General features: G+C 35.7%; 1 protein-coding gene across 1 annotated transcript; it reads right to left on the bottom strand.

Moving 5' to 3' along the window:
- Positions 1-48,879: 48,879 nt before the first annotated feature.
- Positions 48,880-49,353, bottom strand: LOC145675314 (uncharacterized). Its single transcript, XM_081745706.1, has one exon. The coding sequence runs from the start codon at positions 49,351-49,353 to the stop codon at positions 48,880-48,882; it is 474 nt and encodes a 157-aa protein (XP_081601832.1).
- Positions 49,354-72,089: the final 22,736 nt, after the last annotated feature.

The raw sequence follows: 72,089 nt of genomic DNA, 5'->3' as shown, positions 1-72,089 counted from the left end.
CTAAATTTATGCTAAAATATATTTTTCTCTCACCTTCCAAATTATTAAAGCAAATACACAGCCGTAAAAACACCCACGGCTCCCATCTCCTTATACAAAGCATTAAAATAAACATAATTGTAACGGTTTTATTGCGATAACCAACGCGCCGTTGCTTCTTACTAATATCCAATATCTTGATATGTTAGCCGCGAGTACTTGAAATTTCTACCTTTTTTATATACAAACGCAGAAAAATGTTTACACTTTAAACACAACGTTCAAATGAAGTTTATACTGTAAGTTAAACTTTAAGTTGATATTAAAATATCTGCAACAATTCTGTATTCTTTCGCGAAGTACGTAGGCTCAAATCCGCTGCCATCTATATTAACATTTATGCTCTATACAGAAAAACTACAATTCATTATACCTCATGGTTAACGAAATATAAAAAAAACAAAGAGTTACATTATAGGTATGTGGGAATAGAATACTAGACGTCACGTTTTAAAAAAAAGTAATTAAGTTTGTCCTTTATTCAACGAGAATGCTAAAAAGACGCTAACAACGCGAATACTCTCTTGTCGCCGAAAGTTAAGAGATCAGCGTCACGTGGTTTTTGAGAACAACTGAAAATCGAACGCCCGCTGGCTATTAACTTCAATCTAAAGAAAAGCGTCTCGCAAGTGAAGCATGGGTTGCCCGCACTACAGCTTGCGCTAAGCAGAAATAAGCTTTTGTGTATAAGCCAAAGCGAAATAAAATCAAATAAAAGCAACAGGCAAGCTTGCGGAAAGCAAGCATTCTGTCTGGGAATAGTTTAGTGAGAACTAACGCATGTAGAGGAAATAATACAATTTAGTTCGAAACCACAAGAACGCTTATCGTGAATCTCAATTGTAATGGCAGCGTATAATAAATGAGTCAACGAAAGAAATCAAGTGTGAACAATATATGTGATTATACATTCTGAATGTTCATTGTGTACCAATACGGTCAATTAACATAACTAATCTCTTTAGTAAATAACCCTAATATTAATGAAAGTATAGAAAAACATTCGCAGAAACACAAGCATAATGAAGTTAATCTGAATTTATTGGATTACAGGTAATTTCAGAGTAAATCCTGCAAAGAGGAAGCGTGAGACAACATAATCCGCATGTAGGGATGAATTCGTAATCGCCACATTGAGAAGACAAAGCTGCAAGAAATCCTTCTAAACAGAATTACTCCAAGTCCCCCCCTGAATCCCCTGTAATTGAAGTTTAGTGCAGTGATGTATTCACTGAACCAACGTGTGCTCAGTGGTAGTGTATCATCAATCTTAAAATAAGCCACCAAAAATATTATAGCATTTTCAATTAATCTTTCGTCATTTTTATATTTTTTTAGTATACATATATCAATATGGTCTAAAAGGTTTTAAAAATAAATCGAGTTGAGTTGAGTTGATTTTTGTTTAGCGTCCCTTCCAGCAGCAAGGCTATATGAGACGTGGACCTACTGATTAACGTGGAATCCGAACCACATGAGCTCCCGCCCGGAATCGAACCCGGGTCTCCCACTAAAAATAAATCGAAACAAATTTATCAATAGAAATATATTTAAAAAGGGTGCACGTAAGTAAATATAGTATGTGAATTACTTTTGATCAAATAAAATTTATCTTATGTATTTGTTTTGTTTGTAGGTATATTTTCCGTCTCTCTTGCATGAATCATTAGAGGAATTGTTGGTATTATGTAGAGGTATTTGTGTACACTCTGCAAGTGTAAAGATTGGCGTGACAATGATGGTGGGTACGCGCGAGCGCAACATTAGCTTGAATTTGTTTTGGTTGGTGATTTAATTAGGAGGCATGCATGGTTTTTACTCTAACCACTACCGCCTGCAGAGTGAAGTATTTGTTTGTTCTAACCACTAAGACCCCTTCAAGACGTAAAATTGACACCCTGAACTTGGTAAACCGAACCCGGCCGGTCTTAAGAACAGCTTGCCGAACACAAACGGACGAGAATCGAATCCAGTCGGGTTATAACGTAATCCAGTTGGTATGCATTACTGAGCAAAATGTGTACGCAGCAGCTGTAGACACCTAACTCAAAACATGTTAGTAAGTATACACCTAAAGGAAGTTGCTTGCAAGTGTCAGGTAGTCTAAAAATATCGAGCCTTTGTAGGGTTGTGATTAGAAAATATTATGAAACATATTTGCACCAGTTTAGTCAATGACTTATGTCATTTCTTCGGCAACATCATAATCCCGTTGCTAGAGACCTTCTGTAGTTTCTGGTCAAAAATTGTGACACACGGTTTCAACAGATTTCTTTTTAAATCTTAAATTACACTGCTCAAGGAGTTTTCCAGACATCGAAACAAACAATAGTCTAAGAGTGCAATGTACGTTTTATATGGTAGCAAGACAGCTTTCGGCCAGTTGGTGCGTGTGTGGCTTTAGGCTTTCCACGCTTGCTGTATTAACACGTGCTTTCATACAATTTGCCTTTTGTTGTACTTGCATGCAATATTTTAGATAATTCGCAGAGCGTCATAGCATCACTGGTAGTTCATTAGCTTATTGGCTTGCTGCCAGCGTAAAACTCTTGAGTCAAGCTGGAATGGAACACTGAATGCAAAGTTGCACCTATGCAACTTTGTTACTGGAATCCAATTTGTGGTATGCTTGCACGCTTTCCAACCAAGCCGGATGCAAGCTTAAAGATTTCCAATGCAAGCTCACATTACGCAGTTTGCAGGTTGTCTCTGCTCGTATGGTCATCTATTCTGAACCGAGTTTTCTCAGTTTCTGACAGGTCAAGTATGTAAGCGCACTAATGATGTTAGCCTGGTTTACCACACTCTTGATGTTGATAAGTTACAGCCGTTTAATTTGATTTCCTAGGGACACTCGCATTAAGTGTCGACAATTCAGGTCCGAGTCTGTCGTTCTGCCCGACATCATCAGTTCGTGGTGCAAGATACTCTTTCAATTTCACCAAACGCACAGCTTAATCTACCGTGGTTATATGTAAGCTTTGCCAGAGATTGTAGAACTTCTGGTCTCTTCGACTTCAATCTTTCCCGTATATTGATGTTGTAGGTTATCTGCTTTTCATCACTTGTGATCAATTGTATCCAAAATGGCTCGAATTCGTTACGTTTCAGTAAGATTTTGAGATAAAATTTAATCGTGTATAATTATTTGAGTCAGCTGATATGCCACTAAGGTGTCGTGCTCTTTTTTTTCTACCTAGCTTTATGCAAATGTCTTAATACTATTTGATGATGGACATTAGGTTATTGGTAATGTGATTAGTGCCGATCATATTTCTGGACTTTTCCCAGAATATCGTTCACTATTTCTGTGGTTGGTCGCTCGCAGCGAGTTGCATTCTGGACATCAAAATTTCTAGAACGAAAGCGACTGAATTGTGTTTTGCTGTTTTTTAGCGTATCTTGTTCATAAACAACATTAATTTCTTTGCAGGCCTTCGCAGCATTTACATCTTTTTCGCATAAAATCGTAAGATGTAATGCAGCGTTGCCGAACGCACACATATTTTCACGACATATCTTACGTCTTAATGCGAGAATTTCGATACGTTTACCATATACTTGCTTCAACCGTCGGCTAACGAATGATGTTAAGCCTTAGTCGCTGAGACTCATTTAATCTGAGATTGGGGATACTCACACCATGTTTTGTGCAAAAGGCTCACTACTTTTGAACTACCTGATAGTGAAAAAATGCCTCTGTTGCATCTTAGGACTTGAGATTCATAACAGCAAATTATTTTAGGTCTTCTCTTGGCCTTTTATCAATGCATTTTCTACTACTATACCCCTCACTAAAACGTTTCTATAGAAGGAAATGAGAGTACCCCGAGAAAACCCACGGACACGATGTTCTCCACGACAAGGTTACTTGGTCGGGGATGGAACCAATTACCCTATGCACCAGAGGTAAGTGCTCTACCGCTGTGTTTTCCTGCCACTCATAGCCATGTTCTAGTGATCAATGTAGTAATAGAATAAACATTGATAATTGGCTCCAGGAGTGCCTGAAGTACATTGCTTAATAAATCTCAATTGATGTAATGCAGAGTAGATTCAATTTTCTAATACTTACGTTTTTGAAAATATGAAATTCTATGTATCATATTACTTTTGTACTCAAAATGTGAATTATATCTTTTTCATTCCTTTCAGGCAGTGGGGAATTTCGGAAAGGATACCATGGACAGTATTGCATGTATCTCAATAACATGCGTGACAGCAGTTTTCCAAAAGAGTACTTTAAATGAAAGATGGAAGAAGATTGGATGCGGTGTCCTCACTCTGTGACTACGAGTATCCGTGAAGGACACTCATGCCTATCGTTAACTCCGAGAGAGAGAGAGAGGCTTAGTGGAGATATAAATAATTATTCACAAGAGAACACCAAATGTAGCTGTGTGATTATTTGGAATGTGAAAAGTAAATCTTCGTGTTTTAAGAAGGAGTTGTCTGTATTAGTAGAAACAGTAATTGTAAAGTTTTACATTGTACTAACTTTATAGACTGAAATTGATTTAAACTAGTCGCGGAGTAAAACAATACGCTTATTGAAAAAATATTAACGTGTAACAGATTCGCACTCTTGGCTTCATAGCAAAATATATTATTGTACATTAATAGCAACTTAGTAGTGGTGACGATAATGATGAGGCCATAGAAATTGAACGTTTTATGTGAAATATGTTTGGATTGTAAAATAAAAAAAAGAAATAAAAAAAATAGTTTATCGAAATATATGCAAATGTTATTTTGAATCTTCGAAGTGTGACCTTTTAAATGGCATTATTTTATTTGATTGTATTGCATTTTTAATATTCTCATTCTATTCTTCTATCCCGTCGGCTAAGTAAGACGATGGGATATAATGTGAAATAAATGTTCAGAGGTATTACATGATATGCATATTCTATCCTGCAGTTGCCTTAGCTAGCTTTAACATGTTAGACGGCTTTATTCTATTCACACTACTCTTAGGAGAGTAAAATTCTAAATACAATAACTACATACAGAACTCTCTGGAATTGTCCATATAGATATCAATATAGGTTTTTTCATATAAATATTTTGAGTTTTCGTTGTATGTCATATATGGTGCATTGAGAGCACAAAAGAATCAAGTACTTTTGTTTTTGTTAATTTAAATGCAACTCATGTTTGAGATATTTAATTGAAGTTCCCTTCATTGTTTATAGATTCATATGAAGATATTGTAAATACCTTTTGAATAAAAAAGTTTTGGTTCTAACCATGTACATAAAAGTACCTACAAACAGGTTTGTCACTTTCTCAGCTTTCTGAAGACTTGATTCCGTTGTGCTCTTAAAGCCTCATGATATTTGTAACAGATCACCAAAAACCAATAAATTTATTTGTTCACGAATTACTGTCATAATGGTTTGTTTTGGTTAGCGCATGTCCATAACAAAAATTAAATGGTGGCACCAGAAAGTTCACTGATTATCTTCTCATATATTCTGCTCTCTTACTTTTTTGAGTATTGTGCATCTATTGTGTGCAAATTTATAGTATGCATGCCTATACACTTAGCTATATAGCATGAAGACGTTAAGAGCGAAAATCACGCACACGACTGCAATATGCCCAGAAGTGTTTTATTATTATTATTATATCTAGTTCAATTTAAAGCAAAGGGAATTTGAGGAACTGAGCTCGGGTGTAATCCTGGGAGTAGGCGAGATGACAATGATAGGTTTATGTGGAAAATAACAAGAGTTTGAGAAACACACCCATACCCTGGGGTAGGTGGTCTCAACAAGTAGCTTTGAGTCACAATCGCGTAGGAATGGATCGCACTGCATAAAACCGTTTTTACGATATCAGATGACACATGCTTAAAATGAAGAAGGGGTCCAGTATTTGGACATTTCCAGGTGAAATCAGTCACGTCACAACAAAAGAGTATGCAGAATAGTTACTTCACTCAGGCGACATAGCTGAAAAGTAATAGTGAAGAACTGACACATCAAATACAAACACTATGTACAAAGTAATATTCACAGAAGGAGCAATTGTGGACTGTCAAGGATGAAGTGCTTTTCATTCTTTTCGGAGGTGCTGTTTCAGGCTTACAACCTCAAACGTGTCAAGCTAGAAAGGAACAGCAATATTAAGAGAAATTATATAGGTCACTTGTAACCATAAAACGGTTCACTGCTTCCAATTGTAATCGAAACTAGCTTGTAGTATCCACCTTTAACAAATTAGTATTTTTCGACATCTTGCACGCGTATACCCACCGCAGCAAACGTGCCTCTTCTCTATGGACACACACGAGTTGGTGAATAGCACCGTAGTAATATATATATATATATATATATATATATATATATATATATATATATATATATATATATATATATTCTAAGATATTTGCATCAAATTTTGCCTTTTTTAATAGACGCCAGTCTGTCTCCTCTTTCTGACTCAAATTTCTGAAGAGGTACTCGAACTTCTTTTACATGTGAACTCACGCATGGAATTTCGAGAAATAGGCAGGAAGAAAAGTCGTGTGTGGCAATGTTACATGGAAAATTTTTAAAAAAAACAGGGAAGACATGCAAATATTGTGAACATACATATTTTAAAGCAAGTGTTGACAAAATGGTGGGGTATCTGTGTTCTGGCAGTTACCCAACCTGATTTGCTTATAACATTTAGAAATTTAATCCGCCTTATGCAAAGTCGTTTTGACAAATGATTAGCGTCATGCTAAACGCCCGACATCTGAAGGAAGCATATATAAGTCGAACGCTTTAGTATGGTACTAATCACAAACCAGAAGGACTCTGCATATGGCCCAGTTTTCTTTATCATCTCAGACGAGTATGATCATTTCTAATTCATTTTCGTACTCATTGATAATTAAATTGCATCAAAGTGTTGCAAATGACTCATCTTCTGCTCCAACTGATATTTGATTCTTAAATCTGCGCCTTAGTTTGTCTTTTAACAATTCACTTACATGAAGGAGGTTAATGACAGCAGCCCGCCCCATTTTTTCCACACTGACCTAACACTAATTCGAGCTTACTACGACACTATGATTCGCCAGACTGATCATCACTCAGCACCTATAACGAGGAATTTAACTGATAGTGTTTCGAAGGATTGGTTGCGTTGTCGGCGGAAAACGAGTTTTACACGAGAATGACTTATCATACAGTGTTCAGTACTTAGTCCTGTACATGTATACCAAGTTTTATGCCGATCATCACGTTCTAACCGAAACATGTCCCTTGTTAGAAAAAAAATCGTATGGCTAGTTATATAAAATACAGTCAACGAATTTTATTTTTTTTAACCTCCAAATTGTTCAAAACCTAGAAGTATATCATAATAAATGAAAATAAAGTAATTTGTCATACTTTTCTTATAATTTGGAAAATAAAATAAAGAAATGGAAATAAATTCCTTCCCGGAAATTTATGTGCAAGAGAACAACCCGGGAATATTCCCGTTTTTTATTTTCCTTTCCACCGGAAATATTCCCACTGCCTATCACATCTCTTAAATGAGTTGATATTGGTAAAAGTTAACATTTTACGAATACAATAAACGAAAAAAATAAGTAGTGCAATTTAATTTGCGGTGGAAAACAATAATGATATCAAAACAAAAGTATAAAGATAACACACCAACCACTTTTCGTTCATTGTTACGCATATTATTATTATTTATAATAATAATAATAATAATAATAATAATAATAATAATAATAATAATAATAATATATAAAGTCAGTGGTAGCTCATGCCTTCAACAAGTATACAACAGTGGCTTTAAACACATTATACATTTCCAATGATCTTTGTTAGGTCGGGCTTTATATTTGTGAAGAAGAAGAAGAATTACTAATTTTTTCAATAAGCAATTATTCTGTATCATATTAAAACCTGATCGTATATTTGATTGCAAGTACCATCTGTAATTGCCGGGAGAGTATCCTTGAAATATCGAGTAGAGTGGATGTTATGACGAGTGCATCGTGCTTTGTGTGTCCTGTGATGACGAGAGTTCTGTGGGGTTTTCTATACATATTTACTACACTTACACACTTTTTCCCCCTTACACTTTCATATATTCTTTTCTTTTTTCTACACTTTTCCCCAGTCATTTTACACTCCTCACTTTTCTCTACCTCTTGTTCTGTTGAACTTGGCCTTCAGAACCCTTTATCTGTTCGAAATTCTCTCCTTATTCTGACCTATTCCTATTGTACCATACTTCTCTCCAAAATATCACAGAAGAAACAATTAAAAAGAAAGCGCAGGAAAAGTGTTATGAAGAAGTTGTCAAGAAGAGCAGTTTGAAAGGAACATAAACATATAAAAGGAGTTATGAACAAACAAATTATATGAACAATGATTTACAAAGCATTTTACTCTTCAAAGCCAGATCTGGGATCCTTGAAACTGGGGTAAGATTGAAAAACTTTAAAGAAATGAACGAAAAATGTCAATTATGTTTTAAAGAAGATGAAACATTAGAACACTTATTGTTAAAATGTGAAGAAACCCTAAAAATCAGGGAAAAATGGAAACGGATCGATTAAATGAAAAAAGAAGGAAATTTGGTTAAATTAGCTTGGAGGCTAGGCTCTAATGTAAATGGAAGGGAATAAGTGAGAAAGAAATAGAAAAAAAAACAGAGAGAACTTCTTGAATTTTGGTGGAAAAAGAAAATGGAAAACTTTAAATGAAAAAAGAGTAGTAGTATCTTTCTCTTTTTTTTCTTTTTTTTTAATGCACCAAACTTCCGAAGAGAAAAAAGGAAAATACCTTGAACCTGAAATTTGACTTTTGCCTGTTTGCGACACTTCTTTTTTTACGTATTTTCGCTTTATCATACTTACTACTTTCTATCTGTTTTATGACTTTGTACACATCTTGTTATTTTTTATCATTTTTCAACTATTCTAATCTTTACATTTTACATGTTTAATTACCTTTCTAAATTGCCGATATTCTTGTTCAATACAGTGATAATGATACTATTCAAAACTTTTGTGATGCTTACTACAAACAAACAATCAATTGTCGAGAGCAATTGTGGCTGATGAAGAAGAATAAGAGGAAGAAGAATAAGATTGGAAATATAAAGTTGCTTTTGTGAGCGTAGTTGTAAATCATTTCATTAACACTGGCAACCTAAAATATAAGGGGAGTATAAGAACAGTGTTAAATTCTTAATATATTTCAATTCACAATGGCTGGTAAGACGTCTGTTAAGTTGGAATTGATGTGCAAAGAAGAAATTGCTTATGACTTATCTCATGATGATCCGCTCGAAGGGAGAGGGTGGATATACGAAATAATGAATGATAAAAAAGAGTTAATATTATCTACAACGGAAGGAGAGGTATCAGTGGACAAGGATACAGCTATGTGCTCTTTGGATGTGAAACTAAACGTTGATAGGGTGAAACCAGAATTAGCACTAGAAGAAGATCCTGCATTTGAAAGTAATATAGAAACGCTAAGAAAAATTGTGGTTCAGGAGACTTGCGCGTCGTATTCTAATGACTCACAACAATTAACAACTAAAAGTTTAAATTTAGTTCGACCAGAAAGATAATGTTCAATTTTTATTAATTAATTCGTTTAGATTGATAATACGGTTACATGGTTTCGGAAATTTTGTTAGTTAAAGCAATACTTTAGGAGAAATATTTAGGTATGGGAGATATCATGAACGTAAGTTAGTAGCCTACAATTTGGAAATGACATGGCACACATAGACTAGCTGTATACCAAATAAAGAAAATAATAAGATTGATACCATCCATGCAATTCTTATGTAGTTCATATCTTTATAAAATAATTATTTCTTTATTATTAGTTACACATTTTTCACTAATTGTTCCACATATTTAAAATATGGGTGCTGGATGATATTGTTTTATTTATATAGAGACTTATGTAAAATAACAATAAATGAGAATGGTAATTATCCTAAAATTTTACAAATGTAAAACTGTAATGTATTATATTCGAACATAAACTATCGACGTTTGTGATTTTATTTAGGATTTAGCTCAAATGTGTATAGCCTGATTTTTCCGGTGGGCTTCGAAAGACATAAGTAAAATACAAGCTAAAGAATATTTTACCCAACAATGGATGTTCATTATTTGTAGAGGTCCATACATCAGTCCATTTCATAGCTGCACTCATTTTTTCAAGGAAGTCGACTTTTTACATTTCCATGAAACTTTTTTAGTGTATGGACCTGCATTTATCAATATGGGATTACTTTAGGGGCTTGGTGAACGTACAGAATATATGAATTATTGTAAAAACGACGCTAACCAGATGTGCTAGATGGCCGGTAAAAAAAAAGATTGCTATGCAGATTAGGGCATTACGCAGAATGTGGGTAAACAAGTATAGCGCAAAATTCTGTATTTAGGATGACTTACATGTCTTACGTGTTCAATGTGTTCTTGTATGTTCCTAAGTATTTTATAGGTAACATCCTGAAATGCTTTCTTTGCTTGTATATTTGTGTTCCAAAGTAACACAATATATTATGAACGTATCTTCTTAATTATATGGATCCCTTCATTCCCAAACATTTTCATAGTTCCGTGTTATGATTTGCCACACTAAATTTTGATACTTCATTTCGCTTACAGTGGTTACTAGCTAAGGTTGCTTGAAATGACAGGTTGCCTCACACGAAGTAAACAAACATCACACGTGACGTCACTGAAGGCCGGTTGACCCACGCGAATATTCTGTTGCTTGTGTGAAGCGTACTTTTTCCCGCAATTTTGGATGCTTTTTAAAATCAATAGAGCGGGTTAGTATAAAATTGAATTGAGAAGAAGGGTCAGTTATTAATCAAGAGCCTCTAAAAGCTCTGATAGAATCAGGGGTGGATCCTGGACGGACTTCTGGGAGGGGGGGGGGCGGTGGGTTGTAATACTTATACTTAGAGCTACTTTTAAAAGCTCCAAACTCTGGGATGGGTTTTATTTATATATAAAATTAAGAAAAGTTTCCTCTTGTGGGGGGGGAGCCGATCGCCCCCTGGAATCCGCCACTGGATAGAATTGGCATCGAGTGAAATAAATGTTTGCCCTAAGATTAACAATCTCCATATGGAATGTAAGGGTACTCAAAGGCAAAATGTGAAATTGGCTTCACAGTTGCTGTCCCACACGATTGATACAGCTCTAATACATTATAAACCAGGTAGTAACAACGAAGTAACAATGAAGGCGGCACATTTTATCGAACTAGTAAACGACTGGTTCGATGTACTGAATGTTTCATCCAATAAAGAAGCGATAAATTCATATAAATCCCCTTTTGGTAGACACGAAGACGTACAGAAACAGAAACTACAAGATTTTTATGATGTTATGAGCTCTATGAAATGCACAGGAAGAACAAAACAAGTGCTATTTCAGAAAGACATATTAATGTCTATAACGCAATTCAAATGCTCCTCCAAGACTTGAGAGATTATGACCTAAAGTATATTCTCATAGCCAAAGTTAACCAGGACGCACTTGAAAGCTTATGAGTATTTTCTCAAATAAGATATCGAGGAGGTTTTGATGACCATCCGTCACCTTTTGAATGCTCTATACAGGCTCCGAATGGTAGTTTTAGGGACAAGCCCAAAGATATTTAGGATAAATATGTGTTCTACTGACGTTACACATGAAGAATTTGTTGCTTCATCCGCTCTAAAAACTCTTGCGGAAGACATAGACAACGTAGATGAAATGGAAGGCGAATAACTACAATGGACTCTCATCTAACTGTAAGTAGTGATACTGACACAGCTAGCAAGATTGGATCACCAACAAAAGAGTTTCAGATAGGTGATACTTCTGAAGGCAGCTTGAATTATCTTGCTGGATGGATAGCCACGAAGCATAAGAAAACATATCAAAATTTGGGACTAAGAACACGAGACCAAACACCATCATGCCATGATTACATTATACCAGACTGGGTCTCACATTTATCACACGGATATTTGACTGTTCCAACTGATACTTTCTTCAAGCAAGCTAAGAAAATAGAAGTAGTATTTTTTAGAAATTGTTGGAGGGAGCATTCCCAAAGGCAAAGGTATAGTAATAAATATCTCTAACAGAATGGTACTTAGGCTATATGGAGAGGGCATTGGTTCAAGTGTCATGAAAACTTCTGTAAAGCAGCGTATACTCATTCGTAGAAGACATATTAATGAAAAATCGAATGAGAAAAAGAAATTTTTGAAAACGAAGACATAAAAAGTTAGGTAAAGTGTGATTCGTATACTTTTCAAAATGGTTCACAGGCCTCTAGGGGAATCTTCCATTAAAAAAAAAAAGATCACGCGCCATACACGGTACTTCAAGATGGTGTGGAAATCTGTGTGTTTAATAATAATAATAATAATAATAATAATAATAATAATAATAATAATAATAATAATATAATGATAAAAATAATAATAACAACAATAGACCCCTATTATTGTTGAAGTCACAGGTTCGAACACCACTAATGGTAATTCTGAAAAAAATTTCAGCATTTCTCCTCAATCTCACCGGGATATACGGGAATGGTACTCTTTAAAAATAGGCGCCTGCCACGTCCTTCAATCGCAAAATGCGCAACAGATGCATGAATTTCTTAATAAATTATATTAATTAACTAATAATTATAAAAACAAGAAATCCATTCTGGCATGGGCCTGTATGCGGTAGGTAGATATCGAAGTATTGTAGATTTTAAAGAAACTTATTAATTTCCAATGTACAAAGTTTGTTTGATTCGGATAAAAACGTGTTTAGTCACGAACGCTCTCGCCTTCGGTTCGAGCGGTCTCGGGTTCGATTCCCGGTGGGGGCACTCGGTCGAAAAAGTGTAACAGGTTTTTCAGCCTAGCGACTTTGAATGAGGTTTCCTGGGTTTTCCTCATTCACCACCATAACTTATAACTCCCAGGCCGCTTCCTTCCTTCTCTTTCCCGGATAGTGTGCTCGCCGAAGGACGTCATCCGTCAAACGTGACGGGCTAAATGGCCATAAGATGCCGAGAGCCCTGAAATCTACATCCTAAATCGGATAAAAACTCAGCTGCTAGCTTAAGTTAACACAACTGCTTTGGGGGGGGGGCGGAGGAGGCTAGACTCCTGGACCCTACAACGATTTGACCTATCTTTGACTGTGACCAATATTTTACTCCATACTAATTATGTGTGAAGTTTGATTTGATTCAGTTGACAAACGCGACCGGTATCGTGTACCAAAAAGCGTTTATCACTGCAGCGGTCGCGCGTTCTACTATTGTAGAACAGGTGTTTTATTTTTAGAATCCTGAGCAATTGGCAACACGCTCGACCTCAAGCGGTTATGTACTTTTCTCCGAAAACCTTCTGTACATTGGAGTCAATTTTCAGCGCTTGTTCTTGCACCTGCTCACATTTGTTCCATGATTTCATAAGTGTTCTACTATTGTAGATCGCGCGACTATTGGCGTACATGTTTGTTTCGTATTAGTGATTTATTTCGTTTTACATTTTCACGTTATTTTTGTGGAATACGTGTTTGTAATATATGAAATGTCAGTGCATGAGAGAGAACAAGTGTGTCTTTAGTTAGAAGAGGCAGAAAGTGACTGTGAAAGTGCATTTGGGATTGAAGACATGTCAAGGAAGATTTTGATGAAGAAAAAGTGGAGTCCAGTGAAACCGAAGATGTACGAGGCAATATACCGGAGGAAGATACCAGTACAAGCCAGTGTTGAAGTCATGGATCTTGCTACACACCTTCTTTCGATACGAGTGCGTTTTATATTGCTGGAGAGAAGAAAGTAGAACCTTCTCGCTGGTATGTAGATCCCTTAATGCCAAGAAACTCAAGAACTCGCAATTTCAATATAATACCAGCTTTTCATAGGCTTGGCCCACAAGGCATCTTTTGTATGCCTAATTGATGATGAATTGATGAAAAAACGTAGCTGGTGTTAATGCTATTAATATATTTAGAGCAAATAAGAATAATCAGAATGTCAGACGAAAGAATTTCCTCAATGATATAGGCTTTGATCTAGGTTGATAAAATCAGCAAGAAGACAACTTTAGCCGTGGAATTCTTGCCAAACAAGCTTCGACGCAGAGGAAACTTCTGTTTGGCTTCAGTAAAGGTGTTCCATTACCACAAGACGGAGATTCTGTGTTTGGAAAATGTTTCCTTTGTGGCCATTCTCGCAACCAGTCAACAAGTAAAAACTTTTGGAAAATGCCAAAGATGAGTGCGACCAGACTAGCAGAAAAGCGTGTGAAACGATTGTTTGGAGTAGGCAGTCATTCAAAAAGAGTACATCAAATCATTCTACCTGTACGATGTATAACAGAAAAAGATTTATGCTGTTATATGATAACTTATACCGGAACACTTGTTCGATGTTTAGTTCAACTTTGTTATGTATTAAATACGATACACTAAATGTTTATTACTGTCAATGTTCTTGTATTAATCAAATAAAACAATTTTAAAATACTTTAAAACGTGTACAGTACTATAACTAACATACCCAAGACCGAATACCGCTAAAAATCATATCGCTATACAAAAATACTGATGTTCTACAATAGTAGAACGCGCGACCACTCACGTAAAGGTGGAGGGCGCGACCAACGCAGTGTTATATATATATATGCTGAAGTACTGATTGGTCGTAATCTGCATTTCTGAGCATTTCATTCACTTCATAAATATGTTAGGATGATACTTGAGTTTAATTGCATATTATTATTATTTACGAACCTCTGCATTTCTTTCCTCCGTTATTTGGGTATTTACGCGTTGAATGAGGAAGAAAATGAAGAAATTTCGTCGCCTACTTCATTTTTTCTTTTCAATTTCTTTACCCGACATTTCATTTTTTTTCAACTTCTTTACCAGACACAGCAATGTGTACTAATATTTTACAATATTTTACAGTAGTGAAATACTTTACAATAAAGAACAACAATGCTAATAACTTCAGTAAAAATGCAACGTTCGTAGGCAAAAGTAGTTGATTTTTGCCTGTATTTTCTGCCTTCGCAGGGAGAAAGCGGGCCTTCAGTGACGTCACGCCGCGATGTTTATCCCGTGTGAGGCAACCTGTCATTTCAAACAAGCTTGGTTTCTACCTACCTTGACAAGGGGTTACTTTGCACATCGGGCATTACTTCCCACAAAATATGAAGAGAGTTTCTCAGTCCTCCGTCGGTAAAACCAGGAACTGTATACACGAAGTTCAACTACCCCTACGATAGAACATGTAACTTTATTTTGGTGTTAATTTTGGGGGGCAGCATCAGTTCTAATTACAGTGAGGGTTTGATGTTGTAGTGGTATGGAAAGCAGTCACTGTAAAAACCGCCAAATTTTAAAAGAATTTCCGTCAATGTTAAGTCAGTTTCGTTATATTATACAACGTAACTTGCATTATACAGCGTAACTAATAACCGTTTGAACATTTTAATACAAATAAATGAGTTAAAAGGTGGTTAAGCCCTACGGAGCGCTATTCTGTATGTAATTAGTTGACAACACAGGTTGTAAGTTATTCATAAAAAATACAGATTAATGAATTGGATCCTAAAACCAACGGTGCTGACAATCTCTTACAGTTGAAGCTTGCCGGGTCCCTGACGATTCGAATGAATCGCTTCTACCCTAAGACCTTACATACCACCCTAGTTGCATGCCTTCGGCATTCAAATCATGACAAATCAGGGTTAATTTTCGAACCCCAATTGGGCTCTCAACATTCAGTCCTTGAGGAGGCATTTTAAGAAAATAAATATAATGATAAGGACGACAAGAAATACACCCTGGGAGGAGATTTAATGCTACAGCCTCACATTTAATTTTTCAATTTTTTAATCATTAGTATTACTTCAGGCCCGTTCGTACCTACAAAATTGGTAGGTTTAAAAATGTAACTTTTTATAGAGCGCTAGCTAATATTTACGTGTGGCTTACAAGCAATTGCACTTATCTTTATCGAGAATAAAGTCACATCCGAGAGCATTTGTCACAATAGTGAAACACAATATTAATAATTACAAACAGTAATATTAACTTGTTCATTAAACATTATTGTTGTTCAGGGCCTACTCGTACGTAGCAATCTTAATTTTTTCTCATAACATAAACCTTAATTTTACAATATACTGCCTAACTGACGTAGGCACTCCGTACTATCGATACATCATAGTATCCGGTGTTTATGGTAGTAAAGGGTACCGTGGAATCGTAAACGAGCTTCCCTTTTTCTTTTTCTCGAGACCGGTTTATGATTCCTGGCACAAGAATACAAGAGTTATTTTCAAACATCAAAAAGAATAACATTTAATTTACTTTCTCTAAATCCAAATCAAAACTCTAATTATTTTCTATAAATCCAAATCAAAACTAATTATTATATCAAAATCTAAAATCCGAACATCAAATTTATTACTATTATACTTTTCTCTAATTATGCCAAACATTAAAAATTAGAACAACATTTTGAAATTTCATCAATTACTGAATCTGCACATTCGCTGTGACCCAAGCAGGCGTCGCACTGGTTTCATCACTTTAATTTTATAACAAAAGTAGGGATGTCCCTAGGGGATGAACTATATTTTAACTTTCAACTCTTCTTAACTTATAATATCGCTTTCTCTGAAGTCAATTAACTTCATTTATCATTAGTCACATTGAATGCACGTTGACTTTTCATAGTAGACTGCATATATATATCGAACGACGAACAAATCAACGATCAACTTTATCAAATTCAAGGTTATTGTCAATTACTTTCAATATTATACTAAATTGTGTTAAACTTACAGTACTTTGACGGCGACTTAATCTTACATTTCAAATTTCGCATATTTTCTCGTTATACAATCACAACATCAGATGAAAAAAATTCACTATCTGAAGAACACATTTTTTTAATTACCCAAAATTTTAACTTTATGATTAATTGTAGTTATTACTAGTACTTCTCTAATTATGTTCGTAATTATCTCTAATTGTGTAACATGTCTAAATGCTTGATTGTATGGGGACAGCAAAATGTTAATATAAACATAAAGAAGAATGATTAAAAACTCAAAACAAGATTTGATAATAAAATTTTATTATGAAGTATGGTTCCCAAAACTGAAAAGACCTGAAAAAAAAATACAAAACTTAAACATCCTAATAAGAAATCGATACTGAAAGTCCGCATCCAAAACGGGATAGCCATACTTTTCAAAAGTTGTGCGGTATTATTACAATTTCAAAGTCCGAAATCGCGTTCTAAATCAATTACCTGTTTAAAATTTCCAATGGTGTACTTCCTCTCCTTTCAACATTCATCTTTCATCTCCAAAAGCTGTAAGGAAACCATAAAACATGACATCTAAGTGAACGTATTTGATTGTAGAGCGATATTGATGGTTTCTTGGACTGGTGCGTCAGTGGCGGTGGGCACACACTTTAATCTGAAAAGTAACCTTCGAAATTCGGGGAAATAATCAAATAAATAAACAATAATCCTTTTTTCATAATCTAAATATTTAAAAGTTCAAACTCGGTATTTCTGATTTCTCATCTCTTCTGGTGTTTAGCCTAAGTTCGGGTGAAGTTCACTCTTTTTTGTGCTAAGATTTTAATTTTCCATCTGTGCCGGTTACGCTTGTAAGCTGTAATTTAGCACGTTTACGTGTACTTTTCCAGTTAGTTTAATTATTTTTGCGGAACTTTTCTCCTTTATACAGCGCATTTACTAAACATCCACGTAATGACAAGCCGTCCTTCACGACGTTTGGATTTACGCTGCTTTGCGATACCTGTCATAAGTTTCTTTTTAGGTTTGCGCTTACTATTACTATATTTTGCCATGTAGTTTACTATACAATGTTCGTACGTGTTTTCGCTTAAGCTTTTTAGTAGTCTTCGGAGTCGATGTATACTTCTTCCGCATGTTTAACTCGAAATAAGCTCGCCTAGAGCTCGACTTTAATTAGCACGTAGTTCGTCTTTGACCGAGTTTAGTGCGTTCCGAATTACGCTTAGCAAGACACTTTTCTTTTATTCTCAACTTATTTCCTACTGTACGCCTAATGTGTGGTTGTGCGTGCTGAGAATACGCCGTACGTGGAGGTCGACGAACATTGTTATCATCATGAGCAATCAATTTGTCTACATTTTGAGTAGCACTACACTTCAATTTTCGTTCTTTACAATTTCGCAATAGTGAAGTACTAGCTTGAAAATTCAAACATTTCTTCAACTGAAAATTAATACATGTTGCATCTGATGTACTGATATGATCACGTCTGCTCATTTTAATTTTACTGAATATCCTCCTCGAAATCGAGTTTACGTTAATAATGTATTACGAAAACTCAACTAGGTATCATTGACCATCTTATTTTTCTTCTTAACCTTGGTGTTACATTTCGGTTATATAACGGAAATATACTTTCGACTGCGTGTGCTTTATTGGAAGTGTTGCTTTTACGCTTGTTTACGGTAAACATTTCTGACCGATATATTATGTACGAGACCTTCACTACGTAAAACAGAATTTGCTTGGCGGGTCTGTTGTGAATTTGAAGTCGTTTCCTTCTACAATACTCAAAGGTGATAAAGTCCTAATAGATTTGCAGCACTAAAATGCAACTTACGTTAGACATGCACTTTTAGAAAGACAAATTTGAATTTGTTAAGTCGCGCAAAACCATTTGCCTGCTACACAAAACCAACAACACTGTAACTTCCTTATCACACAAAATCATCAATTGAACTCTCAAGCCTTCCCTGGCTTTTTCGAGAGGGCGGATACGCGCAACCTGAACGCTACAGCTTATCATGTGTGAAACATCGGTATCCCTTGCCGGCAAAACAATTACATTAGAAACAATTGTCTACAGGTACGCGTAACGATTCTTCTTTTTCGCTATCCCTACACTGCATATTTCCTTTTCCTGACTGTAATCGACTTTCTGGTTTATTTGGCACATATCTTTCACAACTTGGGCCGGCGCGAATTCAAGAGTATTTACGGTTTCTTTTCCGCCTTTCACTCTTTTATTTTGTTGGTTTGCCTACACTCGAACTGTGCCGTTTGCATGTATTCATAGAACACAGTGAGACCTTTCTTTCATTCCGCTACACTATTTTTAAACCCAGCAGTTACTGAATCAGCATGATTAGTCGCGTTAACTTTTTCAGAGCGTACTTCGGTTAAGGAGTTATTGGCTACTTTGATATTATTACGTAAGCTGTCTGCTTTGGCATTCAATTCGTTTTTTTTCCTACGCTCCCAAATCGTTTCTGTTAAAGGCTGTTGAATTTCACCTACTGATTCATGTATTCTTTGTCCTAGGCATCCAATATTCATTACCATTTTTGAGCAATGGTTTGTAATTTTTCTCTAATTCTTCTGTCAACATTGCTTGAAATTGTTCTAAAACACTAGCCTCCATATTTATATGAATTACGAGCAACTAATTCAGAGTACAAAAATGTAAATGTCTGAGATTAATACGAAAATAAGAAACATGCACTTATAACATGAAACACTAAGAATTTTGATATTACGACCATTAACAACCAATCCTTCTTTTCACAACTCAGGTTTCACTTTGCAAAGTGCTTCAATATAAAATTAACACAGATATAAACCAATACCATATATAAAATATTTTCTATAACTATTCCATCAGACCTTGATTCCATTTTGTACTAATACACAATAACACGCTGAGCAAGGCCATGTGATATGTAAAAAAAAAACAGTATCACGTGACAGTTTCTACACAATAAATCTGTCTTCATCAGATCTCCACTCCTTCTGGCTGCTGGGAGTTGGTCCTCACCTATATATACTGTCCGGAGAACAATTTTAATTAGGTTCCTCCCCTTCTTTAAAAAGTAACACTTGTCTGGCTTTCACTTTCACTTTTTAGCTGCACACGTGTCCAATTAAAGGTTTACTTCTTTCCGCTGGATGCGTCCTGTCCTCTAATTTTCCTTATTTTCCTTGTATTTTTTCTCTTTCTTTCTTCTTCCTTTTTATTCCTTCTTCTTTAAGCAGAATCTTCTCTCATTCCTTATTTACGGAGAATCTTGCATTCCAGTTCATCACCTTGCGTCCTGCTTTCATAATCTCTCTGGCTTCCTTCCATTTTCTCACCAAAGTTCTGTTCTCTACTTCTATGACCTCTGCTCCTTCCCACCCTATCCCTTGGTTTATTTCTTTCTGATGCTTGTAAATCGCATTGTTGTCCATTTTCAATCTTACATCATCCTGGTGCTGTTTAATCATTTTTCTGCTTTTTTATTGTTTCTCCTATTTAAATTTATTTACACTCCTCGCATCTTACTCTATATGTTACTCCCCCTTGATCTTTGTTCGCTATTGCTTTTCTCTTTTTTCTCCTGACTATTTCAATTATTCTGCTTCCTCTTTTCCTGTACGTTCTAATTCTTGCTTTCCGAAACATTCTGTATATGTTCTCTGTTTGTTTCCACAGTTATTGTGTTGAAACTGTCACGTGATACTGTTTTCTTTTTACACATTATCACATAGCCTTGCTCAGTGTGTTATTGTGTATTAGTATATAAGAATAAGAATAAGAATAAGAATAATTTATTGTCGTTAAACAACATGATGTTGTAATAGACAACGTCAAAATTTAAGTTTGCGTACATGTAATATTTACAATTTTAATTAATCAATACAATATTTTATATTTTACCTAGTACTACTTTTCTATTCTAATCCTGAAATTTCTTCCTGAAATTCTGAAATACTATATATACACTTTTCTAAGAGCCACTTTTTACAAAAACATTTAAAATTTTTAATCTCCATTTCTCTCACTCTGAGTGGCAACAGATTATACAATTTCATCCCTATATATTTATAACTATTTTGAGTTTTGCACAGCCGCACATGGGGAATATTTATTTCATTTTTGCGCCTTGTATTGTGTGAGTGAACACTACTTCGAGTAACATAATTTGTACAGTTTTCTTTGATATACATAAGGCACGATAATATGTACAAGGATGGGATGGTCATTATTCCAAAATCTTTAAAAAAATGTCTGCAAGATTCTCTCTCTGGAATTCCTGTTATCGTTCTTATCGCTCTTTTTTGCCACTTAAATACTGTTTGTGCCCCGGAAGAATTACCCCATAATAGTATGCCATACGAAAGATGAGAGTGAAAGAAAGTATAATATGCAGTGATTAATAGACTTTTACTTACAGATATTTTTAATTTACGTAACACATATACTGCCCTTGATAATTTTTTACAAAGTTGCATAGTATGCACATTCCAATTTAATTTTGTATCTAAGTATATCCCTAATAGATTAACTGAGGAGCATTCTTTTGTATCAGTTGTGGAGCTGCTGAGATGAAAGTATAACTTCTCTGTTTTATTATGATTCAAATGTAATTTATTGTGGAACAGCCAAACAGTAGATTTATCTATTGCTTTATTATTTTTTGTGTGTATTGCGTTGATATTATTATCTTTCGTTATAAATGTAGTGTCATCGGCATACATAACAGTGGTTTCTAATACGTAGTCAGGTAAATCGTTAATATATACCAGAAATAGAAAAGGTCCAATGACACTTCCCTGTGGCACTCCTGTTAATATATCAAGTACGTTTGACTGTTTATTTTGTACACACACAACTTGTTTTCTACTTTCAAGATAAGACCTGATCAATAGGAGCTCAGTTCCTCTGATCCCATAATACTGTAATTTCTGAATAAATATTTCATGTGAAACAGTATCAAAAGCCTTACTTAAATCTAATAATGTTGCGCAAGCGAATGAACTGTTTTCAAAGGCATCAATTATCTCAGATACAACTTTTTCAACAGCTTTAATTGTGGACATACCTTTCCGAAACCCATATTGTGCACAGTTAATGAGTTTGTTATTTTCAAAGTACAGAGTTAGTTGTTCTTTCATGCAATGTTCAATAATTTTTGATACAATTGGTACGAGAGATATTGGTCTATAGTTGCTGGGACAGTTTTTGTCCCCTTTTTTATGTATGGGAATAGTAACCGCAATCTTAAGACAATCTGGGAACACTCCTTCTACTAGTATCCAATTAATTAAGTGTGTAAGGGGTTCCACTATTACGTCTATAATGTTTTTAATTGTACTATTAGTAAACCCATAATAATCCTCGCTACCAGATGTCTTAAACTTACGAACCACTGACAAAATTGCTTCAGGTGTTACGTTTGTCCATTTAAATGTCAAGTTACTAGTATGATTTCTACATGAACTTAGAATACTTTTAAAGTCTATAACACCGTTTTCTGTGGACTTAGGGATATTGCTTGTATTACCATTTACATACTTAGCACTACTTACAAAGAATTCATTAAAAGTGTCAGGGGATATTGATATTAAATCATTTTCTTTTCGTACCCCTATTTCCCTGTTTATAATTGTCCACCCTGCTTTACATTTATTTGTATGGTTTACAATAAAATTGTCGTTTGCCTTAATTTTTGCCGCACTTATTTCCTTTCTGTAGTGTCTTTTAGCTCTGATGTATTTTTCTTTTCCCACAGGACAGCCCGATTTAGCCCTATTGTACCAAGCAATGACAACCTTACGAAGCTCTGCTAGTTGCGGAGTGTACCAGTTACTAACATTTTGCTGTAATTTGTTTGTAGATAAGTTATAGCGTTTAAATTTTCTTGGACAACATTCGTTTAGGCATCGTGTTAAATTATACATAAAAAAATCACACGCTTCTACTACATTTTTACATCTGAAGAATATTTGTTGCCAGTCAATTTCTTTTAATTTATGTCTTAAACTACAGATATTATCTAAACTAAGTACTCGAAAACTCTTGGTCATCACCCTAGTATTATTGTGTTTGACAAAGGGGTATAACACATATAGGCCATCGTGATCTGACAATGAGCACTGTACTACACCACACGATAAATCATTTCTATATACATTTGTAATAATGTTATCTAAACAAGCTTCCTTTCTTGTTGGCTGATCATTTAGAAAATAAAAGTTATATGATCTAAGTATATCAGAAAAATAATTCTTGGTAGGAGTATCAACTAAAACATTGATATTTACATCCCCCAGATATAATATGTTATATTTATCATGCTTACTTAAGTAGTTAGTAAGATCTTCCCAGCGTGCAAGAAAGACATTGACATCCGTATCTGGTGTTCGATAAATTGATACCACAATTGTTTTCGCGTTAGGAAATAAAATTGCAACTACTTCAAATTCCCCCTCATAGCAGAAATTATCTACGTTAATAGCAATATAGTCATTGGTGAAGCCATCTCTTAAATAAATTGCTACTCCGCCATGGGTAATTCTACTTCTATAATAGCTTGCTGCCATGATATAATTTTTAGGTACGTATAGAAGTATTTCTTCATTTCTAAGCCAGTGTTCATTAACACAAAGAATATGGCACGGAAATGAGTCAAGAAAAATTTCAATTTCAATTAATTTGTTTCTTATTGATTGTACGTTAATGTGGAACAGCAAGATATTTTCAAAGTCAGAATTTATAACACCTTTCATATTTGAAAACAGACCAGAGTTACTTTGTGCTAAAATTATATCATTTATGTTTCTAACATTAAGAAGTCTAGTTAAGTTAGATTGTTTAATTCGACCAACTTCATTATTATCTATTTGCTCAATTTCTTTTGCTGTGCCATTATATGACTCTGTAAACAATTTTGTATTGTTTTTCGTGCACCCTTGTATAGCATTATGTTGAGGTTTACCTTGCTCCGTGCTAGCTATACCTTGCACGTTCTGGGAATATGCATTTATTACATTGTCGTCACTGTTACCTCTATTGGCTAAGTGCTTGGAATTATTATTGGGACTTGCATTAAAAAACTATTATCATCATACTTTGTAGGAACCTTTCTTATTCTATTTGATTTTCGCTGAGTTGGACTAGGCACACTTACATTACCTGCTTTTCCAAGATTTTCCACAGTACTTTCAGTATTTGCGTGTGTTTTTTGAACGAGGCAGATCCTGTCTAATTCCCTTTCTTTATACGCATTAGTACTGTTTACATCAGAGCTGACAGCAACGGTGGTCTTACTTTTGAGACTGTTGTATTAAAACATTTACTCTTATTCATAAATGCACATGAAGGTGCATAGTGTAAAACATGTATGTATGTGTGTATACTCAATCAGCTGTTTGCTATCCACTCACATCTACATAGAATTAAAAGTCAGCAAGAAAAATTTTTATGAGCTACATTAATCTCTATGTTGCTCTCAAGGTCAAAACATATTTACTTAACTTACATGGAAAATCTACATTACTTACTTTTTTTTTATCTATCCCTCTGCTTTATTTTTAATTAATTGTGTTCGCCGTGGATCTGATGGAAATTGACTGTCGACACTAGGCTAATCAGATTGAAAACTCAACACGTTATCTGTATAACTAGTGGTATTGTAAAAGCAGTTGTAGTAAGATTGCTATAACTTAATCCGGAAAACGGTCTCCATGTGGTTGAAATCGTGTTTTTTGGTAGTTGTTAGATTCTTGTAAATATAATCGTAACCTTCACATTGATTTTCGTCTTTTTCCCAAAATTTGTCACTTGTTTATTGCATTTATCCCAGCTTTGCTACGGCAGTGGGACGTAATATTGAGGTCTCAAATTTTCAGTAATAATAATAATAATAGTACAGGTAACAAATTCCGTATGAGTACACATTGTATTAAAGCACGTAAAATAACCCGTAGCGTAAGCCGTAAGTTACAAAATAGTCGGGATTGGAGAGAAGTGTCAGAACCAACAGCACATACCCTCTAGATACGTTCCTACAACTAGCTTCATGTTATAACGGAAGGTTTCCCTACAAATAGCTAAATGTTATAAAGGAAAGTTAAATGTTATAACGGAAAGTTTCGAGGTAATTTTCGTGTAGAAAGTAGGGATTCTGAACTTACAAGAGCCGTAATTAAATTTGTTTTTAAGTAATGGTTATGCTGGCTATGCTACAGAAGATGTCGAAAGGGTTTCGGGAAAGGGGTTCCGTACGGTCATGAGACACCTCTACAGCTACTCAAATTTAAACGAAAGATTTCGGCAAATATTCCGTGCAGAATATATTCTACTGTACGTTTTTAGGAAAATAACTGTAAAAAAAAAAAAAAAAAAACTGAATATAATTGAAAACTAAAGCTTGTAATAAACTAACTTGTGAAGTTTCCAGATGTAATTGTAAAAGCTTTGCTACAAAAATATATACACAGATCAAAATTCAGTGAGTTCTGAAATACAAACTAAGAAAATGATGTATACGATTCAGTCTACAGAGCAATTGTTGCTTAAAGAGTGGCATATACTATTTCTAGAATCGAGATAAGATGAGAAATGTTTACGATAGTTTTGGTCTCGTCTCGATTCTCATCTCCAAAGCATGACTATAGTGTGAGTTAACCTTGTCCCGTCTCGAATTAAAATGTTCTTCGAGATAATTGTTATTATTGTTAGTATTATTCCTGAAAATTTGATAGTTCAATTGCTGAAACAAACGAGTATTTAAATATTTGAATGTAATGAAGCGTGTGTTATCACCGATCTATTTCCATCAAAATTCCTAAAGTAAAAAAAAAGAAAACAAAATGCTTGACGTGTATTCGATCGAAGAACCTCGATACTACTGGTCAAGCCCCTAAACCACTGAACCACGATCACAACGCTGTAAATGATTCGTTTTTAGTCTTGTTACTCTAAGTTTCTCTGCCTCAGCTTGGAAAATTGTATGTAATTTTTTAATTCCCTTCAAAACGCCTTTCGTGTTTCTCTTATGATCATATAAGTGAATGATCTTCGGTACAGTTTCTATTAATACGTTGAGTTGTTCTTAAACCTTTGGATCGCAATTTGTTTTTTTCTCCACAGGAAACTACAGATAAGACAGATTTAATTCTCATACTGTCCATTTGTGTCAAGGCATCTGACAATACCTGGTCATAGACTTATATCCGCCACGATATAAATGATAGTCTAATTTGATATAGTGATACAAACTACAGCAACTTATTTTGAGACAATAGTGATATGGTACTCCATTTCATATTTCTACAATATTTAATGTAATGAAACATGTAATATAGCGTAACTTTATTATGTAATATAGCGAATGATTACATGTTTTTTTGCTACTTAATCATTATCTCCATTTACATTTCATTGTTTGTTGAATTTGTTACAGGCGCGATAACATCTTTGCTTTCCACGGAATAGGGAATACGTTTACTACATTAAATAAAGCCATTTCTCATTTTTATGAGGAATCTGATACTGCGATGCAGTTTGGCAAAGGATTTCATCGTTCATCGTGACACAGGAAAGTGAAAAAAGTCATACGTCCCAAAATAGTGATAAACGCTCTACTCAAAGTTCAACTATATCAAGTGGTGAGTTAGTGCATTCAGGTGAAAAATCTCACATATGTGGAGTATGTGGAAAGGAATTTAGGGTATGTTCAAGTTTGGCTAGACACATCTTAATCCACACAGGAGAAAAGCCTCACACGTGCCAAGAGTGTGGTCAGGCATTCAATCAACGATCGACTTTGGCAAAACACATGTTAATCCACACTGGAGAAAAAGTTTACACATGCGAACAGTGTGGTAAGCATTTAATCGACGTTCAAATTTGGCTAGACACATGTTTATCCACACAGGAGAAAAACGTCACACCTTCCAAGAGTGAGATAAGGCATTTTATCAACGTTCAAGTTTAGCTGCACACATGTTAGTCCACACAAAAGAAGCTTACACGTGCCAAGCGTGTGGTAAGGATTTAGACTACCTTCAAGTTTGGCAACATTTATTTAATTCACATAGGAGAAAAGGATTACAGATGCCAGGAGTGTGGTAAGGCATTTAATCGAGGTTGCAGTTTAGCATCACACATGTTAATCCACACACGTGCCAAGAGTGTGGTAAAAAATTTAATCAACCTTCAAGTTTGGCTACACACATGTTAATCGACACAGGAACGAAATATCACACATGCTACGAGTGTGGTGGCGAATTTAAATATGGTTTAAGTTTGGTTACACGCATGTTAATCCATAGAGGAAAAAAAGGTCACGTATGCTAAGAGTGTGGTTAGAAGTTTAATCGAAGTTCAATTCTGGCTACACATGTTAATATGCATTAGTATGCCCTGAGTGTGTATGTCATTTGATATACGTTGAAGTTTGGCTAGAGACATGTTATTCCACACAGGAGTAAAACATCACACATATCAAGAGTGTGGTAAGGCATTTAATCTACGTTCGAAATTGGCTACACACATGTGATTCCACACAGTAGCAACATCTTACATTGCAAAAACCCTGGAATAGAATTTATTCAAAGTTCATACGTGCTGAGCCACATAAGATCTAATCCTCACACGTGAGAGGTGTGGAAGACGATACAGTCTACGTTCAAACCTTGAAATGCAGTTTCAGACATGTTTCGCTCATGACTAAACAACCATATTTACGGCACAGACTGTAAAATTATTTGTAACACTTTGTACATTTTTGAAGTATAGTTTAAAGGTGGTTTTCTGTTCACTGCACTTTTGAGCTGCATTCTACTGTACATCGCCACATTAAACGCAAATATAAAACATCTGATTTGGCACACTTCTCTAGCGCGGGATTACGTTGTCCAAGTCACTCTCACTCTTTTCTTGCCATCTGAGTTGAATATTGTAAATTATTTTAATTGAGTGTTCTCTACCACTAAATGATAACGACATTTCACTGCATCTCCAAATGTCATACACAGACTCTAGCCGTTGCCTTCCTACTGGGTTTACAATGGACATGATAAAGCATAGAGATAGCACAAATATTTTTCCCGAAGCAGTAGCACGAACTTTAACTTTCTTGCGGTTTGATGCCGTCTTTTTATATTTTATGCATAGACGATCCTAAGTACATACAAAGATTTGTTACTGCCAAGCTTAACATACAGATTAACAGTGTGGATAACTTCATTATTCAAAATCTATAAAAAAAACTGTTGACCCTCTAACCAAAAGTTTTCCACATATCTTTCATTGCCCGATTACCTAGTCCCCCTCTGGAGCTATACCAATGCATAACTTGTCCATATTACAGTAATATATCGAAAAAGTAAATGTCACCTATATCAACAAACGCTTCCAAACTCAGCACCCTTTATTCATGCAATATATACTCCCTCACTTTAGACCCCACACGAAATCGCTATCAGCATACTCCTTGTCAATAAGATTTACGCTCTGTCAGTACACTTTACCCTCGTGAGGTTCATTGTTCTTAACCGTATAGTAGTAAGGGGAAAAAATTTTTATGAATGGTTACATTTTGCCTCCTGGACCCAGGAACATTTTTGTGTGATAAGATGTGAACTAGGATTTAAATTCGTATTACATTTACAATATTAAATACAACACCAGACAGTGGATACGCTTTAAGCGAAACTGTACATTTTTATTGAGGCAATACCTTTCTTGTTAAAATTAAGTTCGGATATTATGTGACGTTTTTATTGCTTAAATAGCGGTACAGAAAATAAAATATTTATTAACTAGAAAGAAGTAAACCAGGATTTCTCCTAATAGCGGTATATTCACGTTTCAATTCTGCAGCAGTCTCCACACATCATTTTTGCGTGACTTAGGCAAATCAACTTACAGCACTTTTGGCAAAATATCTAGCCTTACTGTGTTTATACATGTAACATCGGCCTCGCTTTCCTACATGAGAAGGTACAGAAGCATCTTCTGGAGTCAATCCGAAAAACCTTGATGTGTTCACTGAATGTATAACATCACTATTAGTCTGTTATTCATTTTAGAAGTGATAAAATCACGTTATTTGCCATCGTGTAGTGTTTCTTTCTTCGCCATATTTAGCAGGTATCTGGTCTACTATGTCCACCCCACCTTTAGTATCGTTGTAAAATGTGACGATATCTGGCTTCCTGTTATCTCTGGTACTCTCATCTAATTTGACGTGATTGTGCATACTAGAGATCAGCACTAAACACAGATTTTTCTTAGATGCATACGAACCAATGGTGCAGTTCTAATGAAAACCAAATACACTACTGTATTCTTTCCTCCGTTTGGCATTCACAAACGTGGGGGCAACACTCTTGTTTTTACAAATTGTCCCTATAACACTAGTTAACAAAGATTTTGTTACATAAAAGGAAATACTTGTTCTTAATGGAACTTTTTGCGGTGAATTCGAATATGCACTCGGTTTTTCTCCGTCACGTACGATTTTCCCGTAACAGAGGGATTTTCGGGAAAATCCCTCAAAAATTTCCCTTTTCGTTTATTTTACACCCCAAGATCTTGTCCCCTTGCATATACTAACATAGAAATAATACCTAAGTATACTTTGATTCATATTTAACAAACCCTCCAAGTTTCGTAATAATCGCTTTATTCTTTCTAGAGAAATAAATATGTTTGTATGTATACTGTGTGTACTGTTTATTGCACCTTTTAGTAATGCTTTCAGATCTCTTAAGTTGAGGTAAAACGTTTTGCTTTATTACCACAAACAGATATATAAAATATAATACAATATAATTTACAAGTGTGACAATTTACAATAAACAATAATACAAATGTACCAAAAGGTCATGAAAAGACAATCAAAACTATCACAATATATGAAACTTCCATTGGGTTACAAAAACGTACACTACTTCCTTCTTTTGTAAGAAATGTTGCATTCTCTAACAAGATCCCAACAATAGACCCCATCATTGAAGGATCCCATCGTCCCTGGTACCTTTTCTCCATTGCCATTATATCTTGGTGGAATCTTTCCCCCTGTTCGTCGCTGAGAGCACCTAGGTTAGCAGGAAAGAAGCTGAGGTGGGAGTGCAAAAAGTGGATTTTTATAGACATCCTACAACCCAACTCTTTGTATTTCTGTATCATGTCCTATACGATTTCTGTGTAACTCTCAGCTTTGTTATTGCCCAGAAAGTTGCGCACAACACGCTTAAATGCTGTCCAGGCAGCTAGCTCAGCACTGTTTAACTTGCTGTCAAAGCTATCATCAAGCATTAATTTCCTAATTTGGGGACCAATAAACACTCCCGCTGAAATCTTAGCATCACTCAGGTTAGGGAACTTATCTCGCAAATACTTGAAACCTTCACCAGATGTGTCCATGGCTTTGACAAAGTTTTTCATAAGTCCTAACTTGATATGAAGTGGCGGTAGTAATATCTTATTAGGATCTACCAAAGGAGCGTTTTTGACGTTGCTTTCTCCAGGTACGTAATTCACTCTAGGTTCCCATTCCTTCACTTCATAATGTTTGTCATCAGCTCGGCTATCCCATAAACATAAAAAAACATTGGTACTTCGTGTAACCGCACTGCAGTCCTAATAAAATACCAACTACCTTGAGATCACAACATATTTGCCAACAATGGTTCTTGTAATTTATAAGATTTAGCAAAGTTGACATGATGTCATAGGATTCCTTAATCTTCACTGAGTGCGCAAGTGGTATAGAAGGTTTTTTTTTCCATTATGTAAAAGGACAGCTTTAAGGCTGACCTTTGACGCGTCGATAAATAACCTCCATTCTTCTGGAACGTAAGGAATTCCTAGCTCCGCCATCAACCCATTTATATCCGTACATACGCACACATTGCTTTTTTTAGAATGTCCCTTAACTACTGTGAGACAAAAATAACAATCATCCAGATGGTTGGTGGGTTCTCTCCACACCATTGGTACAGCAAATTTCATGAACCTCCGTTTCCCTTTGGCCCATGCAAGTAAAGTGACGTAGCACGACGCACAAATTGTTGGGTGCCCAAGTTTTGTCCTGATCTCCCACACGACATCCGAAATATATATAATATGCTAGTTTCACCGATGGCGTAATGGATCCACACTGTCCTTTAACTACAAACTGGCCACACACATAACAAAAACTATTTGGTGAGTTAACACACGAACGCCGTCCTCTTGACGCTATTGTACTGATCACAAACTAAACTTCTGGTCTTAGTTGGGTATAATGCCGTTAAGATCAAACATGAAAGCACTCTTAGCAGCAAAGACGACTTTGAAAGTGAAGTAGTGTTAAACCACACGTCAATATAAAAATGTACAAAACTTCCTCACCAGGTGTCAAGAACACAAGAAAGAAAGAAATGCGCGGGGGAGGGGGGAAACGATACCGTAGTGGAAAATTCAGACTGCATTAGTTCATTGTTGTCAACAATGAGTCTGTATTCCATTCTTTCTTTCTTTTGCATTCTGTTACATTTGATAACAAATATTGATAACCATTTCATGAACAAAACGAAAAAACTTGGAGAATTGTATATATATATGTATTAAGATATACATATACTGTACGTTTAAAAAAAATATACGTTGGAAGTGCATTCTATTTTTATACACGTTTCTAATTTACAGAGAGCAATACAAAGTGTGTTGTTGACTATTGTAAATATTCATATTTATGTCTGTGTTTGTAGTAATAAAGCAAATCGTTTTTACCCCAACTCAGGAGATCTGAAAGCATTACTATCAGGTGCAATAAACAGTGCACACAGTATACATACAAATATATTTATTTCGCTAGAAAGAACAAAGCGATTTTTACGAAACTTGTAGGGTTTATTAAATATAAATCAGGGTATATTTAGGTATAATTTCTATGTTACTATATGTAAGGGGACAGGAGCTAGGGGAATAAAATATCTGAAAAAGGGAAATTTTTGAGGGAATTTCCCAAAAATCCCTCTGTTACGGGAAAACTGTACGTGATGGAGAGAAACCGAGTGCATATTCGAATTCAGCGCAAAAAGTTCCTTTAAGATCAGGTGATTTTTCTCATGTAACAAACAAAAAGTTTAAATTTGTTAACTAGTGTAATTGTTAACTTACTGTCTCATTCCATTTATTTAACCAAATTGCAGTTTGTAAACCGATTATTGTAAAAAGGTCTCTTTGCTAAATGAACCATGAATCTGTTGATACAATCTCTTCACTACTTCTTCAGGTTTGTTATCTATCTGGAACGGGCCTTCTGGTTGTGTCCTCACATACACTTCTATATTTGTTGTGTAGTATAATGTTTCACCAACAAGAATAAAAATTTTAATTCCACATTTTGGAGGTCTTTTAGGCATATAAATACGAAATCCAAATCTTCCCCGGAAACCGACAAGTGTCTCACGTAAAGTTGCTAACATACCAATTAAGAAAACTGTTGTTGCAGTTGTTTACAAATAATTCAAAAAAAGTCACGAATTGGGGCTAATGTGGTGCTGAAGGTTATATCTGATTATGTTATTCATTAGCATCTTCCACTCTTTCATCCATCCTATCCTGCACAGTAATCACTTTCTGCTCAGTTTGGCTTCTCCGATTCCCATCATCACATAGAGATGACCCTACGCAAAAGACACATTCATTTGTCTGATTAACAATACACATGTGTTAACTTGTCCTTCGCACCTCACCTCATTCTCCACCCTCGTTAACCCTTTACACATTTTTTATTTTCTCTAATTGTATTGTATTTATATTGAATCAATCTGTCTATATTAAGTTGTGTGTTATATATGTTTACTTACTTTATAGTGCTAAGGATAAAGGTTTCATACGCCCATTTTTCTTTTTGATTTTTTGTTATTTGTTATACCGTATAATTGTAATATTCCGATAGAGCACAGATCTCCACTTACACTTTGTAAATAAATTCTTTTCCATCACTCACGTTACAGAGGGCGTAACCTTCTCAAATGTCTCTAGCCACTTTGGTTTGCCGGTAAAACGTAGTGCATTCACATACTTTCTCAGCTCGCGCACATGTAGTGAGGCGTAGCTGCCAAGTCTAGACTCTGTTTATTGCACTCATATGGGCGCACAGTGATGCTAATTCATTAACAGGCGACAGGTTGCAAGAAATTGAGAGTTTTCACGAGCGTACTGGCTGGAGTACACAAGTAGTATAATTTTTGATCATCATTATGATCATTTTCACTCTTATCCTGTTCTCATCTAATAGTTTTGGATACTGTTTCAGTTCGGTTATTTTACCGCATATGATAATTGACGATGGAAAGTCTTTCATACATCCTTTGAAGATAAAATTTCCGGGGTGGCTCAGTTGTAAAGCGTTAACCTCTGATGCATGGGGTCTAGGGTCCAAATCCTGCTCTCGCTAAGTTAACTTTGTGGTGGACAAACACCGTGTGCTTGGGTTTCCTCGGAGTTCTCCAGTTTCCTTCCACTTTCTTCATCATCACTGGCTCCTTTAGCCTAGCCGGAATATTCGTGGGACGTAAAACTCAAAATTTCATTTCGTTTATTCGTTTGGAGATAAACGAGATACGGAGAAATCGAAGAGACAGAGCATACACTGAACCAAGTTCCCAGAGTTCTCGTTCTGCAATCAGTGGCAACCACCAAGCATCATCAACGAGTTCACCACCATTTAAGAAGCATACAAATGCACATAGCATCTCGAGATCCGACTCTGACTCCAGCCAGCTTATCCTCCTCTGCAGCCTGTCTACAGCTTGCTACAGCAAAACTACAATCCAAAGTACTTTAGTTCGAAGGTTTTACTTCTCTAACATCTCCAGTATCGACAACGCAAAGATATTTCGCAAATGGTAGAAACAAAAAAATGGATTCATCATTAAATCACAGTCGTCTAACTTCGCAAAATAATTCGTGACAATCCAGTTTCGAAATGTTCAGGAAAACTGCAACTTTATCTTCTCTCAACAACATCCGACACTAGGAACCTCAGCCACATACCATGTCAATAGTAGTACGAGGGGTCCCTCAATCTATAACACTTGATATATAGGCTAAACTTCCTGAAGTGGGATACACCTTTAAAAATGCATCCGTATTCGGAACAATCAGGGACCAACGTACATAGTTCGAATTCTGAGAACATCACAGGATACTATCAACGACCTTTTGCATAAACAAATCTTAATTTTCAAGAAGAGACACCGATTTGAACAATCCTGCTCATTACGACGAATTCCTCTCCCAGTTAAACGCTGTCAAGAAAACAAAGTACATCCTACTAACAGGTGAAACCTATGAACATGTTATCCTACAAAGAGGTGCACACTTTTCCTCTTCCTATGAAAACTGTCCGAATCTGCAACAAGTTCCAATCTGCAAAACTTGGTATCAATTCCGGCCTCCGACATATAGCTACAAGTGCAAGTCTCGGCTTGCTCCAGAAGAATTCAGGCCGAAACTTGTAGTACCACTATTGACTCATTAAGTTCAAAATCGAAAAGGTGAGACTTCGGAAGACTAATCAATTTCTTTATATGCATAAACTATTAGCATTTGTCACCCACACTCTTCAAAACGTTCATCTTTTGCACAACCATTAATATTAAAACACGTTCAGCACGCATCTCGCAACATTCTTCACCTCGATTTTCATGCCACAAACAGTGGTTCGTACGTGCACTTTCATGTATCTCCACCCGAAACAACTATTTAACTTAATAGTGATCATGTATCTAGTTATTTGACTATGACTTTTATTTCTATTTCTCAACATTCTCTTGTACTTACCTCATAAACTCATATTTTAACAACTATTACACGAGGAACAATTTGACACATTACTTATCAGTAAAACGCATCTCACTCCCAAACTTAATTGGAAATTTACCGGCTATCAACTCATTCCACACGATAAGAAGCTTCCGGCTCGATGCGCCACTAGCGGCGTTACAATACTATTTTATCCTTACACATGTAATATTTTCCATAAGTAGAAGCTTTGCTTTATATATACTTAAACACAAAATAAATATTTGCTGAGCAAAACAATATATTCACATAAAAATATTACATACGTGTTACAGTTTCGCCAACTAACATTTTGGCTTCATCAGACGCTATGAGATACATGAGAAACTTGCAGTCTTACATAACAAAGGTGGCCATTTTCCACTGGGCTCGCTCGGGCTCGCGCTCACCTGTCTCAGCTAAGCTCGCACTCACTCGGGCTCGCGCTCATCTCTCTGGACTCGCGATCACTAGCGCTCGCGATCACTTCTCCCAACTAGGCTCGCGCTCACTCGCGCTCGCACTCACTAATCTTATCTGGGCTCGCGCTCACTAGGGCCTGCGCTCATCTCTCTCGACTGAGCTCGCACTCACTCGGGCTCGCGCTCATGTCTCTCGACTGGGCTCGCACTCACTCGCGCTCGCGATCACTTCTCCCAACTGAGATCGCACTCACTCGCGCTCGCGTTCACTTCTCCCAACTGGGCTCGCGATCACTCGGGCTCGCGATCACTTCTGTTAACTGAGCTCGCGCTCACTCGGGCTCGCGCTCACTTCTCCCAACTGGGCTCGCGATCACTTCTGTTAACTGAGCTCGCGCTCACTTCTCCCAACTGGGCTCGGGCTCACTCGGGCTCGCGCTCACTTGCCTTAATTGGGCTCGCGGGTATATGGTGGGTATAAAGAAGTATTAAAATCTAGACTTTGACTAGCAGTAGGCCTAATTCAGTAGAAAATAGAGCTATTAACGCTATATATCAGTTGTCAGATATAAAAATAAAATAATAAAGATGTTGCAGGTAGGGATGGCCAGACGGATCCGGATCTTGGATATCCGGATCCTAGAAGATCCGGATCCGAAATTTCGGATATTGGATCCGGATCCGAAGTTTCGGATCTTGGATCCGGATCCGAAGTTTTGTATCTTGGATCCGGATCCGAAATTTTGTATCTTGGATCCGGATCCGAAGTTTTGTATCTTGGATCCGGATCCGAAGTTTCGAAGTTAGATTCGGACTCCTGTTTTGAATATTTTAGGCCTTATATTGAGACACAGAACTAAAATATCCATATGTATAAAATTTACTAGGTGAATTTTATCTAACTCAGTGGGAAGACAATTCAATTTAAATGACAAAAGATTACATGAAAATGTCATTTTCACATTTTTCGGGGTGTAGACCATTGTTGCGCACACCCCATCATTTAGTCTTTAGTATATCTTTAAACGTACTACAAGTATGCCCCTTTCATCTCAAGTCAGTAGTTGTATAGATCTGCCTTTTGTTATATATTAATCGAGTTAGGATTAAAATTCGATTGTTTGTGAGACCTATGATAATATTTTCAGAATGAGTTATAACGTTGAAAAACTGCATAGTAATGCTGCATATTTTCTTTGTTCCACATTGGAATTTAATGTAGGCTACCTTATAGAGTCGGCTCTTATGATTAATTCAATGATCTGAACTCCTGCAGCATTACGCTAAAGTCATGGATGTCTGAATTTTCGTCATCATTTCTATTTTTTTTATTACGAGCAAAATAAATATCATAAGGGGTATTTTACATAATACATATAGACGCAGATCAGTCAGTTGATTGCTTAAAGTTTATAGCAAAGCTATTACATTTCTAAGACACTGGCGGCCTTAGAACAAAATCCATGGTTTTCCCATAAAATCTTAAATCTCTCTATATAAAAAGGGCAAAGTCCTGAGTGACTGAGTGAGTGAGTGACAGATCACCGTACAGGCCAAATCGCTTAAGCTACAAACTTGAAATTTGGACAGTTTATAGGCTTTGTGACGTAGGATACCACTAAGGAAGGACTTTGGGAAATTCGACGAGGAAGGGGGGAAATGAGGTGGAAAATAGTGATGATTCTTGACGTTAGATACTTCAAATTTGATATTTGGGTTTCTCATTGAAAATAATTTGATACTTGTTTAAGTGCTTTTTGATATTTAAATTAGAAGGAGCAGGGAAGATATAGGAAGTAAAAGGGCGGGTGGTAATTGCAATTATTGCAACTAGTATAATAATATGCCTATATCTCGGAAACTTAAAGGGTTAGAAACATGGAATTTGGTATTTGGACTTCTCACTTAAAATAATTAGTTACGTATTTCAACGTTATATATATATATATATATATATATATATATATATATATATATATATATATATATATATATATGGCCGAGAAGAAGAAAAAGGGCGTGAAGAAAATTAAGTGGGGATTACAATTACTATTAATATGTTATATCCTTTAAGGTTAGAAACTTGAAATTTGGTATTTGCATTTCTCATTGAAAATAATTTGACATGTGTTTCAGTGTTTTTTGACGTTTTAGTAAAAAGGAAAAGAAAAGAGATGGAAAGGAAAGAGAGTGGGGATTGTAATTATTATAATAACATGTCGATTTCTGGGAACCTCTGAAGGTTAGGAGCATAGAATTTGGTATTTGGACTTTACATTTGAAATAATTAGGTATGTACTTAAGCGTTTTTTGATGTATGTCTTAGAGGAGAAGAAAAGGGGCGGGGAGAAAAGACTTTTATATCTCGGAATCCTGGAATGTTAGAGAAATGAAACTTGTTATTTGAACAAAAATTTGTTATGAAATGAAATCCTTGAGTTTTACGTCCCACGTTTATGCCGGTTAGGCTAAAGGAGACGGTGATTATGAGAAATAAATGAAATGAAGAAAGTGGGAGGAAACGGGAAAACCCCGAGAAAACCCACGAGCACGGTGTTTGTCCACCACAAAGTCCAACGGCGCGATCTGAGATCGAACCAGGGACCCCAAGCTCCGGAGGTGAACGCTCTACCACTGTGCCACCGCGGCCCCTTAAAAATTCGTTATGTTTGCAGGCGTATGATGTGCTAGGCCGTAGACCGAGCAAATGTGTGGGCTGGGGGGAAAGCCCCCATGTACTCGCACTGAAATTCGGTATGTCTCGGGATACCAGATTGTTATTACATACAATTTGATATTTGAACTGAGATTCGGTATGGTTGTAGGTTTATGATGTACGAGGTCATAGGCCGATCAAATGAGATATCAGAGGGTCTAAGGGCAAATCCCCAGACATTTCTCTTTAAATTGATTATGATTAGAGGCTTTTGTGGTGCGAGGCCCTAGTAACGGGGTCTAGTGGCGAAGCCCCCAACTAGCCGAGGTCTATTAAGTATATAAATGTATTTGCGTAATGACAGGAAATTGCATGTATGCCTGTGGACAAAATTGCATAAGTAGCCACGAGAAATGACAATCCTTTAAGATAAAAATTTTAAAAAGCTACCAAAATGTACTCTTGAATGAGTTGTATATTATGTTTGCGCAGGGGCGAATCCAGAACGGACTCCTGGAGGGGGCGGTTGAGGATGCTAGCAGTGAAAAATTACTTAGATGATCTGAAATTGCGACAAATTACTACCAAAGTACACTGTTAATGGTGGCGCTGGGTAGGGTCGAACGACTTTTCGCCCTCCCGCTGCATCCGCCTATGTGTTTACATGAATGATATAGCTCCTTATACAACCTATGCAGAGTTAAAGTAGTGGATTACAAATTACAAAGATACGTGTTACTGCTCGTGCCTCCATATGGTATTTTGTATACACATACAGTACATTAATACATTGATTTTGATACATTAATTGCCATTTAGAACTTCGTCTCTACTACAATTCTTAATTCTAACTGGAGTGGTACGGTCACAGAGAAACGTATTTTTAAAGAAAGAGAAAAAGCTCATCAAGAGCAAGAAAAGGAAGTTGCTCCTTAATTTGATTTGATCTATATTTTATGGGCTGTTCCATTAGCAAAGGCCTAGCCCATCACGACTAGGAAATGGCCTCATTCAGTGACCACAGTAACTCAGAAAAGAATTAGAAAAGTAAGCAGCCTGAGTCTAATGAAGAAGCTTGGGCTGAGACTAAGGTTTCATCCCAGCATTTGACTAGTGTTACAGAAAACAAAGGACAAATTTCCATCAGGACGACCGCTTTAAAAAAGATTTACTACCTTTTCGGTCAAGTATTTCCACTAGAATCGAATCTGACAATGAGATTGCTCTCACCTAAGTCGACAGTTTTACTCAATCAAATTTGGAATGAAGAGAACGCAAGGCTGTCACACGATCAGATACCAAAAGTGTCTTAAAATCTTATTTTAAGCATAGGAATGAAAATCACTTTGTCAATAATTTCGAAAATTTTGCAATTCGGAACACCCGAATTTTCTGACACGGAGTTTCGAATCCGAAATTTCGGATCCGGATCCAAGATCCGAAACTTCGGATCCGGATCCAAGATCCGTTTTTCGGATCCGGATCCAAGATCCGTTTTTCGGATCCGGATCCAGTGTCCGGATATCCGGATACCGGATATCCGGACCCAAGTGGATCCGGATATCCGGATCCAAAAATATCCGGATCTGGCCGTCCTTGTTGCAGGGTTTAATGTATTAAACGTGGGCGGACTTTGAGGAACTTGAAATAAAATGCTCCTGATATTTAAATCTGGGCTTTGACTACTAGTAGGCCTAGTTTCTCAATAGAAAATAGGCTGTATGCCTAACGTCCTATAGGAGTTATCAGAGATCAGAATAAAATATTAAGAGTGTTGCAGAGTTCAAGTCTTAAGGCTGTCATCACACTTGCAGACCAATACTAATTAAATGAATATTTTTCTTATTTACTAAGATCAAAACAACTTATGAACAAAAAAAAAAAGCTTAGTGTTAGTAAATAAGAAAGAAACTTGTTTGAGTGTTTGTCTGCAAGCACGACGGCAGCACTATGAAGCAAAGCCTAAATATATCTGAGTATGATGATTTCGTAAAATTTAAAAAAAAAATCACCAGTCCTGTTAGCAAACAAATTCTATTATGTAAGTTCTCATGCTTTATCATGAAATTATTTTAATGCAGTTGATGAATTGTCAGGCTTATAAGAAAAATTTGGTTCGAAAATTTCCAGGGCCAAAATCAGGCTTACTGTCGCCCATGTTTCACACATTAAACTTGCAACATCCCTATTTTATTCTGATATCTGATAACTGCTATACGACATTAGTAGCTCTACTTTATACCGAGTTATTTGGCCTATTTGTAATTGTAGTCAAAAGCTAGATTTTAATATCCAGGGCATTTTATTACAAGTTCCTCAAGGTCTGGCCACGTTTAATACAACGCAACTCCGCAACGTCCTTATTTATTTATTTATCTTTCTTTTATACCTGATAAATAAGTCATATAAGATAGTAGCTCCATTTTCTGCTTAGGAAGTAACTAACACCTGAATTTCAATATTCGGTGAATTTTATTACAAGTCCTTCAAGGAAGCTTATGTTTGCTATCGGTGAGCTTTTCTCCATCCCTGTAATATGAGACTGTCGGTGAGCTTATGTCCGGTGAGCTTATGTCCAACACCCACATTACGCATAGATATCTCTTGTTTTTAACTAACACACAGATTCTTAGGTTTTAATTTTTTATTTATTTATATTTTTGTGAGAAGACAGCTTTAGAAGTAAAATTAGAAGTAGAAATTTTGGAAGACATTACAGGTATTCAACATTCGTGAAATTACAGAACTTATAATAACAAGAGCTAAACGTTTCCCGAAAATCTGCTAAACGTTTGGTAAAGGGAGTAACAGGATCTGATATCAGTGACTCTAAGTGTTTGTTAAAACCATTTTATAATAAAACAGCTACCTCTGCGGAAGCTAAAAGCAAACCGAAAAGGTAAAAGGGAACTTTCTCTGATCCCTTTATATCGGTTTGAATGTAACACAACGAAATAATAGTACTTCAGAGGGTATTGCAGTGTCAATGGTCTCATAGGCTCCAGTAATACTTGCAGGAGTTCCGGCCTATCCTACAGGGATGTGCTAATCAAAGCACTAAAAATTAGAGATTTTTTAGAAATTTTGGTAGTGTATACCTCCAGAGCAATAACTTTTATATATATAGAGAAAGAAAAGTGGAAAAATATTTTCTAATTTTCTTAAAAGGTACTTTTAATCGGAGGGGGCTTGTAAGAGAAGTAACACGGATAAAAATTAAAAGACTTTTTGTTGCTTCAAACCAAAAGAAGAAAACTTCCCTACTATATTAATTGTCATATACAAGAATCAGGGCCGGACTTCAGCGGATTGGACCGATTGTTCCCAGTCGGGTCCCGCGCTAGAGTGTAATCTACTATTCACTGCCGTCTTAGCAGTATAATGTTCCCCTGTGGAAACCAGTGTGGCTCCTATGACTAAATTCTGCAAGTAATACATGCAATTAATACATTCTGCTCGCGGGTCCCTCGGCCAAGTGATCATCAGACTGTTGGATGGCTCTGTTACTCGTGGCTTGTGAAATATTCACAATAACATATTGTAATACATGTACATCCATGAACATATAAACAAGGGAGCGTATAGCCTGCTGGCCTCTATCTAGAATTTGAGGGAGTAAATAGTTTGTATTAAAAGCAATATTTTCTAAAGTTAATTCTGCAGTAGTTTCTTTATTTCTTTACGTTTCCAACTTCCGATGAAAAAATAGGCCTAGTAAGTGATATGACACCTCAATGACTACCAGGATAATATAGTCTTAATGCGATTTCTTTACTTGTTTTTCTGGAACCGGGAGTCCCACAATAGTGTTCCCATTCGGGCCTGCATCTTCTAAGTCCATTAGATTACTTTTACCCCTTACTTTGAATCAAGAAAACTTTAATTTTTTAACTTTGTGAATTCCCTCTGGAGCAACCACTACTTTTAATTATGTATTTGAAAGCATACTGTCCTGCTAAAATACATTAAATATGAATATTTCTTAATTTAGGCCAAGTTTAAGAGTATTAAAACTGAAAATTTGAAAGTATGCGTTGATTATAGCCTGTATTTTGTTAAAGCAACATCAAAGAAAATTAGAAGTTAATGAAAGCTCAATAAAGATGTTTATGAATGAAATTTACGTCATAACATCAGTTTGAGTCAAGAAGTTATGTGTAATACTTTCGAAAGTGGTAAACATATTGTGGTTCTAGTTTTCAATTCATCTGTACATTTCCTTATGTATATTAAAAGCCGGTTCTTTAATGGCGTAACATAACGGAAAAATAGAACTTATATAAAATAAGGTAATATTAAGAACTGCGTTAAAAGAGGAAATGTAATTATGTCAATTTACGAAGCTATCGTGAAATTTAGAATGTTTTGTGTTTGTTTGTTTGGAGCTTAATATTCTTTTTCATCAGTGAGGTTATATGAGATCTCGCTCGTCGGAAAGATGAGAATACTTACCACTTATTCACAGTGAATCAATATGAATAAGTGCCTGGCAACCCTTAGATATTTCGTCAGGTATGTGCTAATCTTCACGGTAATAAGATTTGATAAATCCGCAATGAAAATATTGTCAAACATCAAAATCGAGTTGTAACCAGGGGTAAAAATTGATCTGAAAAGGTTGGGGAACGCATGACGTCATGTCAGCCCTTGTGCCTATCTTTGTCTACTATATTTTTTAAGAAGTGGAGGCAGGCCCGTATCCAGGGGGTCTAGGGGGCCGCCCCCTAAATTTTTGTGGGCCCCCTCTAAAATTTTCACGGTAGGCTTGCAAATGAACTATAATAAAGTGATGAACTATAATATGGTTGGATCGGGTCCCCCCTAACTTCAGCCGGGTCCCCCTACAATTTTGGACTGGCTACCGGCCTGAGTGGAGATACGCCATAGATATTTTTGGAAGTGGGAGATGACGTCTCCCGTGTTTTCCTTCACTTTTAACTCTGGTTGCAACAAACGACACGCCATCGTTTCAGGGTAGCTTTCGAAAACAGACTTTAATGAAAGGAGGTGTGTTATTATTATTATTATTATTATTATTATTATTATTATTATTATTATTACTATTATTATTATTACTATTATTATTATTATTATTATTATTATTATTATTATTATTATTATTATTATTATTATTATTATTATTATTGATGTTGAATTGTTATCTTTCTTTTTTTAATAGCCCATTGACTTATATGAGGAAGTATTTTTCTTTTAAATAGACGAGATTTTACTCATTCAATTTTACTAATTTCTTCTTCTGGCCTATTTAAGGACTCCTTGCTTTAAAAATCTTCAATGTAATATTGTTTTAGTTTTTATTTATATATATTAAAATTACATAATACAGTGGTTAAATTTCGCATAAAATACTTTTTAGAGATCTCAAGAAGTAGTCAGTAAAATTAACTGGCTAAAAATCTTTGTTTCCTCATATAAATTAATGGGCTGAATAACCATTATGATGCAAGTTATCAACATTCCTAAGAGCTACTCTTGTTTATTGGGATTTAAAGAAGCTATAATTAAATAATACATAATTATTTCGCTCGACTTTTCTATGAACGCACAGCTTCATTAGTTGTTAGTAAATAAATTTCATACTTCGGAAGGTCAAGTAGTTTCCTTATTCTATGATCTCGCACACACACACACACAAAGCTTGGGTCATCGAAGTTGTTACTAAAACAACAAAAACAAATACCTGCCTCAAATACCATCCTCTCATAATAGCCATGAAAAAGTCGGTTCTCTATCGAAAGGTGTTTGAAGTCCTCTGGACAATAAAATGACAGCTCAGACCTCAAGAATGTGATTTTTCATTTTGTAAAGTTGTTTAATTCTTCCTTTACAATTCTGCACATGGAATGAATTTCCATTTTTTTTTACTCTAAAGCAAACTAGTCCACGTGAGTGTGAAGTGAGCGCGGGCTCGCACTCAACTGAGCTCACACTCACTCGCGCTCGCGCTCACCAGTCTCAACTGGACTCGCGATCACTTCTCCCAACTGGGCTCGCGCTCACTCGCGCTCGCGCTCATCTCTCTCGACTAGGCTCGCACTCACTCGGGCTCGCGCTCATATCTCTCGACTGGGCTCGCACTCACTCGCGCTCGTGCTCACTTCTCCCAACTGGGCTCGCGCTCACTTGGGCTCGCGCTCACTAATCTCAAGTGGGCACGGACTCACTCGGGCTCGCGCTCACTTATTACATTGCGGCTCGGGCTCACTCGGGTTCGCGCTCAATTATTGAGCCCGAGCCCGGTTGAGCGTGAGTGCCGAGCTCACGAGCGGCGGGCTCGCGAGTTTGGACACCTATGTTACATACACACAAGAGCTGAGATATCTTGCTTCTGATTGGCTCCTGGCAGCAGCCTATCCACTTCAAGTATTCTAATTCGTATTTCCCTATACCGAGGCTTCCTATCTGTTGTAAATTACTCACACACATCAAAAGGACGATCTTGGCACAACTAATCTAAAGTAACAAATAATTGGCATAAATAATGAAATAATATTATAAATATATATAAATACACATAAATAATTAAATATATAAATAAACAGATAAACATACAATTACTCATACGCTTAAAAAGACGACACACACATACAGTATATACTAGTGGAAGGCACATAAACCGGTTCCCAAAAAACCTAAACCGGTTTTTCAAATTTTCACCGAAACCGGTTTTCTAAAAAAACGTTTCGGTTTTCCCAAAAACAACCGGTATCGGTTTTCTTCAGAACCCGGTTTCAGTTTTCTTAAAAAATCCGGTTTCGGTTGGCCGAAACCAGTTTAGGTTTTCTTCATTTCCGGTTCGGTTTTCATCGAAACCGGTTTCGGTTTTCTCCAAAACCGGTTCTTGTATTCTTCAAAAACCGGTACGGTTTTTCTACTGAAACCGATTTCGGTTTTCTTCAAAGCCGGTTCAGTTTTTTATCAAAACCTGTATCAGTTTTTCCAAAACTGATTCTCTTTCTGACCAGAATATTTTTCGTTGTTCTCCGGAACCCATTTCCTTTCCACAGATAGTTTTATGTGTTTTCCACAACAGTTTTGAGTTTTAGTTTTTACTAAACCCATTGCGATGTTTACCGAATCCGGTATTGGTTCCTTGAGAATCTACATATGTCTTAGATCTTCAAATCGGCTTAGTTTTCAATCAAAATTGGCTTCCGTTTTCATCAAGAACTACCTTTGAGCTTCTACTTAAATCCAGTTTGAAATTTCATCAAAACCCAGTTGGGATTTTTGTTATAACGGTACTTTATTATTATTATTATTATTATTATTATTATTATTATTATTATTATTATTATTATTATTATTATTATTATTATTAGCTACGCTTAAAAACATGTTTTTCCCTCGATTCAATATTCACTCTTCTCTAAATCTCTAGTTGTTTCGAATACAATTACCTTGCTTATTATCAATAGATTTTCAGAACCTGGATTTATTTTAATTAGAGTAGCTTAACCTGCACTCTCTACACAGTGCATCATTCACATATGAGCATGAATCTTCTTGTCATTCCTCACAACATCTGCACATGTCCCCTTATAGACACAAATGAAAGACGTCTTGATAAAAATCGGCAAGGGGTACCACAAAAGAGAGATTTTTTTCCATTATTTTTTCAATATCTCGCACCGTTTGCAAGATTGAGCCTACTTCTGGTTGGAATTTCTAATTCATGTATGATCAGTGCTTTCTTTCTTCTTGCATGCAGTATGTAATAAGTAAATACATTACATACACTATTTATTACAATGTCAGTGATATATGGTGTTCATTAGCAAAACATTCTAAATATTAAAGATTCTCCATCACTCGAGAAATAGTTTTCTTCGATTTTCATTATCAATTGATCATGAAACAAACGCCTGAGAAATATACAACCACTGTATGCAAACATGTTGTGTTGGAGTGTATAACTTATAGAATGTGTTATTTTTTAAAATTTCAACACTTTCAGTGTACACTAAAAATGTATTAAAGAAATAATGTCCGGAAAAGCTAATCTCAACCTATCCTTCATTACCAGGCAGATGTTACTATCTAAAGTCGCCGATAACCCTGATAGCCGGGTTTTGATTCTGTGGTTTGGAGTGGGAGCTAGGGGCGGTGACATTGTGACAGGGAAAAAGAATATTCTTTCGGGAATGATTAATTTAAAACTCTGCATGACTAAGCTGTGTTCCTGGCCCCTGTTGGCTGTAAGACCGCAGAGCAGCAAACAGAATTATAAAAAACAAAACAAAAAAGGTCTTGTGCCATTCATGATGGCAGAACGAAATCCAGTTGTAAAGAAAAAACAAAAAAAAACTAAATATATAAATAATAAAATAATAAGTCTCAATAGAAATATGATTTCACCGCGTGGTGTATAGCCTAGCATGGGTTAGTACCATAGTTGGGCGCTAGGGCAACGGCAACGTTAGTTGTACTCTGCTTCCTGCCACGTGTCGACTCCTGCCCACGCGCTTCTTGAAAGGTGCTGGATTGACCTTGGCTATCTGCCCACACACTTCTTCAAGGTAAAATAGAGGTCGTAAAGACAGTAGAAAGAAGCTAAATTGGCCTTGACTATCCGCCCACGTGTGGTGCAATATGATGGAATAGCCACCGTCCCGAGAGTATAAAAGAGGTGAGTTCGACCTTGCCGATATCCTGTCTTGGGCCGGCACTCAACCTGCGCTGGTCTCGTCTCCAATTTACAGCAATTGCGCTACTACTTAAAACTCAAGTATGCTGCCGAACCTAGAAATTATTTCTAAGTTCGCCATCAATATGTTTTAACTTAAAATTTCTTAAAGAAGCAATAACATGCCAAGCAAAAGCTAAAGGGTTACGCAAGTATTAACACCTTGCTGCTCAAGTCCAGGTATTTCTTAAATCTCTTTTCTTTTTTTCTTCTCTTCACATTTTTACAATATGTGAAAATTTCGCAAACTGAGGAGCAGTCTATAGGCTAATAACATTTATGTAAAATGGAATGTCAGTTAAACTATAAATAGTCTGGTCACGCTGTATGTAACTTGATTGTACTTCTTTTCTTTTTAATTTCTTTTGTAATAAATACTTTATTATGAAATTCTTATTTATTTATTTATTGGACTCATTTAGTAGTTTAAGTGCAAGCCAAAAATCCTCACATTTGTACTGGGCAATTCAAGTACAGTCTCAAAGTTAAGCCTCTAAGTTACAAACTTCAATGCTACTTCTCTTTCATTAAGGTACCAGTTACTTAATTCCAAACTAGCGGCCGAAGAAAACGCTCAGTTCGAGGTTAATCGCAAATTAATATAAAATCTGTCGGCTAGGAGGAAAAGTACGAAAGAGAGAAAAGTTGTAATTCAAATTGCCCCTATAAGGGAAAGTTCTCTAAAGTCTTTCTTAATTGGGAAATTATAGGTTCATTCCATCGAACCTAACCTATCTGTAGCCGCGGGTTAGATTCTACTCGTAGTAACACTGATTTCAAACTGCATGCCTTTTTGAGGCATGACTTTCTAACATAACTTGAAGAACACAGAAAAAGCTTAAAAACCAATATCTTAAAAAAAACTGCTTTTGTTGTAAACGGATCCGGTTTACGGAGAACAACGAAACTCCACCCTGGTGAGAAACGAAACTGGGTTTGAAGAATCTTGAGACCAGTTTCGTTTAAATCCGAACCGTTCTTTTTAGAAATCCGAACCGCTTTTGGAGAAAACAGAAATCGGACTTGGAGAAAAAACCGAACCGGTTTTTGGAAAAAAACTAACAGATTCCTGAAAAAACCGAAACCGGCTTCCGAAAAAACCGAAACCAGTTCCGGCGAAAAACCGAACCGATTTTGGTGAAAAACCGAACCGGTTTTTGAAGAAAACCTAAACCGGTTTCGGAGAAAAACGAACCGGTTTTGGAGAAAACCGAAACCGGTATTGGCGAAAACCCGAACCGGTTTTTGGAGAAAACCGAAACCGGTTTCGGTAAAAAGACTGAAATGTAGGTTTTTCGGATTTCGGTTTTTTTAGAAACCGGTTTCCGGTTTTTATAAAAACCGGTTTTGCCTATCCCTAGTATATACTCATATACTATACAACCACACATATATATATATAAATACATATACTATAACATATATACATAAACACGTGTGAGAGAATCAATATATATACCACAATATAATAGGTATGTGTATTTATATCTTATACTTTAAGCTTTTTCATCAACCCATTCCACTGTTGGTCGATGATCAGTCTTGAGTTCGAGTTCATAGCTTTATTACCCTCCATTTCTATAAACCGTGCCTCCTTCCATTTCCTAACTATGCTTCTTTCTTCCTGGCCTAGAATTTTTACTTCATTCCAATTAACTGAATGTCCCGTCTCCCTTACGTGTTTGTAGACCGCATTTTTGTTCCTTTGTAGCCTAACGTCATCCTTATGTTGTCTTATACGCTCTCTTAGTCTCTTTCCACTTTCCCAAATATAACAGATATCACACTCGCCGCACTGAATTTTATAAAGGAGTCCTTTTTTCTCCATCATTACCCCTTGTTCTTCTTCTGTCTTCTTCCTTCTTTTTTCTCTTATTACATCCAGAAACCTCTTGCTCCCTTTTCTGTAAGTTGAGATGCCCCCCATCTTCTTAAACATTCTCTTAATGATTTCTGTTTCTTCTCCCAAATTTTCTATCCCCCACCACATTTTTCTTCTTCCTTCTATTCCTCCTTCACTTTGCTCTCCTTCTCGGCTTATTTCTTTTTCTTCGTTTATCTTCTCCCATCTCCTGTATTTTAGCCTCTTTCTATCGTATCCATTATTCTCCAGCTGCTTATGGAATGACTGTATACTCTGTTCCGTCTTTTCTCTTTCACTGGTAATTTTCTTAATTCTATTCTCCATGTTAATGATGAAATTCCTGTTGGTCGAGTAATCTACATCACTTCGGGCGTGGCAATAGTTTCCCGACGCGCAACTTTTTGATACCATTCTGTGTATATCGCTCCTTGTTTCCTCCTTATTCTCATATGCAGGAAAACTATAGCCTCTTCCTTTTCTACCTCTATCTCCAGTTGTATGCCTTTCTCTATATCCTCAATTTCTTTACAAACTTTTCCAATTGCCTTACAGTTCCTTTCGAAATCCCCAAGCAATCGTCAATATATCTAGGAAAAAACACTAATCTGTCACTTTCTTTCATCCTTACTTTCTTCTCCCAGTCGTTCATAGTAATTTCTGCTAGCACTGGACTCAACCTGGAACCTATGCTTAGTCCTTCCTTGATTTTCAATAAATTATCACCTATAACACAATAACTGTTATTCCATATAGTCTTCAGGGCCTCTTTCAGTCCTTCTCCACTCCAACCATTGATCTTCCTATCCTTCATCAATTCAGTGATGACTTTAACAATGCTGTTTCTTCTTAGACTTGGAAACATAGCCTTCACATCGACACTGAAAATGATTGTTTTAGCTTTGCTCTGTCCTACTTCCTCCAACCTTCTTCTTAACTCAACCGAGTTTTTCACACTGCTACTGTCTTGTTGCCTCCTTAACATTTCCACAACCTTCTTTAACTCCTCCTCCAATGGTTCAAATATATTTCCTCGGCAATCTAATACTTTTACCTACTCCTTATGTATGTAATACTTTTACCTACGGCTTTTGGAAAGCCTTTCATTACTGGTATCCTACCTTTATTAAGACCTCTTTCAAAACCTGCTTTTGTTAGTGATACTAAAACTTTTTCTTCAATTTTCTCACACACAGATCTTTCACCTATCACCTCGTAAGTATCATCACAGATATCATTCAATGTTTCTTTGTATCATTGCTTTTCCATCACCACATTGGCACCACCTTTGTCCGCTTGTTGCACACATATGTCTTTTCGCTTCTTTATATCCTTCAACATACTGTACTCGTGTTTTTAAAATTTCCCCTTTGGCTTCTTTATGTTCCTTTCCACAATCACCTTAGCCTTTCTCCTTATCTTATCCCTTATCTCCTTGTCCTGAACTTGAACTATGGCTTGCTCTACCGAGTATATAACCTCTTCTGCGTCCAATCTTTGTTCTTTCCTTTAAACTTATAGCCTAAACTTAACACTTTCTTCTCATCATCCGCCAACGTCACATCACCTATTACTACCACATTTTTGTCAATGTTCTCCTCCTGATTTGACTTCCACCCTAACCGTCTTCCCTTTTCCATTAATCTTTTCTTCACTTTCATATTAAATTTCTCTTCCCACACTTCCAGCCTCTTCATAACTATATCCCTAGTAAATATCAACAAACTATCACTAATGTCACTTTTTAACTGGTATACACACGGTATAGTATTGACTCTCCATCTAATATTCCAGAACATCTAATCATAACTATTTATTACATATCTTTATGTGTCACAATGACATTCATGTATGTTCTACCAGGTCGTCCTATTCCCCTCCCATTCGAATATATTTCTAATAATTTTCAACATTACCTGATCTCTTCCAATATTGACATCTATAGCCGCTCAGACCGAGAAAAATTGTTTTTATCAATTTTATCACTGCCTCCACTACAGGCTTCATTCACCCATTACCAAAACCAATCCGTTCCTGATCTAACATTACTCCTGACATAGTGATCACATGATCTCTCGCCCACAGTATTTTCATCTACATTCTAGATCCTCTGGAATGTAGATCGCTAATAAACTTACTAAACTCATACAATGTCAGCGACCTATCCTCCTTTTACTGAAAATGAATTTAACCCTTCAAATACCAAGAGTGGATCAATTTGGTTCAGATGATGTTTTATAAAGAAATGCTACAATATCAAAGAGAGGTAGTGGGCTAATGTTTTAGGTATTCCTCCATTAACCATTCCGCAAGCTACGTGATTCTTTACTCCTCAAAAGTATGTAATATGTCACATGCTTGCTTTCAAAGCGCACTGCACCAGCAAACCGCTCTGCAAGGACTGTCAGGTGTAATCAAAATACAATGTGTGACAGAATTTTTCCTAACAAAGACAGCGTATTTCTATGATTAAATTTCTAATGTTACTGTACTGTAATTCAAGTATTGTTTGAAAGAATCACGAGCCGCCACTGACAGTGTATACTGCGTATAATATGTACTGTAATATAAAGAACGATCAGGTACATTGCCCTTTTCATTGTACGTTAGAAACTTTAACTCCCAGAATGAAACTTTATATATATATTTTTACAAGAAGCAGGAATGGGTCAAAATAACTCACTTAACCTAACATTGTAAGCTTGGTATTCTAAGGGTTAATCCACTCTAATCTTTACCACCAATCATTAAACTCGCAACTGAGCAGTTCATCTCTCAAACCGCATATATATCACCTCGTCATCCTAAAATTCCTCCGCGCTACTTTCCTCTAGCTAAACACTCACGTCAAATCTATACAGAATATGTTTGCACTGACAACCACAAAGCTCTTTAGCATCATAGAGCCCTCCACCGGACAGTGTTTAATTATCTTAAAGTATATAAATTACGACAATGGATTAAAATTTGAAACACAATTTCTGCCATATCACACCCTTCGCAATATTAGATGCGTTTCAATGCATTAGCTGGTAAATTTACCCAAACCTCTTATTCTCTCTTACATCATGATCAGGAATTGCACAGAGACCAAGAAGAAGCTAAAACCTTTGCTTCCTAATTATAGGAGATTTTCACACCTCTATCATTCACTTAGCATTTTAATTATTATCCTGTAGACCATTTCAACTTCAATTCACCACATATTCATCTTCAACCCAACATAACTACTCACAAAGCACTCACTACCTTCATTTCTACCACGCAAATCACTAATGTCATCTATCATAAATGTTATAATGACCCTGAAATAAATAACATATATCGACATGTAAGACAAAGTCCACCAATACTGTTCAATCTTAGTAATCATCCAAATTTCTCTTGTTTTTTAAAATCAAGAATACCGTCCGATACAGCTCAACAGAATCTTCACCAAAATCCTAGGAAAAAATATCCTCAAATGACTTCATGTTCATCTTTGTCATTACCATCTTTACCACACCATCAAGCAGGCTCCCGCCCACAAATTAGCATCTGCGTCTCCTGAACTGCATCCATAAGCAGTATAATACCATCAAGCCATCCTGTCTGGTACTCTTTAATTTAGAGAAGGCATTTTTTGACGTGTAGCGTTAGGGTTTGCTTTCAAAACTGCTACATTTTCGCCTTCTAATCGCATATATCCGTTTTATTTACAATTTCTTGTTTGGCCACCGTACTTACGAATACATTAATCAACAGTCATATCAAACAATATTTATGCACTCACGCATATCGAAGGCTCTTTACTTTCACCCTCTTTATATCTACTTTATGTTGTTGACATGCCTCTTCCCCCACAAAATATTGTTATTTCCATACGCTGATGATACAGCTTATCTTGCAATTTGCCGTATTATTCACTAAGTAAACAACGCCTTACAACCAATAATACACACTTGTTCTGTGGTGCAATAAACGGCGACTGAAATCCAATGCTGCTAAAACCGAAACTATAGTATTTCTGCCTCCTAACAAACGCTCCAGGCTTCACAGTAATTCATACTTACTTCCATCACTGTTAACGACAATCGTTTTAGAATCTCCAAAACCGTTAGTACTTAAGACACACCATAGATAGATACCTTAGATGGAAGACTATGTCCAGGACATCAACAAAAAGGCATGTAATCGACTAAATATATTAAAACGACTAACTCGCACAACCTGGAGTATTTCTGCAAAGCTACTCTTAAGCACTTATATAGTCATTCTTCGACCTGTGCTTAGTTACGGCCATACCGTTAGGTTCTGGCAGCTGCTCACTTTTATCAAAAACTTAAGGTTCTCGAAGATCACACACTCAGAATTCTATACCACATCAAACTCCCGAGCTCTGTTCCAGAACTCTATGCTCGCGTGACTTTTCCATACATTTGGTTCCATGTAGAAAAACTTTGCCTCAAATACGTCCGGAATGCTCAATTCTCATCATTCACTCCTCTCCGATTCCATCAACGCCCATATCAATTTTTATATCGTTCACAGCATCAGTCATTCTACCTCTTCCTCCTCTTTACAATGTATCATTATTCCTTACCACCGAATCATCAAGATCTTCCGCTAATAAGAAAGTTTCTTCTGTATCACCCTCCGCACAATATCATACAATCATATTCTACACAATAATTCCTTTGTCACTAACAGAGTTTCCCATTTCCTTTGATTAATGCTTCAAGCAGCCCCCAAGGGAGAAGAATAACCTATATCCGTCATTTTACAATATCTTATAGTTTGTCTCGTCCAAATGGACCTCATCTCACAGATATTTCACTCATCAACACAATATGATGAAATGTAAATCCAAATACTTTCATCATGATGTCTATAATTCATTGTACAATTTCCTTTCTCCGCCGTCATTATGATTACGATTTTAAAGACCGTAATGTCCTATTTACTTACGTTATTTATGACATAAAGTTATTATAAAATGTTGAAAATCCCTTAGACCATGTCTAACTCTCTTCTCGCAGTATCCTTGACTCCTCTTTCCCCCATGCAGGTCATAACACTCGAGCGGGTGGTTAGCTAAAACAAACATGCGCCATACCTTTACGTTATAATTTCACTTAAGATGTTATTTCTAAATGGTGTTTTATAGGTAATTTGTATCTTGAAGCAAGGTCGAGTTCTTTGTTTTATACTTTTCTCAAAAGACTGAAGTCGCTGTGAGACCGAAAGTAAAATTTTGCTGAAATATGTACCCCGTTGGCACTTTCAAATAATCATTTTTTTTCTTAAATTCCGTATCAGGGAGCCAACAAAAATATAGGGGAAAAGTGTGAGGTTTGGGAAAGTTGGAGATTTGGGACAGTGATATACCTCTCTGGTGATTTGTGCTAAGTCATAGAGGTTGCTAGCAGATCTGGTGGCAACATTTAAAGAGCATTGTTACCAGGTTCTGAACGTGCACAAGGTTTTAGAAGCAAAGACAAATTTTCATTCACCGCTGATAACTATTATGTGAGATGTATATTATAAAAATATTTGACAATATGAAGAGGTAGTAGAGAATTTAATATAAGAGTAGAGAGTTAGGTATTGAAAGTATATTTAGAACATTTTTGTATGATTTTAATACCCGAGTTCGTGACATTATAGTGACTGTAGTAAAAGTGGGTATACAGGGAGGATTATGGCATGATGAATTGAGGAGGATTGGGATACTGTCCCACTCCTTTCTACTCACAAGTGTGAAAACATTAGGTAGCTTTATTATAATTCCTGTGTTTCCGCTTGGCTAACGCTATATTTATTTAGTATTTTTCACATCTGTTTCAGAAAAATGCCACGCAAGTGGAAGAAGATAAACCTAGACTAAATACAATCAGCAAACGGTGATATTATGCAAGATGTAAAGATAGTAATAGAGAAAAAGGAGAGTATACAAGAGGTAGCAAGATAACACAAAATATCGAAATCAGTCTTTGCTAGACATATTAAAAAGTACAAAGAAGACTCAAATAGAGATTCTGTAATATTTCAAGAAAATCAATTTGTGGGAAACTCACCTTAGTGAAAGTAAGATGAACTATGTGCTTAGAACGAGGCGCGGACGAACTTTGACTTACGCATACGAAAATGCCTTGAAGAAGAATATGCCGGAATCTTAAACTGTGCACAAAAGTGCGGGATATGGCTGGCTTAATGGTTTTATGGAGCACCCCCCTCAGTTATCACTGCGACCTCTGGAATCAAAAGTTTATCAAAAAGTATCAGCTTCAATAAGCAGAACGTGGACGACTTTTTGAACAATTTGAAGTTAGCATATGAGAAATGTAACTTCACTCTGAAGTGTACTTTTAACTGTGATCAAACTGGATTTAATACCGTACACATAACGCCACGTGTGATAGCTTGAGCGAAACGTGCTGTACAAGTGACAGCCCTATGTACCTTCAATGCCGTTAGGAATAGCATTCCTCCAGTTTTTCTATATTCGAGAGTAGGGTACAAGGATTTCTTCCTGAAGAAAATACCACCTCATAGCAAGGATTACTGGATGGATGGTTGCTGATATATTTGGTGTTTGTTTAGAACAAATTAACCAAATTTCAAAATATTCGAAAGAAAATCCAATCATATTGCTCCTCGAACATCACAAAACCACGTAAACATCATTGAAGTAGAGAATGCTTACCAAAATGGCGTGTTATGAACATTTTCTCCGAATTGCAGTCACAAACTGCAACTGTTGGAAGTTTCGGTTCGTGGACCTCTGAAGACCCATTACAAACGAGTGTGCAATGACTGGCTGATTAATAATCCAGGAAAAAACTATTTCTCCTCATTCTATTGATGAGTTTATAGGACGGGTATACCCCTGTGCTACGACACAATAAAATATCGTATCTGAATTTAAAAAGGGTGTAAAATACCCTTTCAACAGTGTTCCTTTTACAGAAGACTAATACCTGATATCTTCTGTAAATGACCGTCCAAATCCCTCGTTGAACAGAAACGCACCGTCTCACCAACGAAAATTATAGACAACCTTACCGCACGGAATATTGCTGGCACATCTCAGGGTATGGACAATGGGTCATCAGAGCTTCTGCCTCAAAGCTCGCTTACATTAGCTATCCAAGAAACTACGTTTGTTATATTTTGGAGCAATATCTTCCACTACGTTAGTAACCACTCAGAGTATCCGTTCTTATCCGAAGGCTGCCTACCCTTCTTAATAAAACCAACCGTGGGAAAAAGAGTAGTGGTCGAACAAGAATACTAACAGCAACTGCAGAAAAGATGAAACCAAACAAGAAGGCTTTGCAAAGTTAAAGCGAAATAGATGTCGGTATTAGAATTCATTTACAACAAGTAATAGGAAGGTTGATACAAATTCAGAGTCCTCAATCGAAGACAGTATTTTCTCTCGAGAACACTGTGTTGATATATCCTTTAGTAATTCTGTTAGTGATGTAGATCTAGCAATGAACGAAATAGGATGGGAAAACATTAATGTGAATGTTGAAAACTGTAATATTATATTTCTTAAATTTTACATCAAAAAGTGTGTAGTGTATTATGTAGGAATTGTCTAAAATGTTTAGAGCAGTGGATGCGAAGTGAAAAGGATGAGTAAGAAAGTCGGATGTTCTAAATTTGAATCTCGTAAACAGCAATATACTAGTTCTGTTGAGCTTCAAAATATAGTTCTGAAATTAACTTATCCTGTCATGGGTAAGGTAACAGTACGTGTGCAGTCTTCGTATTGATTTTGCCTTAACCTCTCTGCATATAACATCCATTAAACAGTAATCTCTAGAATAGAGATTGTTCTTGTCTTCTTGTAATTCCATTTATTTTCATATTCGCTGTATACTGTCCCAGAAGAGTCGAACTCGAAGTCGATAACGTGTGCATTGCTTTGTTGGCGTATCTTCTTTTCTTTTTAATTCTAATTTTCGACTTTAACTCTATTTTTGGATTTAATAAGAAAAAGCGAAACTATTGTCACACAGGAAAGTGGTAAGATTTTTGTTTACCTTTATTGGCAGAATTATTCAGATTTCTTTAATATATAAGCACGAGTTTGATAGCCTTTCTTAAATTCGTTGATTCCCTTATACATGTCCCGGATGTTTTTATTTTTACTATTATCTTCAAGGTCCTTAATTTTAGCTTTCAGAAAATCGCGTTTCTTTGTTCTAAAAGTTTTGGAAGTTTCCCGCCTGATATCTGCGAAATTTTGTGCAGTTATTTCATTCGGGTTTTGTAGCCAGCGTAATTTTGCCTGTTTTCTCTTCTCTGCCAGTTTTATGCATTCCTGGTTGAACTATGGTTTGTTTCTACGTATTTCCGCGTGTCCCAATTTTTCTTTTGCTGAAATTTTAATGCTATCTCTAATTTCCATCCAGGTATCCTCAACACTAGTGCACTCCAAATCTTCTAAAGCCGAGAATCTATTCGAAACTTCAATCTGGTATTTCTCTCTTACCTGGCTCTCTTCTAATTTCTTTAAATTGAATCTCTCCGTTTTCGGACAATGAGTATTACCTTTATTCAACGATAACCTCTCTCGTATTATCGCTGCTACCAGGTAGTGGTCGGTGTCGCAATCAGCCCCTCTAAACGACCGGACATCAATTATGCTAGATTGCCTTCTTCTATCTACTAAAACGTGATCAATTTGATTATGTGTTTTCCCGTCTGGTGATGTCCAAGTGTACTTATGAATGTCGCGATGTGGGAATTTTGTACTCTTCACGATTAGGTTTTTCGATGTTGCAAAATTTACGAGTCTAACACCGTTGTCATTACTTTCCTTATGCAGACTTTCGTTCCCTATAATCGGTTTGAAAATATCCTCTCGTCCTACCTTCGCATTGAAATCCACTAATAGAATTTTCATATGGTATGCGGGAGTTGGTCAAATATCCGTTCCACTTCTTCGTAAAAACTGTCTTTTATATCGTCATCCTTATCTTAATTTGGGGCATGTACATTTAAAACAATAATGTCACACCACCGTCCCTTAAGAGTAATAAAAGAAAGTCTGTCAGTGACAAATTCAACCCGTTTAATTGCTGGTAATATACGTTTATGAACGAAAAACCCTGTTCCTAACTGGTGATTTTTATTTCCTTCCCCGTAAAAAAACGTAAAATTTCCGGAATTCTCAGATCCATTTCCTTCCCACCTAACTTCCTGAACTCCTACTACGTCCATGCTGCATTTCTCTAACTCACTCGTTACGGATTTTAACGCGCCTGCCCTATAAAGACTCCTAATATTTCCATGTTCCAAATCTCATGTCTATTTTCTTTTGCTGAGGTCGTGCCAAGTTATCAGTCCTTGTCCGAGGCTTTTGTGAATATTTTGAACAAGTACTTTTTTTTTTACAGGATGAGGTTGTTAGCCCTACCCAAACCCCCAAGCTGGAGGACCACTCCTAGTCGGCTGTCAGCGAATGCTTATTCAGTATATTCGCAGCTAACCTCTATATCTAGAAGCCTTCTCCTCGATCCGCAACCTGAGGACGCGCCATGCCGTGGTGACAGGAAACCACGCTACAATTAATAATACAGTTATTTAAAAAATATTATATAATAATACAATATATATAATAATAATACAAAATATATACGTAACAATAAAACTAAAAGTGCATTTTTAGAGAAAATATAAATTGTACCTTATTTTATATATTTCAAAATTCAAATAAATCATAATATTTATATTACAAAGAAATATAACACTAAGATATTCATCGAAACCATAGAAAAGATGTTTAAGTAACAGCAACTTGAGGTGTTTTTTAAACTGCAAGCTTGGCATTCGTTTGATACGATCTGGTAATTTATTATAAAGTTTTATTCCTATGTGGTGTAACGAATTTTGAGTTCTTGTTAGGCGGAAATTTTTTATATGAATATGATTCGTTGTTCTTGTGTTGTATTGGTGTATATCTGAATTGAGTTCAAAGTTTCTGCCAGTAGCTTTCGCCCCCTTAGTCTCACTTTATGCTTACTCATGAGGAAGCTGCGCGTCCCCAGGTTGGGAACCACTACTTTCCATTAAGGAATTCTGATAGCCTGTTAGAAATTTGCATTCTGACTAATATCAGTAAACTGCATTCTTCTGTTTCTACTGCGCATGCACCAGTGAATTTCCATGCAATATCATGAATAATTCTGATAATTTATATAATATTTATAAACGAATATGTAATAGAACCTATATGAACAACATATATCATTCCTCAAAGTAACGAATACGGTAAACATTATTAGAGCAGGATGAAATAGCTGTAAACTTCAGATACTACAAAATGCATTAAAATTGCTTTTCCCGCTGGTCTAGTGGCTAGCACGTGCGTCTAAGATGTAGGGGTCCCTGGTTCGATTCCCCTTGGGGGAGTTTGGATATTTAATTCTCTTTGATGTTCTTGTATTCGTGTTCCTGTCGTTCAAGATTAACGGAAATGATTGTAAAACGTATATAACCGAGTAGAAAATAGACACAAGTTACTCAGATACGTTCGGTGAATAAGTTAACTTAAAGAAAAGAAAAAACTGTCTAAGGCATTTGTTTGTAACTTGTAAAGAACTCCTAAAAGTTACTTCCAATCCCACCAAAGTAACATTTTTCTTTTATTTGTTCTCGAAGTTTCTGTTTGTATTTCTATCGGATTCGATTAAATAGATCTGGTGCTTGGGGTCCCGGGTTCGATACCAGCCCCCGCCAAGTGAACCTTGTGGTGGACAAACACCGTGTGCGTGGGTTTTCTCGGGGTACTCCCGTTTACTCCCACTTTCTTCATTCCACCATTACATTCATTTCTCATTATCACCGTCTCCTTTAGCCTAACCGGCATAAGCGTGGGACGTAAAACTCAAAGATTTCATTTCATTTTTTTCGATTAAATAGAACTTCGAATAGAGACCACGCTGAATTCATTTATTGACTAAGCCTGAAATTCTGATAAAGGTGTGGCTATCATTTTATTATTATTATTATTATTATTATTATTATTATTATTTAAAGTACGAAGTTTCAAATGAGGCGATGCAGTATTTACGGAAACAAATTAATAATTTATTTGATAATATTCATTAGTCCACTATACATTTGCGAGGTTTTGCTTTGGGAAATGAAGTGTATACAACATTGAATAGTAAAAGTATTACAATAAAAATATATTATTAAAAATATTGATTAAGTAATTGGAGTTAAACATACTTTCCAGTAAGAATTATACATAGAGAGGTTTTACTTTAAAGTGCGATGCAAACGAATATTCGAGTTTTAATCTGATTAGAAATCGATAACGTACAAAAGAATATTTACTTCATTAGTTCTATAAATCTTTATGCTTATCGTATTATAATTCACTTTAAAATTATGAGTTTTCCATTTCAAAACGTAGAACGAGGAATAAATGTAATATTTTATTTGTTAAGGAAACCTTTCTAACTGATGATTTCAGGGCATGACCTGTGGGAGAATTTGAGACTCTGTTGACATACATTTCATCCTTTGTGGCCATAAGTTATCTTCGATCATGCTCAAAGTCGACTAATAATGTTTTATCAGTTTTCTCTCATTCATATATTGACCATTACCGGGGGAGAATCTTCTGAAATCGTCAATGCTTATAATTAGTTTCTCATTACAAATCAAAGGATAATAATGAAATATTGAACATAATATTTTGTTCTCAGCTGTGGATTTTAGATTTGCAATTCATATGATGTTCCCTTCTAATGGAATTTGAGAGAAAAGTAGTTTGCAAAGATTTATTTAAAGAAATGTTCTCAGTCCTATGATGAAAATAGGAACATACTTAAAAACAAAAAACAAAAGAAAAACGAATACTCCCTTCAGGGTTTGAACACATAAACTTCTAATTGATATACTAGTGACCCAAACCGCTCGACCAGTTCGTATTTCTTCAGTGAGTCTCTTTTGACATTTTAGGTAAAGTAGTTTCTTGCTCCACACTTCTTTTTGTTTATGTCGATACGACTATAAGTTTGTGGTGAATATTTGGCAATTACAGGTCTTGTAATGCATAAAAGTCTTTTTCGTATAAATTATGTTCAATTTTACGTCCTAATAACCTATATACAACAGGTTGAATCTGTGAAATGATTGGGGTTAGAGAGATCGTAAATGTTTTCATACTTAGGAGCCTGATATGCAAACCCGCTTAACGTGGGGATTTACTTTTGAGAAATTTGGTACATATTGTCGATCTTGAGTCTCTCGACTGAACGCATCATACTCAGCATGGTCTACATATAAACCGCAGTGGTAAGCTTTTCATTGTAGACAAGGTAAATCAAATAATAAGTAATAAGTCAAGTGCAAAATCATATAGTATAGTACAGTGCAGAAATGGGCAAACAAAATCATTAGCCTGCAAACAGGTTACTAATAATACAAATGTAACGCCTAAATGCACAGTTGTAAAAGATGTCTCTAGAGCTTTGAACATATTTCAGTTCTCCAACGTAAGTTTTAGTTTAGCTATGGGGAATGGATTGCTTGAAATGCACAGTGATGATAGCCAAATGATATTAGTAGCAAAAAAGATGCTACACAATTTGGGGCATACATCAGTAACACTAGTAAATGTTAATAGTGGGAAGACAGTAACCAACCAAGCATGGCTGCTTTCTTTAATGGTAACGCAGAAGACAATGAAAACGTTTCGGAAAACAACAAAACAAACGCAGAAGTTCTCCCCCAATTTCTCAATAACCACAAAAGAAACATAAACATTCAACGGTAGGCGCCCCGAGTAGTAGTATGCGTGTGACAAATCGACAAAGGCGATTACCCGAAAAAATCAGGAATAATGATTTTTTTTATACGACGAGACTATAATATCGCTTCTAAAGTAGTTAATGGGGAACATGCATCTAAGTTAGATGAATATCTAGTTATCAAAGAGATTACAAATGATCCACTCATCGACATAGATACCTCTTCTAGGTCAGTATGTTATCAATCAAACCAATGTAATACAGTTGAACTAAAGGTACTACATCAGAATATAAAATCCATTTGAAATAAAATAGATGAACTAGAGATACTAATTGAAAACGACAATGAGCTGATGAACCCAGATATAATTTGTATTACCGAACACTGGTTGAGGGAAGATGAAATAGAGTATACAGTCCTACCAAATTATATATGTGTTGGTGGATTTTGCCGGACCTTCAGTAGATGCGGTGAGGCTTTAATGTTTGTGAGAAAAATATTAAAGTATAAAGTAAAAACCAACAGCATGTATCTAAATGAGGAACAGACATTTGAGCATGCGGTAATAGAAATCGAAAAATCAGGATATAGGTTCATTATAATAGTCATGTATAGAACCTGACAGCTCCTTTCCCCGTTTTATTGAAAAATTAGAATAACTGTTAACTCTAGTTAAGAAAGAAAGTAAACCAATCGCATTATGTGGCGACCTAAACATTGATTTTCTGACACCATCAAATCACCTAACATTATTATCAATCACTTTGCAATCCTTCGGCCTACAACACAGTATAAACACTCCAACCCGCATTACAGAAAACTCAGAATCTTGTGTAGATAAAATTATAATAGATAATGAAACTACATCCTTTAAAGCATATAATCTTAACACTTCACTCTCCGACCATAATGCAGTTCAAATAAACATAACCGTTCAACCTCAAGATCGAAAATTGATAGGAAAGAATGTAAATGGGCAAGAAACTTTCATGAAACGGACGTTAAGTACTTTCAATATCTTCTTAGCAAGGAAGACTGGACGGACACATTACTAGAAAATGACGTAAACAATAAATACAGACAGTTCATTAATACCGTTAGGCACTATTTCGAAATAGCCTTTCCACTTAAGAAGATAAAGGTATATTCTCAAAAAACTAGATGCAACTGGATAACACGAGGCATAATTAATTCCTGCATGAGAAAGAAACAACTACATACAATTGTGAAAAGGACGAATAATAGGAAACTAAAGGAATATTTTAATAAATATAGAAGTATTCTTAAAGGAGTAATAAAAGAAGCAAAGAAAATGCACACATCAAATAGGATATCTAAATCTGATAACAAGAACAAAACACTATGGCAAGTAATAAACGAACAATTTACCGCATCAAAACCACAAAAAATAGGAATTAAAAAAATAATACACCATGGCCAAGAAATAACCAATAAACACCATATTGCAAACCTACTTAATGATTTTTTGCCAACGTTGCGAAAACATACTCAAATTCTGAGTGAAAAGACAAACAACATAAACTTATCTAGTAATTCTGTATCTATATACTTAATACCTACCACAGAGTTAGAAATAAGATCGATTATTAAAAAAATGGAGACGAAAAGATCTTCTGGGCCCGACGACATTCCTTATTATTTGCTTAAAATGTGTGCCGAATATTTTCTTATACCGTTGACTGATATATGCAATTCTTCCCTTGAAACGGGAACATTTTCAGAAGATCTTAGACTTGCAAAAATAAGACCTATACACAAAAAAGGATCAACTACTGACCCAGGAAATCATCGTTCTATCTCTATTCTATCTGTTTTCTCCAAAATTTTAGAAAAAGTTATGTATAACAGATTGTTGCCCCTTTTGGAAAAGAATAATATTTTCACGAAAAGCCAATTCGGTTTTAGGAAGTGCAAATCAATTAACAATGCTGTAGTTGCTTTTCTGAGTGATATATATAAAGCGGGAGAGAGAAGAAATAAAATATATGGAATTTTTCTGGATCTCACAAAAGCCAGACCTTGTTAATCACAAAATTTTATTGAATAAATTGCGTAGTTATGGCATTAGAGGTCATGCTAATTTATGGTTCCAATCATATTTGACTGACCGCATACAATATGTAGAAATAGGTCCAACCAAATCAGAGGTAAGACACATTAGGCACGGAGTTCCACAAGGATCAATATTAGGTCTTATAATTTTTTTATATACATTAGCGATCTTCCCGATTATATAGTTCCAAACAAAAGCGTACTTTTTGCGGATGATACAAACATTTTTGTTGACATTGCAAATAACATTTGCTGCGAGGAATTCATATTTAAGAACACGACAGATAAAATTGCAGAATGGCTAAAAGCAAACCAACTTCACTTAAATACAGCGAAAACATTTATAATGAGTTTCAATGAAGGAAAACTGAACTCTCTAAATATACATCAAATATGTATAGACGGGGAACTCATGCAGATATATGACACTTGTAAATTATTATTATTGTGAAATAAATTATTATTATTATTATTATTATTATTATTTGTCATACTGCTAAATCAATTTCTTCACTGCTTTCTCGTCACAGCCGAAAACCCAAGCCATCTGAATGAGAGTTTGTTCCACTTTTACTAGAATATAATTTCTCATCGCAGACTAACAGATAGTTCTCTACAGCCTTTAGAGCTAGGCATTTTGACAACTTGTAGAAATTTGCATTGTGATCCGTATTAGCAATGACAGGAAAGTGGATCTTTCTGTTTCTACTGTGCATCATCAGCATCATTATATCAGAAGTATTCCGCCATTACCAGCGGGTCACTTACCGCAGCTGAGAAGCTACCATGCTCCACAACCTTCTGTTAACCTCTCCATCTTCTCATACGATTTTTCTGTTTTGATATCGTCAATAGCCTAATTATGTTTCTATATAATCTAATTCATCCATTCCCTCTCTTTCCTACCACCATACCCTCTAGCACATCCCTCATGATACAGTTCCTTCTTAACCAATATTCCAACCAGTTTCTCTTCCACTTCTTAATAATATTATTCTCCTTCAATTTCCAACCCTCTCATTCCTTTTCCTCTCGACTCAGCTATTTCTCTCCATTCTTCTCCACGCACATATTTCGAAAGCTCCCAATTATTTCTCATCATTTCTGCGTAATGTCTATGTTTCTGTCCTATAAATACAGTAAAATACAGTACACGAAGCATTTTATGAGTCTTTTTTTTAACTCTAAGGCCCCACAAAATAACATTTCTTCATCCTAAAGGCTTCTTTCGCCATTTCTATCCTTGCTTTTATTTCACGTTCGCATGTCATATCACTAATAATACTACTCAGATATCAGAAACTAGTCACCTGTTTTTTCCCGCTCCTACTTCTATATTTGACACAGATCGCTTCGTTTCAATCACCGTGGAATTTGTCTTTCTAACATTTATTTTCATCCCAAATTCTTCAGAAGCCTTTCTCAAGTTTTCTACATATTATTAATTTTCTTTTTAGATTCTGCAACAACAATCATATCAACCCCAAACCGCATACACCTTATCATTCTATCTAATACCTAAATTCCATCTTCATTATGAAAACTCATTTTTGCTATCTCTTCTACATAGCTATTAAATAATGTCGGCGAAATATATAATATCTGTTGAACTCACCTTTCAATTACATTGTCTGTCTACTGTGCATGCGCCAGTTAATTTCCATGGAAGATCATGAATAATTCTGATAATTTATATAATATTTATGAACGAATATGTAATAGAACCTATATGAATAACATATATCATTCCTCAAAGTAACGAATACGGTAAACATTATTACAGCAGGATGAAATAGGTGTAAACTTCAGATACTACAAAATGCATTTCAATTGCTTTCCCCGCTGGTCTCGTGGCTAGCACGTGTGTCTAAGATCTATGGGGTCCCTGGTTTGATTCCCGGTGGGAGAGTTTGGAATTTTAATTCTCTTAGATGTTTTTGTATTCGTGTTCCTGTCGTTCGAGATTAACGGAAATGATTGTAAAACGTATATAACCGAGTAGAAAATAGAGACAAGTTACTCAGATACGTTTGTTGAATCAGTTAACTTAAAGAAAAGAAACAAAGTGCCTAAGGTATTTGTCTGTAAATTGAAAGGAACTCTTAGTTTAGTTCCAGTCCCACCAAGGTGACATTTTTCTTTTATTTGTTTTCGAAGTTTCTGTTTGTATTTCTATCGGATTCGATTAAATAGAACTTCGAATAGAGACCACGTTGAATTCATTTATTGACTAAGCCTGAAATTTTGATAAGGGTATGGCTATGATTTTTATTATTATTATTATTATTATTATTATTATTATTATTATTATTATTATTATTATTATTATTATTATTATCATTATTTAAAGTACGAAGTTTCAAATGAGGCGATACAGTATTTACGTAAACAGAATGATAATTTATTTGATAATAATCACTAGTCCACTATACATTTACGAGGTTTTGCTTTGGGAAATGAAGTGTATACAACATTGAATAGTAAAAGCATTACAATAAAAATATATTATTAAAAATATTGATTAAGTAATTGGAGTTAAACATACTTTCCAGTAAGAATTATACATAGAGAGGTTTTACTTTAAAGTGTGATGCAAACGAATATTCGAGTTTTAATCTGATTAGAAATCGATAACGTACAAAAGAATATTTACTTCATTAATTCTATAAATCTTTATGCTTATCGTATTATAATTCACTTTAAAATTATGAGTTTTCCATTTCAAAACGTAGAACGAGAAATAAATGTAATATTCTATTTGTTAAGGAAACCTTTCTAACTGATGATTTCAGGGCATGACCTGTGGGAGAATTTGAGACTCTGTCGACATACATTTCCCCCTTCGTGGCCATAAGTTATCTTCGATCATGCTCAAGTGGACTAAAAATTTTTAATCAGTTTTCTCTCATTCATATATTGACCATTACCGGGGGAGAATCTTCTAAAATCGTCAATGCTTAAAATTAGTTTCTCATTACAAATGAAAGGATAATAATGAAATATTGAACATAATATTTTGTTCTCAGCTGTGGATTTTAGATTTGCAATTCATATAATTTTCCCTTCTAATGGAATTTGAGAGAAAAGTAGTTGCCAAAGATTTATTTAAAGAAATGTTCCCAGTCCTCTGATGAACATAGGAACACACTTAAAAAAACAAAAGAAAAACGAATACTCCCTTCAGGGTTTGAACATAAACTTCTAATTGATAGACTAGTGACCCAAACCGCTCGACCAGTTCGTATGTCTTCAGTGAGTCTCTTTTGACTTTTAGGTAAAGTAGTTTCCTGCTCCACACTTCTTTTTGATTATGTCGATACGACTATAAATTTGTGGTGAATATTTGGCAGTTACAGGTCTTGCAATGCACAAAAGTCTTTTTCGTATAAAATATATTCAATTTTACGTCCTAATAACTTATATACAACAGGTTGAATCTGTGAAATGATTGGGGTTAGAGTGATCGTAAATGTTTTCATAGTAAGGAGCCTGGATATGCAAACCCGCTCAACGTGTGGATTTGCTTTCGAGAAATTTGGTACATTAGTATACTTGTTACATAATTTCCTTATTTCTTGATTGGTTTTCCTCATTTCTAAATTGACACCAGATTTATCAATTAAGTCGTACCGGTGAGGGACTGTGCAAACTAAAACATTGATATTACTTAAATTATCTAACACACTTTCATAAGCAGCTATTACACTATTTGCTTCATTTTTTGATACATCATTAGTTCCAGTAATTATTAACACATAATCCTCTTTTGTGAGTTTTTCTGTTTCTTGTACGCAGTCTTTTAACACTTGCTCAGATCGAGCTCCTGGCTTAACAAAGTTAACTGTTCTTACCTTATTTAGTTGGTTGTTCATAAGTGTACCTAACCCACGACCTTGGCTATCTGATAATATAACTACTTTCTTCAGGTCACTTTCCTGTCTATTACTTCCTTCAGCATTCCTATTTCTTCTGTTGCTTTGTCGAGTCACGTCTAATTTTGTTTTTAGTTTGTTATTGGTTTCACAATCTTGAAAGAATTTCGGAATACTTTCCCTGTCCTGCGACGTACTGCTTTCAAATGTTTTTTGAGCATTTCATCTTCAAGCACTACAAATCTATTCTGAGTTCTAATGCCTTATGGTGAACCTACCTGTTGATATGGTGTGCTATTTACATTACGCATACAAATTTGTGAGTTCAGATTATATCGCGGTTTACTTTTATTTGTTTCGACCTTTTCTTTGTCCTCCAATAACTGCGTTTCGTATTTACTGTGGGATTTTACATTTACAATGTTTTTCTTCTGCCGAACATTTCCAACAAATTTTGCTGAGTTTTTAGCTATTGGTTGGTTGACATTTCCATACAACTACCGGTACCAATCAAAAAAGCGTTTAACTTTATTTCTCGCTGTAATTCCAAAACAATGCTGCCTGGGCAAGAGAAATATTAATAATATTAATAGAATCATATGAAAAATATGAATTTTTAGATAATGTGAAGCAGGATTTATATTTTAAAAAACTGCAAGAATTAAGACCTTAGAGAAAGTATGCAGTGAAGTAAGTAGTGTCCGCCCGAACACAGGTTATTTATGTATGTTGTGCAAGTTGTATACCAAAAAATGTAACAAGTTTTGTTTAAAAAGCGTGCAGGTTTACTTTTGTTCAAAAGTTGTTAATAGTTGTTCAAAAATTAGAAATCTTGTACTAATTCCCTTCTTAATGTTTTCTAAATGATTTGTCCTGTGCGACATGAAAATTTCAACAATGAATAGTTAAAATTCAAGGGGGTATAATAAGCAATTGTTGAAAAATTATAATTATAATTAAAATTATAATAAACCAGCACCAGAAACAGAAACATTGGGAGTTAATTGTCATCAATGTTGTGTGGCCTTCGTGCAATATTAGGGGACAGTCAGTGACGTGGCGTGACAATTTGACGATTGTTACCGGTTGCTGATACTACAAGTAACTCTTGTTTCTCAATAACAGAAAATCTAGTACTCACTTTATCTTCCAGCGTATTGACCATTTCAAACTATAGGCTTGGCAAAGTGGTCAAAATCCACTTCATTTACTCTTTACCTTTTAGAACAATGTGGCTCTTCATGTTCTTTCATTTTTTACTAAATATAATTGAAACTATCTCTCAATGATCTTAGATACTCTTCAAAGTCATCTATTTTCTTTCTGCAGTAACCTACATCATGAACTTTCTTTTGTAAGATATTGAACAAGATTTCTTATCTTGATGCTATAACAGAAAACAGTTCAAGTAAAAAATTGGAGTCAAAACTTTGAAAGGTTTGATAGAATTTTGCTACACAATCTCTGGTTTGAGAATCCTATTCGTCGGTTTTATCCATCATGGATTTAAAGACTCCTAATAGTTCATCTTTAAAGCCATCATATACCCTACTTCTATAGTTCCATACCTTGTGTTTGAAACTATAGGGATACTTTTATTGACTACATAATCCAGAGCATTTGTTCTTTTTGAAGACTTGGAGGAAGAAGAAAAAGTTCCAACACATTAAAAAAAAAACTTATACCCTTTTCCAGTAGCGTAACTTGAAGATTCAGTTCCCCCACAACCTTTAGTTATGCGCCCCTGGAGCTCGTCCCCCCGCCTGGAGGGTTGCGGGGGTGCTATTTACGCCTATGCCCTTTTGTATAATCAACGGACTTTTCTAAAACTAAATTAAGTCTATGGGCATAAGAATGAAAATATAATTAACAAGAGGCTACAGTTCCCTCATAACTGGAGTTTCATCGTATGTTTGAGCAACAAGTTTTCCGTATTGAAAATTAGTTAGTCAAACTGCGGCACAATGAAGACGATTGCACAGTTCTTTTTCAACATATCAAACTGCATCAAAGTCCAAATTCAACTAGTAGGCTAGCGGCTAGAGTTGGAAATTTGTTGCATCTAAAGTTTTCTATACTAAATTAAAAACAAAATATTTTCAACTTGATTAGCATAAATCTTAATAATAATAATTACTCGAATTGGAAGGAGCGAGGGCTTTGCTCTAATTATCATTACTATTCCCCCTTGCTCTTGAAACAGTTCCGATATAGCACAATGTGTTTCATCAATAGGCACTTCAGTATAATTAATAGCACTTCAGGGACTGACAATATCTTGAACGGGGACAACAGAAATAAAATCTCAATTTAAAAAAAAAATCATGCCCATAAGCTCTTATTAACATTCAGTGAGAAACTTTATTTTGCATCAAAGTAAACCTATATTAAATTTTTGTTAGAATATCCTATGGAATATATTCTTCTTGTTCACTGTTGCTGTATTATTCAAATTTAAAGATAACGTATTAACATACAAAAGTCGTGTAAAAATGATAGATTAACATATAAATAATGTACTGGAACATCAGTCTCACAGTAGCACGTGTTAAATGCTATTAGTATGAAAAGCCTGCTACTTATATTTGTCCGAAATTGTATGCTGTTAAGACAATGAAATAACCTTATGAATACTGAAATTGCAGCCAAGATTCTATCCTTAGAATGGGGAAGCAAACGAAACAGTATAGTAGAATTACCGCCCGCTCGATCCTCTACAGCGAGAGGAGAGCGAATAGACTCCTAAGCTGGCGGTGAGTAGTTGATGATATTCTAGATTCTCCTTGTTTTGACAGGGAACGTTCCTATTTTTTCCTGTTCCACTCAACCGAGCGGTAACATAAGGGCTATTCCGGAAGTCCAAATACGAGCGCGCAGGATGCTTCTGGCTGGCACGCTAAAAGGTGCCTCTGGAGTGAACGAACGCTATCGGGGTTCGCGTTACCTCTGAAATCTGCGGTCTCAACAACAGTATGCTCCAATTTTGTGTTGGCATGTTGCATTCGTTCGCAATGTAATTGAAGCATACGGTAGGCCATCCAAATTTTTTTTTTAAAAAAAGGAAAATGTACACATCTTCCCATGTCGATAATGAAATTTGAAGATATATGAAAACAACGAAAAACTTTAATATTTTCACTGTTACCGCCGGTAAGAGCGGTAATACGCACTACACGTCCCTGGGGACAGTTCTACAATGCTGGCACAATACAGAAAGTCCGGGTGTAGTGCATGAGAGGAGCTCCCGGCGAGGTATAAGTTTACTTTATGGGTTATGTGGGCATTTTTTGTGGGTAAGGAGCTGAGCGGATAAACTCAGTACCTATACTAGAAAACTTGCACTTTCTTTATTTTAGCTTTCCGCGCTTGATAACTGTCCTCATTTGCATATGTGGACAGGTTTTTTGATTTTCAGTTCTACAATCTGATGGATACAAGGATCTACAGACCTTTCTTCAGCTGATACAGACTCCCTCTTGTTCGTATCTCGCTGTCGAATTTTCGGAGTTACTAGTTTCAATAGCGTATGGAATTCTGAATAGTCCACTCTGTAGATTTTTTTTGTAGGAACGAGGATCTTCTGTATGTAGTTCATTATTCACCATTGAAAATACGGTGCTTTACTGTGCATTATTGGGACGAAGAATTCACTCCCTGACCAGCAGCTCCTCTTTACTCTTTCTCGTTTTCTGGGGGGAGGGGAGGGCGGATTTTGTGTCAACAACGGAGCAGATATCACTGCTACGGCTATTTCATCTTCTGAACTCATATTCTGAAATAGATAAACAATAATATTTACAATTACGACTTTTGATTGTCCTGTGCGTAACACATTCTTTAAGTGCTTTTGTATGTTTAATACACTGACCACGAGAGGCTCTGCTGGTAAAACCTACCTAGTTTTAAGGATCGTCTGAGACCCCTACATCACCTCAGGATAAAAGAAATTGTATGAAAGTTTGAGTTAAGCAACACTGTTAAGTTGCATCCTGGATTGAGGCCTTAGTTCAGATCTGTGTGAGACGGGCTTAAGTTTAAAATATTTGTCCGTAATTGTTGCTTGTAAAGTCGTCTGGACAGCATGGAGCTAGCTGAGGAATGGAGAAATTTCAAGATCACCTGAAAGAAGATAAAATGGAAAGTAAGGAGATTCGTCCCTCCAACTTTCAGTGCATCCCCCTGGAACCATCTAGAAATTCCTACTCCTAAACACCAAAGTGAGAGACCAGTGACAGTGCGAAATTACGGAAAGTAACAATGTACTGAAGTTCAACCAGTAACCCACGTCTTCCGCATTCAGAGTGAAGATAATTGAGCCAAGTGTTAAATTCAATTTTTATATTCAATTATTCAAATTAAAGTGCCAAAGTGTAATTTATCTTGCATTAGTGAAGATTCAATGTTACTGATTAAAATCAAGAAAATATAGTTACGCGTATCCTTTCATCATAATTTATCAAAATTATCATTATGACTTAAATTCGTATATTACAGTTTAAGATAACCTAATTAATTTTTCTTTCCAGCATAATTAATTAATGCCCATGCAACGTAATTATTTTTGCATTATTAAATTATATTGACATTAGAGACACAGTTGGAATTAGTCTTTATGTCGATTTCTCAGAATGTTCTGACCCGAACTTTAAACCGTACTATCCAATGGCTATATGGTCGGCTTTGGTAAAAACTTCGAACTGCCATTAAAGCCTAAAGGAGACATTCAGGATATAGACGATCGAATTCCGGAATATCATTAATACCTAAGCCCTCATACGAATTCACAGGGACTCGAACCCAATAGTCATAAAATGTCTTCCCAAATAGGGACGTACAAGGATCGAACCATAATAAGTTGGAGCCAGCGGAAGAGTCGACTAAAATATGTAAAATGAAGATATCAAAGAATGGATTCCAATCAAGTAATTATATATATATATATATATATATATATATATATATATATATATATATATATATATATATATATATATATATATATATATATATATATATA

This window comes from Thermobia domestica, chromosome 18, assembly GCF_964235325.1.
Source record: "Thermobia domestica chromosome 18, izTheDome1.hap1.1, whole genome shotgun sequence".
Taxonomy (NCBI): Eukaryota; Metazoa; Arthropoda; class Insecta; order Zygentoma; family Lepismatidae; genus Thermobia; species Thermobia domestica.
The sequence above is the reverse complement of the archived record's forward strand: the minus strand, read 5'-3'. Positions and strand labels throughout refer to the sequence as shown.

What these genes read in the sequence shown, in the direction of transcription:
- LOC145675314 (XM_081745706.1), bottom strand. Translation starts at nt 49,353, where the DNA reads ATGTTAAGGAGGCAACAAGACAGTAGCAGTGTGAAAAACTCGGTTGAG.